The sequence below is a fragment of the Oncorhynchus masou genome, chromosome 32, assembly GCF_036934945.1.
Source record: "Oncorhynchus masou masou isolate Uvic2021 chromosome 32, UVic_Omas_1.1, whole genome shotgun sequence".
NCBI lineage: Eukaryota > Metazoa > Chordata > Actinopteri > Salmoniformes > Salmonidae > Oncorhynchus > Oncorhynchus masou.
In genome coordinates this window covers 900,156-972,244 of record NC_088243.1, presented here as the reverse complement: position 1 = coordinate 972,244, position 72,089 = coordinate 900,156, and the positions used below count along the sequence as shown (strand labels likewise).

General features: G+C 46.6%; 1 protein-coding gene across 1 annotated transcript; it reads left to right on the top strand.

Annotated features, from left to right (window-relative positions):
• The first annotated feature begins 39,783 nt into the window (after positions 1 to 39,783).
• LOC135526870 (papilin-like) lies at positions 39,784 to 69,678 on the top strand. The gene is made up of 11 exons (XM_064955538.1): positions 39,784 to 39,963; positions 40,095 to 40,200; positions 40,372 to 40,485; positions 50,757 to 50,858; positions 53,706 to 53,836; positions 60,839 to 60,962; positions 61,910 to 61,990; positions 62,796 to 62,968; positions 65,697 to 65,820; positions 68,514 to 68,640; positions 69,609 to 69,678. Exons 1-11 carry the CDS (start codon positions 39,784 to 39,786, stop codon positions 69,676 to 69,678), a joined length of 1,332 nt encoding a protein of 443 aa, XP_064811610.1.
• The last annotated feature ends 2,411 nt before the right edge of the window (positions 69,679 to 72,089 follow it).

The window sequence follows — 72,089 nt, the reverse complement described above, 5'->3', positions numbered from 1 at the left end:
TTAAACCAGGGCTCTCCGACCCTGTCCCTGGAGAGCTACCCTCCTGTAGGTTTTTGCTACAACCCCAGTTGTAACTAACCTGATTCATCTTTTCAACCAGCTAATTATTTGGATCAGGTGCGCTAGAATAGGGTTGGAGTGAAAACCTACAGGATGGTGGCTCTCTGGGAACAGGGTTGGAGAGACCTGTTGTAAACCTACAGGATGGTGGCTCTCTGGGAACAGGGTTGGAGAGGCCTGGTAAACCTACAGGATGGTGGCTCTCTGGGAACAGGGTTGGAGAGTCCTGGTGTAAACCTACAGGATGGTGGCTCTCTGGGAACAGGGTTGGAGAGTCCTGGTGTAAACCTACAGGATGGTGGCTCTCTGGGAACAGGGTTGGAGAGACCTGGTGTAAACCTACAGGATGGTGGCTCTCTGGGAACAGGGTTGGAGAGTCCTGGTGTAAACCTACAGGATGGTGGATCTCTGGGAACAGGGTTGGAGAGACCTGGTGTAAACCTACAGGATGGTGGCTCTCTGGAAACAGGGTTGGAGAGACCTGGTTTAAACCTACAGGATGCTGGCTCTCTGGGAACAGGGTTGGAGAGGCCTGGTGTAAACCTACAGGATGGTGGCTTTCTGGGAACAGGGTTGGAGAGACCTGGTGTAAACTGTAACGGAGACATTTAAAAGGGCACCGTATGTCTCAAATGGTACCCTAGTCCCTATTTAGTGCACTACTTTTGACCTGGGCCTATAGTCCCACCTGCCACCCTATACCCTACAAAGTAGTGCACTAAATAGAAAATTGTGTGCCATTTGGGGCACAGTCATTGTGCTCACATGGTGTTCTACAGGAAATAAAAACAAACCTGTAGTTAGTAACAGCCAGGTTGGAAGATCCTCAAAGGAAAGCTTAATCATCTATGGAATTATAGTGGCTGGGTTGGTAAGTGTGATAGTGTTGATTAGACACAAAAAACAACATCTGATACTGGACTTGGGTGATCACGTGTTCACTGACTGACTGTAACCACACCCTGGTGCGTGAACACGTGAGGTCCTGTTCTATAGAGATTTACTAGAGCCCATCTGGACCTCCGCCAGTTCCACTTCTTTTTTTCTTCTTTCTTTTTGTTCTTTGTTGTTGTTTTTTTATTTTTGTTTTTTTGTAATGTAACCTTTTATTTAACTAGGCTGATTTAGACCTGGGACACCATGTGGGGTGATATTAAGGATCAGGGCCTGATTTAGACCTGGGACACCAGGTGGGGTGATATTAATGACCAGGGCCTGATTTAGACCTGGGACACCAGGTGGGGTGATATTAAGGATCAGGGCCTGATTTAGACCTGGGACACCAGGTGGGGTGATATTAAGGATCAGGGCCTGATTTAGACCTGGGACACCAGGTGGGGTGATATTAAGGATCAGGGCCTGATTTAGACCTGGGACACCAGGTGGGGTGATATTAACGGGCCTGATCAGATAGAACAAATAAATCAGCTGTACTCCGGACCTTGTAGGGTAAGAGTTGAGTACCCTTCTACTAGATTACCATCAAATGCACCCTCTATCCACCTCTATGCCATGCACGCTCAGACGGCGGCGGGAGGAGATCAAGACGCCCCGACACACAGAGGATTACATCACTGATGGGCATTGAGCCAGGTCCGGCCGTGGAACTGCTTGGGGTATACAGGAGATCAAATGGACACTTGGCAATCACAGAGTTTTCATTATTTATAGTCTTTGGTACCTACATCTATGGGGATACATAGGATGGACATGACAAAAATGGACAATGGCTATTCTACTTTGTCATAGAGTATGAGTCACTTTGTGAATATGGATCCTGATTGCTCTTTCCCTCCATCCCCATTTCTTACTCTAGATATCATAGACCCAAGTCTTCCCCTCTGGCTATCATAGACCCAAGTCTTCCCCCTCTGGCTATCATAGACCCAAGTCTTCCCCCTCTGGCTATCATAGACCCAAGTCTTCCCCTCTGGCTATCATAGACCCAAGTCTTCCCCCCCAAGTCTGGCTATCATAGACCCAAGTCTTCCCCCTCTGGCTATCATAGACCCAAGTCTTCCCCTCTGGCTATCATCTTCCCCCTCTAGACCCAAGTCTTCCCCTCTAGCTCTGGCTATCATAGACCCAAGTCTTCCCCCTCTGGCTATCATAGACCCAAGTCTTCCCCCTCTGGCTATCATAGACCCAAGTCTTCCCCCTCTGGCTATCATAGACCCAAGTCTTCCCCCTCTGGCTATCATAGACCCAAGTCTTCCCCCTCTGGCTATCATAGATCCAAGTCTTCCCCCTCTGGCTATCATAGACCCAAGTCTTCCCCCTCTGGCTATCATAGACCCAAGTCTTCCCCCTCTGGCTATCATAGACCCAAGTCTTCCCCCTCTAGCTATCATAGACCCAAGTCTTCCCCCTCTGGCTATCATAGACCCAAGTCTTCCCCCTCTGGCTATCATAGACCCAAGTCTGAGTGATGACCACTTTATAGTACTACTGTCTTATTTGGTCTTTCATCAGAGACCATTACATGCTTTCCCTACAATTCGATGACTTAATTCCCTTAAATTTCAATGACATAATTTCGGGAAAACATCCAGGTCCTAAATTATACAAATGTATCAAAGTTCCAAGCTTTTATGATCAAGTTGAACGATTCAACGACAACAAAAATGTAATTGAAGAGAAAGATTGTAATAAAGATCTTGATGATTATGTGAAAACTACCATTGGTCTTTATTGAGAATGTTATATCGCTCATTCTGTTTACATGCGGAGGGAGAAATCTCATAGTGGCTCTTGAATTGATGGTTTAAAGGCTTGAAAGTAAAACATTTAACGGTGAGGTATTTGGCGCATGCAACAAATAAAAATGTAATTTTACCCATAATTCCAGACCAGATCTACCACTAGGTACTACTGGGCTGTCCATAATAGCAGTTTGTTTTCGGTATTTCTGCCTAAAAACGAGTTGAAGCTAAAATCACTGTGCTAGTAAAATGACCCCTCCCCCAAAAGAGAGGAGAGAAACCTCACCCCTGAAAGAGACGTGGTAGGGAGGGGAAGCCGGTTCTGGGAACACATGGAGGTAGTTTTCTTAAACACAGTCTTTGTACGGGCTCTGGCGGTTTCCTGTTTTAAAAAACCCAAAATAAGTTCTCTGTTTAACTAACTAACTGATCCTCTCTGTTTACTAAACTAACTAGTTGTCCCTGTTTACTAACTAACTGATCCTCTCTGTACTTCTCAAGTGATAGTTTAACAAGAGATTAATGGTCATGGATACAACACATATGAACATGTCAACGTCTAAACGTCTTTTACAAGGACTTTCTTTGGATTATATTTAGTTCCTCGTGTTTTCTTTCTCATTTCTGTACTTCATTTCCTAAAGGAAAATTATCCAAAATGTGTGGGAAAACACAACTAATTGTTAGTGATTATAACATCTGCCTTGAAGCCATTCATGCTTTAGGCTTTATGACACCCCTTATTTATAGTGTATGGTTGACATGTTCAACATCAGATGTATTACTTTGGTATATTTCATTTCTCTCCTTTTATGAGCCTTAACTGCCGAGGCGGACGGTAGCCTAGTGGTTAGAGCGTAGGGCCAGTAACCAGAAGGTAGCCTAGTGGTTAGAGCGTAGGGCCAGTAACCAGAAGGTAGCCTAGTGGTTAGAGCGTAGGGCCAGTAACCAGAAGGTAGCCTAGTGGTTAGAGCGTAGGGCCAGTAACCAGCAGGTAGCCTAGTGGTTAGAGGGCGTAGGGCCAGTAACCAGCAGGTAGCCTAGTGGTTAGAGCGTTGGGCCAGTAACCAGAAGGTAGCCTAGTGGTTAGAGTGTAGGGCCAGTAACCAGAAGGTAGCCTAGTGGTTAGAGCGTAGGGCCAGTAACCAGAAGGTAGCCTAGTGGTTAGAGCATAGGGCCAGTAACCAGAAGGTAGCCTAGTGGTTAGAGCGTAGGGCCAGTAACCAGAAGGTAGCCTAGTGTTTAGAGCGTAGGGCCAGTAACCAGAAGGTAGCCTAGTGGTTAGAGCGTAGGGCCAGTAACCAGAAGGTAGACTAGTGGTTAGAGCGTAGGGCCAGTAACCAGAAGGTAGCCTAGTGGTTAGAGCGTAGGGCCAGTAACCAGAAGGTAGCCTAGTGGTTAGAGCGTAGGGCCATTAACCAGAAGGTAGCCTAGTGGTTAGAGCGTAGGGCCAGTAACCAGAAGGTAGCCTAGTGGTTAGAGCGTAGGGCCAGTAACCGAAAGGTTGCTAGATTGAATCCCAGAGCTGACAAGGTAAAAAATCAGTTGTTCTGCCCCCTGAACGAGGCAGTTAAGCCACCTTTTAAGGCTGTCACTGTAAATAAGGATGTATTTACATTTACATTGTATTCTTAACTGATGTGCCTAGTTAAATAAAATAAATAAATAATTAATGTCTCCAAAATGTAGAAAACACAACCAGCTCTTTTGAGACCTGATTTAGTGCTAGGTATACTGGAGCTACCTGCCTAGTATACTGGAGCTTCGTGCCTAGTGTACTGGAGCTACCTGCCTAGTATACTGGTGCTTCGTGCCTAGTATACTGGAGCTACCCGCCTAGTATACTGGAGCTACCCGCCTAGTATACTGGAGCTACCCGCCTATACTAGGCTGGAGCTACCAGCCTAGTATACTGGAGCTACGTGCCTACTATACTGGAGCTACCAGCCTAGTATACTGGAGCTACCCGCCTAGTATACTGGAGCTACCCGCCTAGTATACTGGAGCTACCCGCCTAGTATACTGGAGCTACCAGCCTAGTATACTGGAGCTACCTGCCTAATATACTGGAGCTACCAGCTTAGTATACTGGAGCTACCTGCCTAGTATACTGGAGCTACCTGCCTAGTATACTGGAGCTACCTGCCTAGTATACTGGAGCTACCAGCCTAGTATACTGGAGCTACCAGCCTAGTATACTGGAGCTACCTGCCTAGTATACTGGAGCTACCAGCCTAGTATACTGGAGCTACCTGCCTAGTATACTGGAGCTACCTGCCTAGTATAGTGGAGCTACCAGCCTAGTATACTGGAGCTACCTGCCTAGTATACTGGAGCTACCTGCCTAGTATACTGGAGCTACCTGCCTAGTATACTGGAGCTACCTGCCTAGTATACCAGCCTAGTATACTGGATCTACCTGCCTAGTATACTGGAGCTACCAGCCTAGTATACTGGAGCTACCTGCCTAGTATACTGGAGCTACCAGCCTAGTAGCTACTGCCTAGATACTACCTGCCTAGTATACTGGAGCTCTACCTGCCTAGTATATACTGGAGCTACCAGCCTAGCTATATACTGGAGCTACCTGCCTAGTATACTGGCCTAGTATACTAGCTTCCTAGGAGCTGTGCCTAGTGTACTAGCTCTGCCTAATATACTGGAGCTACCTGCCTAGTATACTGGAGCTTCGTGCCTAGTATACTGGAGCTACCCGCCTAGTATACTGGAGCTACCAGCCTAGTATACTGGAGCTACCTGCCTAGTACTGGAGCTACCCGCCTAGTATACTGGAGCTACCCGCCTAGTATACTGGAGCTACCTGCCCTGCCTAGTATACTGGAGCTACTGTGTATTGAGCTACCCGCCTAGTATACTGGAGCCTGCCTATACTGGAGCTACCTGCCTAGTATACTGGAGCTACCTGCCTAGTATACTGGAGCTTCCCGCCTGCTGGAGCTAGCCTAGTACTGGAGCTACCTGCCTAGTGTACTGGAGCTTCCTGCCTAGTATACTGGAGCTACCCTGCCTAGTATACTGGAGCTACCCGCCTAGTATACTGGAGCTACCCGCCTAGTATACTGGAGCTACCTGCCTAGTATACTGGAGCTTCGTGCCTAGTGTACTGAAGCTACCTGCCTAGTGTACTGGAGCTTCCTGCCTAGTATACTGGAGCTACCCGCCTAGTATACTGGAGCTACCAGCCTAGTATACTGGAGCTACCTGCCTAGTATACTGGAGCTACCTGCCTAGTATACTGGAGCTATCTGCCTAGTATACTGGAGCTACCAGCCTAGTATACTGCAGCTACCAGCCTAGTATACTGGAGCTTCCAGCCTAGTATACTGGAGCTACCCAGCCTAGTATACTGGAGCTACCAGCGTATACTGGAGTATACTGGAGCTGGACCCGCCTAGTATACTGGAGCTACTGCCTAGTATACTGAGCTACGCCTAGTATACTGGAGCTACCAGCCTAGTATACTGGAGCTACCCGCCTAGTATACTGGAGCTACCAGCCTAGTATACTGGAGCTACCTGCCTAGTATACTGGATTTATGTGCCTAGGATACTGGAGCTGCCCGCCTAGTATACTGGAGCTACCAGCCTAGTATACTGGATTTATGTGCCTAGGATACTGGAGCTGCCCGCCTAGTATACTGGAGCTACCAGCCTAGTATACTGGATTTATGTGCCTAGTATACTGGAGCTACCTGTCTAGTATACTGGAGCTACCAGCCTAGTATACTGGAGCTACCCGCCTAGTATACTGGAGCTACCCGCCTAGTATACTGGAGCTACCAGCCTAGTATACTGGAGCTACCTGCCTAGTATACTGGAGCTTACCCACAGGGCTACAGGTAGCCCCCTAGCCCGGTCCAAGTCCTGTTTGTCAATGGCCACCAAACATAACGCCCGTAGGAGTTGACATTGGCAAGACAGCACAAACGTATATTAGTAATTATAACACCCTGGTAATAAGGGTGATATGACACATAACCTCACACTGCTATTTATATATTTTTATTTATTTAACTCGGCAAGACAGTTAATAACAAATTCCTATTTATAATGACAGCCTACTGGGGAACAGTGGGTTACCTGCCTTGTTCAGGGGCAGAATAACATATTTTTTATTTTGTCAGCTCGGGGTTTCAATCCAACATTTTTTTTGGTTACTAGTCCAACGCTCTAACCACTAGGCTACCTGCCGCCCCATGCTAGACTCATTGTAATGCTACAACCATTGGCATGTAAAAACGAAAATAACAAATTAAAAGTTAATCCTGCATATTCATTCTGAGAAGAAGGATCTTTAAATCTTCAAACTTTCATTAACAGTTATTTTTTTAAATCTGAAATTATAGCCTCAAAAATAAAGTCTCGATTTGAGTTCTGCACATAGGCGCAATGTAACCACCACCACGAAGATAAGGCAAGATGCGGTTAGCCTGAGTGACGCTGACAGAGGAGGTTTTAACACCGACTGGACCATAGTTGCTGGAAGTAAGGGTACCGCAGCACCCCACCCCACGAATGAAAAGAAAAACGTTTCTCCCCCCACAAAAGTAGTGGACTGAGCCTTTAATAATAGGCGTCTGTAGCGCGGGTAACTCTCCTCTTTGAAGAAAACAATTTGTAACACCCACAAACTACTTCCAGTGGCTATGGACTCGACTGTTTCTCCTGGTTTCAATATACTGTTATTAAAAATTGAAAGTAGAAGTGTCTAGTAGCTAGAGAACCTGTTCAGAACAGGGGTTGTCTTACAACGACATAGACAGGGCTCTATACTCCAGAACTAAAACCCTCCCCTGTACACCGGAGGCATCACAACACCAGCGCAGCGAAAATTCACAAGGTGTTTTTGGAGAGTTCAAGGGACGCAGAAACGCTCAGCAGGTAAATTCGACCAACTTTTATTAGGATTTTGAGGCATATTGTAAGAACAAATTATTGGGTAGTTTCTGGAAAACCAAGACTTTTCCAAGAGTTGTTTTTCACATTTGTAAACTACTACTGGGCTATTTATTTCCGAGTTTACAAATGAACTAACGTTAGCAGAACTCGCCGATGATAAACCGAGGCTACCTATAGTTTCCCCCACAGGGTTTTGGCTATCTCCACCCTGCTACAGGACTCTTAACAGCAACATGCACAGACTGGCAGTGTGGACAGCATCACTTTTTTTCACTCTAAAGAAAATTCCCTGTTTCTATATTATTCTATGCAATACTTAGTGTTCAGGATGTGCACACAAAAACACTTAACTGTACTTGCTTTATCCTGTTATCACAACACTGATTAAATAAGGTATTCACAATATGCCTTACTTTTTTGATGGACCATTCCTTCAGTGTGTGTACAGTATGTATGCGTGCATGTGTGTATTCGACGCGCGCGCTCACGTGTGTGTGTGTGTGTGTGTGAAGTGTGTTTTTACATCTATGTGTCTTTGCTACTGTGGACAAGGAATGGATCTGGTCTGTGAGTACAGAGTTCGTGCAGCTCAGTCCATTGATGGTGTTACGCTTCGATCACAACCGACAGTGTTGTTGCATTGTAGTACACCAGGATAACATTAATTTCCCATGAAGCTGCGTTTGCCGTGCAGCATTGCGTTGCGGAGGTAGTTGCAGTGCATTCGGTGTGGCGCGTACTTTGGATTTATCGAACGTATGCGTCGGACAGTATGCGTAGACGGCTTGACAGGAATGGTAGCAGGAGGTGAATGTTGAACTGTTGTTGCGTACATATCCAGATGATTCTGCGTGCTATTTTACGCAATGCTACTCTCGGTGTGTTCGAAGCGTTAGTGAGAGTTGAATCCTTGCCCTAAGGTTGAGCACAATAGGTTCATAGAGACGCTGACACCAATAACAAGCTTCAAGTGAGTGTTATTATGGGCAGTCAGATCAGCCGCTCACTGCCTCCCAGAGGTCTTGGCAGCATCAAATCAAATCAAGCTTTATTTATACAGCACATTCCAGACATGGAATGCAACGCAATGTGCTTTACAGGAAAAAAAACGACAAAAAAACGATACAAATAAAAGCTGAAATATTTACTACTGTAAGGACAGACGCTGGTAAACGAGAAGCAAATACAGGGAGTGAACATTTGAATAAATATTGGAAGTGAAACAGAACAAGGACAGGGTCTGGACAGGGGAAACAAAACGACATTAATGCAGACACGGGGAAGAAACTGAGGAAGTGACAGAGGGGTGCAATCAATGAAGTAAAATAGTCCAGGTGAGTCCCATGAATCGCTGATGCGCGTAACCTTGGTGACAGGTGTGTGTGTGTAATGATGGGCTGTCGAGCGCCAGATAGGGTGAGCGGGGGCAGGCGTGACGACACGACAAACATAAGATGAAAACACAAGAATGACTGAAAAACGGAAAAGCCCCCTGAGGAAAAGCAAAGCTAAGAAGATGGTTCTGCCCCCCCCAGCTTCTCTCTCTGACCCCCCTAGCTTCTCTCTCTGCCCCCCTAGCTTCTCTCTCTGCCCCCCTAGCTTCTCTCTCTGCCCCCCTAGCTTCTCTCTCTGCCCCCCTAGCTTCTCTCTCTGCCCCCCCAGCTTCTCTCTCTGCCCCCCCCAGCTTCTCTCTCTGCCCCCCTAGCTTCTCTCTCTGACCCCCCAGCTTCTCTCTCTGCCCCCCCCAGCTTCTCTCTCTGGCCCCCCAGCTTCTCTCTCTGCCCCCCAGCTTCTCTCTCTGCCCCCCCAGCTTCTCTCTCTGCCCCCCTAGCTTCTCTCTGACCCCCCAGCTTCTCTCTCTGCCCCCCAGCTTCTCTCTCTGGCCCCCCAGCTTCTCTCTCTGCCCCCCCAGCTTCTCTCTCTGGCCCCCCAGCTTCTCTCTCTGGCCCCCCCCAGCTTCTCTCTCTGGCCCCCCAGCTTCTCTCTCTGCCCCCCAGCTTCTCTCTCTGGCCCCCCAGCTTCTCTCTCTGGCCCCCCAGCTTCTCTCTCTGCCCCCTAGCTTCTCTCTCTGCCCCCCCCCAGCTTCTCTCTCTGCCCCCCTAGCTTCTCTCTCTGCCCCCCCCAGCTTCTCTCTCTGCCCCCCCCAGCTTCTCTCTCTGGCCCCCCAGCTTCTCTCTGGCCCCCCAGCTTCTCTCTCTGCCCCCCCCAGCTTCTCTCTCTGCCCCCCCCCAGCTTCTCTCTCTGCCCCCCCTAGCTTCTCTCTCTGCCCCCCCCCAGCTTCTCTCTGCCCCCCCCAGCTTCTCTCTCTGCCCCCCCAGCATCCCGCTCTGCCCCCCAGCTTCTCTCTCTGCCCCCAGCCTCCCGTTCTGCCCCCCCAGCTTCTCTCTCTGCCCCCTCCTAGCTTCTCTCTCTGCCCCCCAACCTCCCGTTCTGCCCCCCAACCTCCCGTTCTGCCCCCCAGCTTCTCTCTCTGGCCCCCCAGCTTCTCTCTCTGGCCCCCCCAGCTTCTCTCTCTGGCCCCCAGCTTCTCTCTCTGCCCCCTAGCTTCTCTCTGCCCCCCAGCTTCTCTCTCTGCCCCCCTAGCTTCTCTCTCTGCCCCCCAGCTTCTCTCTCTGCCCCCCCAGCTTCTCTCTCTGCCCCCCCCAGCTTCTCTCTCTGCCCCCCCTAGCTTCTCTCTCTGCCCCCCAGCTTCTCTCTCTGCCCCCCTAGCTTCTCTCTCTCCCCCCAGCTTCTCTCTCTGCCCCCCTAGCTTCTCTCTCTGCCCCCCCAGCTTCTCTCTCTGCCCCCCAGCTTCTCTCTCTGCCCCCCCCAGCCTCCCGCTCTGCCCCCCAGCTTCTCTCTCTGCCCCCAGCCTCCCGTTCTGCCCCCCAGCTTCTCTCTCTGCCCCCCCTAGCTTCTCTCTCTGCCCCCCCCAACCTCCCGTTCTGCCCCCCCAACCTCCCGTTCTGCCCCCAGCCTCCCGTTCTGCCCCCCCAGCCTCCCGTTCTGCCCCCCCAGCCTCCCGTTCTGCCCCCCCCAACCTCCCGTTCTGCCCCCCAGCCTCCCGTTCTGCCCCCCCCAGCCTCCCGTTCTGCCCCCCCCAGCCTCCCGCTCTGCCCCCCCCAGCCTCCCGCTCTGCCCCCAGCCTCCTGCTCTGCCCCCCAACCTCCTGCTCTGCCCCCAACCTCCTGCTCTGCCCCCCAGCCTCCCGCTCTGCCCCCCAGCCTCCCGCTCTGCCCCCCAGCCTCCCGCTCTGCCCCCCCAGCTTCTCTCTCTGCCCCCAGCCTCCCGCTCTGCCCCCCAGCTTCTCTCTGCCCCCCCCAGCTTCTCTCTCTGCCCCCAGCCTCCCGCTCTGCCCCCCAGCTTCTCTCTGCCCCCAGCCTCCCGCTCTGCCCCCAGCTTCTCTCTCTGCCCCCAGCCTCCCGCTCTGCCCCCCAGCTTCTCTCTGCCCCCCCCAGCTTCTCTCTCTGCCCCCAGCCTCCCGCTCTGCCCCCCAGCTTCTCTCTCTGCCCCCAGCCTCCCGCTCTGCCCCCCCAGCTTCTCTCTCTGCCCCCAGCCTCCCGCTCTGCCCCCCTAGCTTCTCTCTCTGCCCCCCCCGGCTTCTCTCTCTGCCCCCCTAGCTTCTCACTCTGCCCCCCAGCCTCTCTCTGCCCCCCAGCTTCTCTCTCTGCCCCCTCCAGCTTCTCTCTCTGCCCCCCAGCCTCCCGCTCTGCCCCCCAGCTTCTCTCTCTGCCCCCCAGCCTCCCGCTCTGCCCCCCAGCTTCTCTCTCTGCCCCCCAGCCTCCCGCTCTGCCCCCCCTAGCTTCTCTGTCTGCCCCCCAGCTTCTCTCTCTGCCCCCCAGCTTCTCTCTGCCCCCCAGCCTCTCTCTGCCCCCCAGCTTCTCTCTCTGCCCCCCAGCCTCTCTCTGCCCCCAGCCTCTCTCTCTGCCCCCAGCCTCTCTCTCTGCCCCCCAGCTTCTCTCTCTGCCCCCCAGCCTCTCTCTCTGCCCCCCCCAGCTTCTCTCTCTGCCCCCCAGCCTCTCTCTCTGCCCCCCAGCCTCTCTCTCTGCCCCCAGCTTCTCTCTCTGCCCCCAGCCTCTCTCTGCCCCCCAGCCTCTCTCTCCCCCCAGCTTCTCTCTCTGCCCCCCAGCCTCCCGCTCTGCCCCCCAGCCTCTCTCTCTGCCCCCCAGCCTCCCGCTCTGCCCCCCAGCCTCCCGCTCTGCCCCTCAGCCTCCCGCTCTGCCCCCCAGCCTCCTGCTCTGCCCCCCAGCTTCTCTCTCTGCCCCCAGCCTCCCGCTCTGCCCCCCAGCTTCTCTCTCTGCCCCCCAGCTTCTCTCTCTGCCCCCAGCCTCCCGCTCTGCCCCCCCAGCTTCTCTCTGCCCCCCTAGCCTCCCGCTCTGCCCCCCAGCTTCTCTCTCTGCCCCCCCAGCTTCCCGCTCTGCCCCCCAGCTTCTCTCTCTGCCCCCCAGCTTCTCTCTCTGCCCCCCAGCCTCCCGCTCTGCCCCCCAGCTTCTCTCTCTGCCCCCCAGCTTCCCGCTCTGCCCCCCAGCTTCTCTCTCTGCCCCCCAGCTTCTCTCTCTGCCCCCCAGCCTCCCGCTCTGCCCCCCCAGCTTCTCTCTCTGCCCCCCAGCTTCTCTCTCTGCCCCCCAGCCTCCCGCTCTGCCCCCCAGCTTCTCTCTCTGCCCCCAGCCTCCCGCTCTGCCCCCCAGCTTCTCTCTCTGCCCCCCAGCTTCTCTCTCTGCCCCCCAGCCTCCCGCTCTGCCCCCCCAGCCTCCCGCTCTGCCCCCCAGCCTCCCGCTCTGCCCCCCAGCTTCTCTCTCTGCCCCCAGCCTCCCGCTCTGCCCCCCAGCTTCTCTGCCCCCCAGCTTCTCTCTCTGCCCCCCAGCCTCCCGCTCTGCCCCCCCCAGCTTCTCTCTCTGCCCCCCAGCCTCCCGCTCTGCCCCCCAGCTTCTCTCTCTGCCCCCAGCCTCCCGCTCTGCCCCCCCCCTAGCTTCTCTCTCTGCCCCCCCGGCTTCTCTCTCTGCCCCCCTAGCTTCTCACTCTGCCCCCAGCCTCTCTCTCTGCCCCCCAGCTTCTCTCTGCCCCCTCCAGCTTCTCTCTCTGCCCCCCAGCCTCCCGCTCTGCCCCCCAGCTTCTCTCTCTGCCCCCAGCCTCCCGCTCTGCCCCCCAGCTTCTCTCTCTGCCCCCAGCCTCCCGCTCTGCCCCCCCCCCTAGCTTCTCTGTCTGCCCCCCAGCTTCTCTCTCTGCCCCCCAGCTTCTCTCTCTGCCCCCCAGCCTCTCTCTGCCCCCCAGCTTCTCTCTGCCCCCCAGCCTCTCTCTCTGCCCCCAGCCTCTCTCTCTGCCCCCCCAGCCTCTCTCTCTGCCCCCCAGCTTCTCTCTCTCTGCCCCCCAGCCTCTCTCTCTGCCCCCCAGCTTCTCTCTCTGCCCCCCTAGCTTCTCTCTCTGCCCCCCCCAGCTTCTCTCTCTGCCCCCAGCTTCTCTCTCTGCCCCCAGCCTCTCTCTCTGCCCCCCAGCCTCTCTCTGCCCCCCAGCTTCTCTCTCTGCCCCCAGCCTCCCGCTCTGCCCCCAGCCTCTCTCTCTGCCCCCCAGCCTCCCGCTCTGCCCCCCAGCCTCCCGCTCTGCCCCCTCAGCCTCCCGCTCTGCCCCCCAGCCTCCTGCTCTGCCCCCCAGCTTCTCTCTCTGCCCCCAGCCTCCCGCTCTGCCCCCCCCAGCTTCTCTCTGCCCCCCCAGCTTCTCTCTGCCCCCCAGCCTCCCGCTCTGCCCCCCCAGCTTCTCTCTCTGCCCCCTAGCCTCCCGCTCTGCCCCCCAGCTTCTCTCTCTGCCCCCCCAGCTTCCCGCTCTGCCCCCCCAGCTTCTCTCTGCCCCCCAGCTTCTCTCTCTGCCCCCAGCCTCCCGCTCTGCCCCCCAGCTTCTCTCTCTGCCCCCCAGCTTCCCGCTCTGCCCCCCAGCTTCTCTCTCTGCCCCCCAGCTTCTCTCTCTGCCCCCCAGCCTCCCGCTCTGCCCCCCCAGCTTCTCTCTCTGCCCCCCAGCTTCTCTCTCTGCCCCCCAGCCTCCCGCTCTGCCCCCCAGCTTCTCTCTCTGCCCCCCAGCCTCCCGCTCTGCCCCCCAGCTTCTCTGCCCCCCAGCTTCTCTCTCTGCCCCCAGCCTCCCGCTCTGCCCCCCCAGCCTCCCGCTCTGCCCCCAGCCTCCCGCTCTGCCCCCCAGCCTCCTGCTCTGCCCCTCAGCCTCCCGCTCTGCCCCCCCAGCCTCCTGCTCTGCCCCCCCAGCCTCCTGCTCTGCCCCCCCCAGCCTCCCGCTCTGCCCCCCAGCCTCCCGCTCTGCCCCCCAGCTTCTCTCTCTGCCTCCCCTAGCCTCCTGCTCTGCCCCCCAGCTTCTCTCTCTGCCTCCCCTAGCCTCCTGCTCTGCCCCCAGCCTCTCTCTCTGCCCCCCAGCCTCCCGCTCTGCCCCCCAGCCTCCCGCTCTGCCCCCCAGCCTCCCCGCTCTGCCCCCCCCAGCCTCCCGCTCTGCCCCCCAGCTTCTCTCTCTGCCCCCCCCAGCCTCCCGTTCTGCCCCCCAGCCTCCCGTTCTGCCCCCAGCCTCCCGTTCTGCCCCCAGCCTCCCGCTCTGCCCCCCAGCTTCTCTCTCTGCCCCCCAGCCTCCCGCTCTGCCCCCCAGCTTCTCTCTCTGCCCCCCAGCCTCCCGCTCTGCCCCCCCAGCTTTTCTCTCTGCCCCCCAGCCTCCCGCTCTGCCCCCCCAGCTTCTCTCTCTGCCCCCCAGCCTCCCGCTCTGCCCCCCAGCTTCTCTCTGCCCCCCAGCCTCCCGCTCTGCCCCTCCCCAGCTTCTCTCTCTGCCCCCAGCCTCCCGTTCTGCCCCCCAGCTTCTCTCTCTGCCCCCCAGCCTCCCGCTCTGCCCCCCAGCTTCTCTCTCTGCCCCCCTAGCCTCCTGCTCTGCCCCCCAGCCTCCCGCTCTGCCCCCCCAGCTTCTCTCTGCCCCCCAGCCTCCCGCTCTGCCCCCCCCAGCCTCCCGCTCTGCCCCCCAGCTTCTCTCTCTGCCCCCCAGCCTCCCGCTCTGCCCCCCAGCTTCTCTCTCTGCCCCCAGCCTCCCGCTCTGCCCCCCAGCTTTTCTCTCTGCCCCCAGCCTCCCGCTCTGCCCCCCAGCTTCTCTCTCTGCCCCCCAGCCTCCCGCTCTGCCCCCCCCAGCTTCTCTCTCTGCCCCCCAGCCTCCCGCTCTGCCCCCTAGCCTCCTGCTCTGCCCCCCCAGCTTCTCACTCTGTCCCCCCCAGCTTCTCACTCTGCCCCCCAGCCTCCCCGCTCTGCCCCCCAGCCTCCCGCTCTGCCCCCCAGCTTCTCTCTGCCCCCCAGCCTCCCGCTCTGCCCCCCCAGCTTCTCTCTCTGCCCCCCCCAGCCTCCTGCTCTGCCCCCCAGCTTCTCTCTCTGCCCCCCTAGCCTCCTGCTCTGCCCCCCAGCTTCTCACTCTGCCCCCCCCCAGCCTCCCCGCTCTGCCCCCCAGCTTCTCGCTCTGGCCCCCCCAGCTTCTCTCTCTGCCCCCCCCACAGCCTCCCCGCTCTGCCCCTCCCCCAGCCTCCCCGCTCTGCCCCTCCCCCAGCCTCCCCGCTCTGCCCCTCCCCCAGCCTCCCCGCTCTGCCCCCTCCACAGCCTCCCCGCTCTGCCCCCCCCAGCCTCCCGCTCTGCTCCACTCTACCCCTCTAGCCCAATCACATGGAGTGTCCACCCACCAACCATCCAGTGGCCTGACCTGGGCTAAATGTGTTTGTAGAGTGTGTTGGCGTCCGGTAGGCTACGCGTGGCCTGGTTCCAGATCTGTTTGTGCTGTCTTGCCAATGTCAACTCCCTACGGTGGTTATGTTTGGTGGCCAATGACAATAGGAATTGGAAAGTCAGCACAAACATGTCTTGGACCAGGCTAGGAGGCTACCTGTAGCCCTCTGGGTAAACTCCAGTATACTAGGCAGGTAGCTCCAGTATACTAGGCTGGTAGCTCCAGTATAGTAGGCAGGTAGCTCCAGTATACTAGGCTGGTAGCTCCAGTATAGTAGGCTGGTTGCTCCAGTATACTAGGCAGGTAGCTCCAGTATACTAGGCAGGTAGTTCCAGTATACTAGGCAGGTAGCTCCAGTATACTAGGCAGGTAGCTCCAGTATACTAGGCAGGTAGCTCCAGTATACTAGGCTGGTAGCTCCAGTATACTAGGCAGGTAGCTCCAGAATACTAGGCTGGTAGCTCCAGTATAGTAGGCTGGTAGCTCCAGTTTAGCTCCAGTATATTAGGCAGGTAGCTCCAGTATACTAGGCGGGTAGCTCCAGTATACTAGGCAGGTAGCTCCAGTATACTAGGCAGGTAGCTCCAGTATACTAGGCAGGTAGCTCCAGTATACTAGGCAGGTAGCTCCAGAATACTAGGCTGGTAGCTCCAGTATAGTAGGCTGGTAGCTCCAGTTTAGCTCCAGTATATTAGGCAGGTAGCTCCAGTATACTAGGCGGGTAGCTCCAGTATATTAGACTGGTAGCTCCAGTATACTAGGCAGGTAGCGCCAGTATACTAGGCAGGTAGCTCCAGTATACTAGGCTGGTAGCTCCAGTATACTAGGCAGATAGCTCCAGTATACTAGGCTGGTAGCTCCAGTATACTAGGCAGATAGCTCCAGTATACTAGGCAGGTAGCTCCAGTATACTAGGCAGGTAGCTCCAGTATACTAGGCTGGTAGCTCCAGTATACTAGGCGGGTAAGCTCCAGTATACTAGGCGGGTAAGCTCCAGTATACTAGGCTGGTAGCTACAGTATAGTAGGCAGGTAGTTCCAGAATACAAGGCTGGTAGCTCCAGTATAGTAGGCTGGTAGCTCCAGTATACTAGGCGGGTAGCGCCAGTATACTAGGCAGGTAGCTCCAGTTTAATAAGCTAGTCTCAGGGGGTAGGGAGGGTGTGGCATGTACACTCCGACATCTTCAGGCTACAGAAAACCCCCTGCTGCCCTGATAACAGTCAGGGAAAACAAACAAATAGCCCGGTAGCCATCCAGTGGGTTAGACGGCTATCAGCAGGCAACTCCAGAGAGCTTGTCAGGCTGGTAGCACTGGCCTACTGGGTCCATCAGACTAGACTAGCCTCAGGGGGTAGTGAGTTCTCGGCAGGCTGGTAGCGCTGGCCTACTGGGTCCATCAGGCTCGGCTAGCCTCAGGGGCTAGAGAGTGTCTACCTGGTCCGGCAGGCTAGGCTAGCCTCAGGGGGTTGAGAGGGTCTACTGGGTCCAGCATGCTAGCCTCAGGGGGTTGAGAAGGTCTACTGGGTCCAGCAGGATAGCTTCAGGTAGTTGAGAGGGTCTACTGGGTCCAGCAGGCTAGGCTAGTCTCAGGGGGTTGAGAGGGTCCATCAGGCTATGCTAGTCTCAGGGGGTTGTGAGGGTCTACTGGGTCCAGCAGGCTAGGCTAGCCTCAGGGGGTTGAGAGGGTCTACTGGGTCCAGCAGGCTAGGCTAGTCTCAGGGGGTTGAGAGGGTCCATCAGGCTATGCTAGTCTCAGGGGGTTGAGAGGGTCTACTGGGTCCAGCAGGCTAGGTTAGCCTTAGGTGGTAGTGAGTGCTTAGCCCGGTAGCCATCCAGTGGGTTAGACGGCTATCAGCAGGCAACTCCAGAGAGCTTGTCAGGCTGGTAGCACTGGCCTACTGGGTACAGCAGGCTAGGCTAGCCTCAGGGGGTAGTGAGTGCTTGACAGGCTGTCCAGCTGATCACCACACAGAACATCAGAGCGTAGCAACAATATTTCATCTCAATAAAGTCCAGAGAGGGAGAAAGGCCAGGTTGCTGTGCACTCTTCTGCTGTACAGATGGTTCTGGTTCCAATGCTGACTATTCTGTTTATTTACAGAAAGGGAAAGTCCCAACACAAACTCTCTCTCAGTCATTACAGATGTAGATGGGCTGGTTGTGCATTCTCTTTGAGGTTGGCTGGCTGGTTGGAGGTTAGGTAGGTTGGCTGGTTGGTTGGAGGTTAGGTAGGTTGGCTGGTTGTTAGGTAGGTTGGCTGGCTGGTTGTTAGGTAGGTTGGCTGGTTGATTGATTCGTTGGTTGGCTGGTTGGAGGTTGGTTGAAGGCTGGTTGATTGATTGGTTGATTCGTTGGTTGGAAGTTGGTTGAAGGTTGGTTGGCTGGTTGATTGGCTGGTTGAGTCGTTGGTTGGAGGTTGGTTGGTTGGTTGGCTAGCTGGCCGGCCATAGCCGACCAAAACTTCCAACGTAAATGCCAGAACTGTAGCTCCCACACTGCTCCGTTTAGCATCACTGCTGATATTGTGAAAAACAAAAACAAAAAAATATGGATACAGAGATACGGTTTACAGACTGTAACAGACTATAAGCGGCTATGACACTCGTCGGATGTGGCAGGGCTTGACAACTATTACGGACTACAAAGGGAAAACAGGACGCGAGCCTACCAGATGAGCTAAATGCCTTTTATGCTCGCTTCGAGACAAGCAACACTGAAGCATGCACAAGAGCACCAGCTGTTCTGGTGATAATGCTCTCTGTAGCCGACGTGAGCAAGACCTTTAAACAGGTCAACATTCAAAAAGTCGCGGGCCAGACGGATTACCAGGACGTGTACTCAAAGCATGCGCTGATACACTAGCAAGTGTCTTCACCGACATTTTCTATCTCTCCCTGATTGAGTCTATAATACCTACATGTTTCAAGCAGACCACCATGACTAGAAGGTCTACAGACTAGAAGGTCTACAGACTAGAAGGTCTACAGACTAGAAGCTCTACAGACTAGAAGGTCTACAGACTAGAAGATCTACAGACTAGAAGATCTACTGACTAGAAGATCTACTGACTAGAAGGTCTACAGACTAGAAGGTCTACAGACTAGAAGATCTACTGACTAGAAGGTCTTCTGTCTAGAAGGTCTACAGACTAGAAGATCTACTGACTAGAAGGTCTACAGACTAGAAGGTCTTCTGTCTAGAAGGTCTACTGACTAGAAGGTCTACAGACTAAGAGGTCTACAGACTAGAAGATCTACTGACTAGAAGGTCTTCTGTCTATAAGGTCTACTGACTAGAAGGTCTTCTGTCTAGAAGGTCTACTGACTAGAAGGTCTACAGACTAGAAGGTCTACAGACTAGAAGATCTACTGACTAGAAGGTCTTCTGTCTAGAAGGTCTACTGACTAGAATGTCTTCTGTCTATAAGGTCTACTGACTAGAAGGTCTTCTGTCTAGAAGGTCTACTGACTAGAAGGTCTACTGACTAGAAGGTCTACAGACTAGAAGATCTACTGACTAGAAGGTCTTCTGTCTAGAAGGTCTACTGACTAGAAGGTCTTTTGTCTAGAAGGTCTACTGACTAGAAGGTCTTCTGTCTAGAAGGTCTTCTGTCTAGAAGGTCTACTGACTAGAAGATCTACTGACTAGAAGGTCTTCTGTCTAGAAGGTCTACAGACTAGAAGATCTACTGACTAGAAGGTCTACAGACTAGAAGGTCTACAGACTAGAAGGTCTTCTGTCTAGAAGGTCTACTGACTAGAAGGTCTACAGACTAGAAGGTCTACAGACTAGAAGATCTACTGACTAGAAGGTCTTCTGTCTATAAGGTCTACTGACTAGAAGGTCTTCTGTCTAGAAGGTCTACTGACTAGAAGGTCTACTGACTAGAAGGTCTACAGACTAGAAGATCTACTGACTAGAAGGTCTTCTGTCTAGAAGGTCTACTGACTAGAAGGTCTTCTGTCTAGGTCTACTGACTAGAAGGTCTTCTGTCTAGAAGGTCTTCTGTCTAGAAGGTCTACAGACTAGAAGGTCTACAGACTAGAAGATCTACTGACTAGAAGGTCTACAGACTAGAAGATCTACTGACTAGAAGGTCTTCTGTCTAGAAGGTCTACTGACTAGAAGGTCTACAGACTAGAAGGTCTACAGACTAGAAGATCTACTGACTAGAAGGTCTTCTGTCTATAAGGTCTACTGACTAGAAGGTCTTCTGTCTAGAAGGTCTACTGACTAGAAGGTCTACAGACTAGAAGATCTACTGACTAGAAGGTCTTCTGTCTAGAAGGTCTACTGACTAGAAGTTCTTCTGTCTAGAAGGTCTACTGACTAGAAGGTCTTCTGTCTAGAAGGTCTTCTGTCTAGAAGGTCTACAGACTAGAAGGTCTACAGACTAGAAGATCTACCGACTAGAAGGTCTACAGACTAGAAGATCTACTGACTAGAAGGTCTTCTGTCTAGAAGGTCTACTGACTAGAAGGTCTACAGACTAGAAGATCTACTGACTAGAAGGTCTTCTGTCTAGAAGGTCTACTGACTAGAAGGTCTTCTGTCTAGAAGGTCTTCTGTCTAGAAGGTCTACAGACTAGAAGATCTACTGACTAGAAGGTCTTCTGTCTAGAAGGTCTACAGACTAGAAGATCTACTGACTAGAAGGTCTTCTGTCTAGAAGGTCTACAGGTCATTAGAATAACAACGACAGTATAACTTTAGACGACTAACTTGTTGTCCTTTCATCTCCACCAGTGGAAGATGAAGATGCTGTGGTATCTGTCTGCTCTGCAGCTGTTCCTGGCTCCAGCTCTCCTGGTAAGCAGACGTGATGTTCATCTGAATAGTATTGTATAACATCGTTATTATATTCTGTGACTACATATAGTCAGGTACAGGGGTCACATCTAACCTATATGTTACAGTAAGGTGTTATATACGGTCATACAGGGGTCACATCTAACCTAGTTACAGTAAGGTGTTATATACGGTCATACAGGGGTCACATCTAACCTAGTTACAGTAAGGTGTTATATACGGTCATACAGGGGTCACATCTAACAGGGGTCACATCTAACAGGGTTCACATCTAACCTAGTTACAGTAAGGTGTTATAAACGGTCATACAGGGGTCACATCTAACAGGGGTCACATCTAACCTATATGTTACAGTAAGGTATTATATACGGTCATACAGGGGTCACATCTAACCTAGTTACAGTAAGGTGTTATATATGATCATACAGGGGTCACCTCTAACCTAGTTACAGTAAGGTGTTATATACGGTCATACAGGGGTCACATCTAACCCAGTTACAGTAAGGTGTTATATACGGTCATACAGGGGTCACATCTAACCTAGTTACAGTAAGGTGTTATATACGGTCATACAGGGGTCACATCTAACCTAGTTACAGTAAGGTGTTATATACGGTCATACAGGGGTCACATCTAACCTAGTTACAGTAAGGTGTTATATACGGTCATACGGGGTCACATCTAACCTAGTTACAGTAAGGTGTTATATACGGTCATACAGGGGTCACATCTAACCTATATGCTACAGTAAGGTGTTATATATGGTCATACAGGGGTCACCTCTAACCTAGTTACAGTAAGGTGTTATATACGGTCATACAGGGGTCACATCTAACCTAGTTACAGTAAGGTGTTATATACGGTCATACAGGGGTCACATCTAACCTAGTTACAGTAAGGTTTTATATACGGTCATACAGGGGTCACATCTAACCTAGTTACAGTCATACAGGGGTCACATCTAACCTATATGTTACAGTAAGGTGTTATATACGGTCATACAGGGGTCACCTCTAACCTAGTTACAGTAAGGTGTTATATACGGTCATACAGGGGTCACATCTAACCTATATGTTACAGTAAGGTGTTATATACGGTCATACAGGGGTCACATCTAACCTATATGTTACAGTAAGGTGTTATATACGGTCATACAGGGGTCACATCTAACCTAGTTACAGTAAGGTGTTATATACGGTCATACAGGGGTCACATCTAACCTAGTTACAGTAAGGTGTTATATACGGTCATACAGGGGTCACATCTAACCTATATGTTACAGTAAGGTGTTATATACGGTCATACAGGGGTCACATCTAACCTAGTTACAGTAAGGTGTTATATACGGTCATACAGGGGTCACATCTAACCTAGTTACAGTAAGGTGTTATATACGGTCATACAGGGGTCACATCTAACCTAGTTACAGTAAGGTGTTATATACGGTCATACAGGGGTCACATCTAACCTAGTTACAGTAAGGTGTTATATACGGTCATACAGGGGTCACATCTAACCTAGTTACAGTAAGGTGTTATATACGGTCATACAGGGGTCACATCTAACCTAGTTACAGTAAGGTGTTATATACGGTCATACAGGGGTCACATCTAACCTAGTTACAGTAAGGTGTTATATACGGTCACGGTCATAGTTACAGTAAGGTGTTATATACGGTCATCAGGGGTCACATCTAACCTATATGTTACAGTAAGGTGTTATATACGGTCATACAGGGGTCTCATCTAACCTAGTTACAGTAAGGTGTTATATACGGTCATACAGGGGTCACATCTAACCTATATGTTACAGTAAGGTGTTATATACGGTCATACAGGGGTCACATCTAACCTATATGTTACAGTAAGGTGTTGTATACGGTCATACAGGGGTCACATCTAACCTAGTTACAGTAAGGTGTTATATACGGTCATACAGGGGACACATCTAACCTATATGTTACAGTAAGGTGCTATATACGGTCATACAGGGGTCACATCTAACCTAGTTACAGTAAGGTGTTATATACGGTCATACAGGGGTCACATCTAACCTAGTTACAGTAAGGTGTTATATACGGTCATACAGGGGTCACATCTAACCTAGTTACAGTAAGGTGTTATATACGGTCATACAGGGGTCACATCTAACCTAGTTACAGTAAGGTGTTATATACGGTCATACAGGGGTCACATCTAACCTATATGTTACAGTAAGGTGTTATATACGGTCATACAGGGGTCACATCTAACCTATATGTTACAGTAAGGTGTTATATACGGCCATACAGGGGTCACATCTAACCTATATGTTACAATAAGGTGTTATATACGGTCATACAGGGGTCGCATCTAACCTAGTTACAGTAAGGTGTTATATACGGTCATACAGGGGTCACATCTAACCTAGTTACAGTAAGGTGTTATATATGATCATACAGGGGTCACCTCTAACCTAGTTACAGTAAGGTGTTATATACGGTCATACAGGGGTCACCTCTAACCTAGTTACAGTAAGGTGTTATATACGGTCATACAGGGGTCACATCTAACCTATATGTTACAGTAAAGTGTTATATACGGTCATACAGGGGTCACATCTAACCTAGTTACAGTAAGGTGTTATATACGGTCATAAAGGGGTCACATCTAACCTAGTTACAGTAAGGTGTTATATACGGTCATATACAGGGGTCACATCTAACCTATATGTTACAATAAGGTGTTATATACGGTCATACAGGGGTCACATCTAACCTATATGTTACAGTAAGGTGTTATATACGGTCATACAGGGGTCACATCTAACCTATATGTTACAATAAGGTGTTATATACGTTCATACAGGGGTCGCATCTAACCTAGTTACAGTAAGGTGTTATATACGGTCATACAGGGGTCACATCTAACCTAGTTACAGTAAGGTGTTATATACGATCATACAGGGGTCACATCTAACCTAGTTACAGTAAGGTGTTATATACGATCATACAGGGGTCACATCTAACCTATATGTTACAGTAAGGTGTTATATACGGTCATACAGGGGTCACATCTAACCTATATGTTACAATAAGGTGTTATATACGGTCATACAGGGGTCACATCTAACCTAGTTACAGTAAGGTGTTATATACGGTCATACAGGGGTCACATCTAACCTATATGTTACAGTAAGGTGTTATATACGGTCATACAGGGGTCACATCTAACCTAGTTACAGTAAGGTGTTATATACGGTCATACAGGGGTCACATCTAACCTAGTTACAGTAAGGTGTTATATACGGTCATACAGGGGTCACATCTAACCTAGTTACAGTAAGGTGTTATATACGGACATACAGGGGTCACATCTAACCTAGTTACAGTAAGGTGTTATATACGGTCATACAGGGGTCACATCTAACCTAGTTACAGTAAGGTGTTATATACGGTCATACAGGGGTCACATGTAACCTAGTTACAGTAAGGTGTTATATACGGTCATACAGGGGTCACATCTAACCTATATGTTACAGTAAGGTGTTATATACGGTCATACAGGGGTCACATCTAACCTAGTTACAGTAAGGTGTTATATACGGTCATACAGGGGTCACATCTAACCTAGTTACAGTAAGGTGTTATATACGGTCATACGGGGTCACATCTAACCTAGTTACAGTAAGGTGTTATATACGGTCATACAGGGGTCACATCTAACCTATATGTTACAGTAAGGTGTTATATATGGTCATACAGGGGTCACCTCTAACCTAGTTACAGTAAGGTGTTATATACGGTCATACAGGGGTCACATCTAACCTAGTTACAGTAAGGTGTTATATACGGTCATACAGGGGTCACATCTAACCTAGTTACAGTAAGGTGTTATATACGGTCATACAGGGGTCACATCTAACCTAGTTACAGTCATACAGGGGTCACATCTAACCTATATGTTACAGTAAGGTGTTATATACGGTCATACAGGGGTCACCTCTAACCTAGTTACAGTAAGGTGTTATATACGGTCATACAGGGGTCACATCTAACCTATATGTTACAGTAAGGTGTTATATACGGTCATACAGGGGTCACATCTAACCTATATGTTACAGTAAGGTGTTATATACGGTCATACAGGGGTCACATCTAACCTAGTTACAGTAAGGTGTTATATACGGTCATAACCTAGGTAAGGTCACATCTAACCTAGTTACAGTAAGGTGTTATATACGGTCATACAGGGGTCACATCTAACCTATATGTTACAGTAAGGTGTTATATACGGTCATACAGGGGTCACATCTAACCTAGTTACAGTAAGGTGTTATATACGGTCATACAGGGGTCACATCTAACCTAGTTACAGTAAGGTGTTATATACGGTCATATAGGGGTCACATCTAACCTAGTTACAGTAAGGTGTTATATACATACAGGGGTCACATCTAACCTAGTTACAGTAAGGTGTTATATACGGTCATACAGGGGTCACATCTAACCTATATGTTACAGTAAGGTGTTATATACGGTCATACAGGGGTCACATCTAACCTAGTTACAGTAAGGTGTTATATACGGTCATACAGGGGTCACATCTAACCTAGTTACAGTAAGGTGTTATATACGGTCATACAGGGGTCACATCTAACCTAGTTACAGTAAGGTGTTATATACGGTCATACAGGGGTCACATCTAACCTATATGTTACAGTAAGGTGTTATATACGGTCATACAGGGGTCTCATCTAACCTAGTTACAGTAAGGTGTTATATACGGTCATACAGGGGTCACATCTAACCTATATGTTACAGTAAGGTGTTATATACGGTCATACAGGGGTCACATCTAACCTAGTTACAGTAAGGTGTTATATACGGTCATACAGGGGTCACATCTAACCTAGTTACAGTAAGGTGTTATATACGGTCATACAGGGTCACATCTAACCTATATGTTACAGTAAGGTGCTATATACGGTCATACAGGGGTCACATCTAACCTAGTTACAGTAAGGTGTTATATACGGTCATACAGGGGTCACATCTAACCTAGTTACAGTAAGGTGTTATATACGGTCATACAGGGGTCACATCTAACCTAGTTACAGTAAGGTGTTATATACGGTCATACAGGGGTCACATCTAACCTAGTTACAGTAAGGTGTTATATACGGTCATACAGGGGTCACATCTAACCTATATGTTACAGTAAGGTGTTATATACGGTCATACAGGGGTCACATCTAACCTATATGTTACAGTAAGGTGTTATATACGGCCATACAGGGGTCACATCTAACCTATATGTTACAATAAGGTGTTATATACGGTCATACAGGGGTCGCATCTAACCTAGTTACAGTAAGGTGTTATATACGGTCATACAGGGGTCACATCTAACCTAGTTACAGTAAGGTGTTATATATGATCATACAGGGGTCACCTCTAACCTAGTTACAGTAAGGTGTTATATACGGTCATACAGGGGTCACCTCTAACCTAGTTACAGTAAGGTGTTATATACGGTCATACAGGGGTCACATCTAACCTATATGTTACAGTAAGGTGTTATATACGGTCATACAGGGGTCACATCTAACCTAGTTACTGTAAGGTGTTATATACGGTCATACAGGGGTCACATCTAACCTAGTTACAGTAAGGTGTTATATACGGTCATATACAGGGGTCACATCTAACCTATATGTTACAATAAGGTGTTATATACGGTCATACAGGGGTCACATCTAACCTATATGTTACAGTAAGGTGTTATATACGGTCATACAGGGGTCACATCTAACCTATATGTTACAATAAGGTGTTATATACGGTCATACAGGGGTCGCATCTAACCTAGTTACAGTAAGGTGTTATATACGGTCATACAGGGGTCGCATCTAACCTAGTTACAGTAAGGTGTTATATACGGTCATACAGGGGTCACATCTAACCTAGTTACAGTAAGGTGTTATATACGATCATACAGGGGTCACATCTAACCTAGTTACAGTAAGGTGTTATATACGATCATACAGGGGTCACATCTAACCTATATGTTACAGTAAGGTGTTATATACGGTCATACAGGGGTCACATCTAACCTATATGTTACAATAAGGTGTTATATACGGTCATACAGGGGTCACATCTAACCTAGTTACAGTAAGGTGTTATATACGGTCATACAGGGGTCACATCTAACCTAGTTACAGTAAGGTGTTATAAACGGTCATACAGGGGTCACATCTAACCTAGTTACAGTAAGGTGTTATATACGGTCATACAGGGGTCACATCTAACCTAGTTACAGTAAGGTGTTATATACGGTCATACAGGGTCACATCTAACCTATATGTTACAGTAAGGTGTTATATACGGTCATACAGGGGTCACATCTAACCTATATGTTACAGTAAGGTGTTATATACGGCCATACAGGGGTCACATCTAACCTATATGTTACAATAAGGTGTTATATACGGTCATACAGGGGTCGCATCTAACCTAGTTACAGTAAGGTGTTATATACGGTCATACAGGGGTCACATCTAACCTAGTTACAGTAAGGTGTTATATATGATCATACAGGGGTCACCTCTAACCTAGTTACAGTAAGGTGTTATATACGGTCATACAGGGGTCACCTCTAACCTAGTTACAGTAAGGTGTTATATACGGTCATACAGGGGTCACATCTAACCTATATGTTACAGTAAGGTGTTATATACGGTCATACAGGGGTCACATCTAACCTAGTTACTGTAAGGTGTTATATACGGTCATACAGGGGTCACATCTAACCTAGTTACAGTAAGGTGTTATATACGGTCATATACAGGGGTCACATCTAACCTATATGTTACAATAAGGTGTTATATACGGTCATACAGGGGTCACATCTAACCTATATGTTACAGTAAGGTGTTATATACGGTCATACAGGGGTCACATCTAACCTATATGTTACAATAAGGTGTTATATACGGTCATACAGGGGTCGCATCTAACCTAGTTACAGTAAGGTGTTATATACGGTCATACAGGGGTCAGATCTAACCTAGTTACAGTAAGGTGTTATATACGGTCATACAGGGGTCACATCTAACCTAGTTACAGTAAGGTGTTATATACGATCATACAGGGGTCACATCTAACCTAGTTACAGTAAGGTGTTATATACGATCATACAGGGGTCACATCTAACCTATATGTTACAGTAAGGTGTTATATACGGTCATACAGGGGTCACATCTAACCTATATGTTACAATAAGGTGTTATATACGGTCATACAGGGGTCACATCTAACCTAGTTACAGTAAGGTGTTATATACGGTCATACAGGGGTCACATCTAACCTATATGTTACAGTAAGGTGTTATATACGGTCATACAGGGTCACATCTAACCTAGTTACAGTAAGGTGTTATATACGGTCATACAGGGGTCACATCTAACCTAGTTACAGTAAGGTGTTATATACGGTCATACAGGGGTCACATCTAACCTAGTTACAGTAAGGTGTTATATACGGACATACAGGGGTCACATCTAACCTAGTTACAGTAAGGTGTTATATACGGTCATACAGGGGTCACATCTAACCTAGTTACAGTAAGGTGTTATATACGGTCATACAGGGGTCACATGTAACCTAGTTACAGTAAGGTGTTATATACGGTCATACAGGGGTCACATCTAACCTATATGTTACAGTAAGGTGTTATATACGGTCATACAGGGGTCACATCTAACCTAGTTACAGTAAGGTGTTATATACGGTCATACAGGGGTCACATCTAACCTATATGTTACAGTAAGCTGTTATATATGGTCATACAGGGGTTACATCTAACCTATATGTTACAGTAAGGTGTTATATACGGTCATACAGGGGTCACATCTAACCTAGTTACAGTAAGGTGTTATATACGGTCATACAGGGGTCACATCTAACCTAGTTACAGTAAGGTGTTATATACGGTCATACAGGGGTCACATCTAACCTAGTTACAGTAAGGTGTTATATACGGTCATACAGGGGTCACATCTAACCTAGTTACAGTAAGGTGTTATATACGGTCATACAGGGGTCACATCTAACCTAGTTACAGTAAGGTGTTATATACGGTCATACAGGGGTCACATCTAACCTAGTTACAGTAAGGTGTTATAAACGGTCATACAGGGTCACATCTAACCTAGTTACAGTAAGGTGTTATATACGGTCATACAGGGTCACATCTAACCTAGTTACAGTAAGGTGTTATATACGGTCATACAGGGGTCACATCTAACCTAGTTACAGTAAGGTGTTATAAACGGTCATACAGGGGTCACATCTAACCTATATGTTACAGTAAGGTTGTTATATACGGTCATACAGGGGTCACATCTAACCTAGTTACAGTAAGGTGTTATATACGGTCATACAGGGGTCACATCTAACCTGGTTACAGTAAGGTGTTATATATGATCATACAGGGGTCACATCTAACCTAGTTACAGTAAGGTGTTATATACGGTCATACAGGGGTCACATCTAACCTAGTTACAGTAAGGTGTTATATACGGTCATACAGGGGTCACATCTAACCTAGTTACAGTAAGGTGTTATATACGGTCATACAGGGGTCACATCTAACCTAGTTACAGTAAGGTGTTATATACGGTCATACAGGGGTCACATCTAACCTATATGTTACAGTAAGGTGTTATATACGGTCATACAGGGGTCACATCTAACCTATATGTTACAGTAAGGTGTTATATACGGTCATACAGGGGTCACATCTAACCTAGTTACAGTAAGGTGTTATATACGGTCATACAGGGGTCACATCTAACCTAGTTACAGTAAGGTGTTATATACGGTCATACAGGGGTCACATCTAACCTATATGTTACAGTAAGGTGTTATATACGGTCATACAGGGGTCACATCTAACCTAGTTACAGTAAGGTGTTATATACGGTCATACAGGGGTCACATCTAACCTAGTTACAGTAAGGTGTTATATACGGTCATACAGGGGTCACATCTAACCTAGTTACAGTAAGGTGTTATATACGGTCATACAGGGGTCACATCTAACCTAGTTACAGTAAGGTGTTATATACGGTCATACAGGGGTCACATCTAACCTATATGTTACAGTAAGGTGTTATATACGGTCATACAGGGGTCACATCTAACCTAGTTACAGTAAGGTGTTATATACGGTCATACAGGGGTCACATCTAACCTAGTTACAGTAAGGTGTTATATACGGTCATACAGGGGTCACATCTAACCTAGTTACAGTAAGGTGTTATATACGGTCATACAGGGGTCACATCTAACCTAGTTACAGTAAGGTGTTATATACGGTCATACAGGGGTCACATCTAACCTATATGTTACAGTAAGGTGTTATCTACGGTCATACAGGGGTCACATCTAACCTAGTTACATTAAGGTGTTATATACGGTCATACAGGGGTCACATCTAACCTAGTTACAGTAAGGTGTTATATACGGTCATACAGGGGTCACATCTAACCTAGTTACAGTAAGGTGTTATATACGGTCATACAGGGGTCACATCTAACCTAGTTACAGTAAGGTGTTATATACGGTCATACGGGGTCACATCTAACCTATATGTTACAGTAAGGTGTTATATACGGTCATACAGGGGTCACATCTAACCTATATGTTACAGTAAGGTGTTATATACGGTCATACAGGGGTCACATCTAACCTAGTTACAGTAAGGTGTTATATACGGTCATACAGGGGTCACATCTAACCTAGTTACAGTAAGGTGTTATATACGGTCATACAGGGGTCACATCTAACCTAGTTACAGTAAGGTGTTATATACGGTCATACAGGGGTCACATCTAACCTAGTTACAGTCATACAGGGGTCACATCTAACCTAGTTACAGTAAGGTGTTATATACGGTCATACAGGGGTCACATCTAACCTAGTTACAGTAAGGTGTTATATACGGTCATACAGGGGTCACATCTAACCTAGTTACAGTAAGGTGTTATATACGATCATACAGGGGTCACATCTAACCTAGTTACAGTAAGGTGTTATATACGGTCATACAGGGGTCACATCTAACCTAGTTACAGTAAGGTGTTATATACGGTCATACAGGGGTCACATCTAACCTAGTTACAGTAAGGTGTTATATACGGTCATACAGGGGTCACATACAGCACCCCTGTCCTTTGGATCGATCCAGTGCCTTCAGAAGGTAGGGTCAAAAAATCCTGGAGGACTAGAAAAAGGAGAATAGCAAAAGGAATACCGGGAAAACACGCTGGTTGACTTGACGAACTGGCACAGAGAGACAGGAAACACAGGGATAAATACACTGGTACAGAGAGACAGGAAACACAGGGATAAATACACTGGTACAGAGAGACAGGAAACACAAGGATAAATACACTGGTACAGAGAGACAGGAAACACAGGGATAAATACACTGGTACAGAGAGACAGGAAACACAGGGATAAATACACTGGTACAGAGAGACAGGAAACACAGGGATAAATACACTGGTACAGAGAGACAGGAAACACAGGGATAAATACACTGGTACAGAGAGACAGGAAACACAGGGATAAATACACTGGTACAGAGAGACAGGAAACAGGGATAAATACACTGGTACAGAGAGACAGGAAACACAGGGATAAATACACTGGTACAGAGAGACAGGAAACAGGGATAAATACACTGGTACAGAGAGACAGGAAACACAGGGATAAATAAACTAGCACAGAGAGACAGGAAACACAGGGATAAATACACTGGTACAGAGAGACAGGAAACAGGGATAAATACACTGGTACAGAGAGACAGGAAAGACAGGGATAAATACACTGGTAGGTGACAGGATAGTGGTGAGGTAGATGACAGGATAGTGGTGAGGTAGATGACAGGATAGTGGTGAGGTAGATGACAGGATAGTGGTGAGGTAGATGACAGGATAGTGGTGACAGGATAGTGGTGAGGTAGATGACAGGATAGTGGTGAGGTAGATGACTGGATAGTGGTGAGGTAGATGACAGGATAGTGGTGAGGTAGATGACAGGATAGTGGTGAGGTAGATGACAGGATAGTGGTGAGGTAGATGACAGGATAGTGGTGAGGTAGATGACAGGATAGTGGTGAGGTAGATGACAGGATAGTGGTGACTGGATAGTGGTGAGGTAGATGACAGGATAGTGGTGAGGTAGATGACAGGATAGTGGTGAGGTAGATGACAGGATAGTGGTGAGGTAGATGACAGGATAGTGGTGAGGTAGATGACAGGATAGTGGTGAGGTAGATGACAGGATAGTGGTGAGGTAGATGACAGGATAGTGGTGACTGGATAGTGGTGAGGTAGATGACAGGATAGTGGTGACTGGATAGTGGTGAGGTAGATGACAGGATAGTGGTGAGTCCTATAAAGCCCTGTGGGCCCTGGTCTAAAGTATCGTGTTCCTATAAAGCCCTGTGTGCCCTGGTCTAAAGTATCGTGTTCCTATAAACCCTGTGGGCCCTGGTCTAAAGTATCGTGTTCCTATAAAGCCCTGTGGGCCCTGGTCTAAAGTACCGTGTTCCTATAAAGCCCTGTGGGCCCTGGTTGTTGTGCACTCAGTAGGGAATAGGGTGCCATTTGGGACACAGCCAATAACGTGTTGTTGTGTATGTCCAGCTGCCCAATGGGGACTACTGGGAGGAATGGAGTCCCTATGGAGAATGTAGTCGGAGCTGTGGGAGTGGGGTTACCATGAGAACCAGGAGATGTGTCAGCCAGAGGTAAGAGAGTGTTGTTGTTCTTTGTTGTTACTTCTTTCTTTCCTGTTTCTCTGACCACTCCAGGCTACCCCTGTGTCTCTCTGTCCACTTTAGGCTATCCCGGTGTTTCTCTGTCCACTTTAGGCTACCCCTGTGTCTCTCTGTCCACTCTAGGCTACCCCTGTGTTTCTCTCTCTGTCCACTCTAGGCTACCCCTGTGTTTCTCTGTCCTCTCTAGGCTACCCCTGTGTCTCTCTGTCCACTCTAGGCTACCCCTGTGTCTCTCTGTCCTCTCTAGGCTACCCCTGTGTCTCTCTGTCCACTCTAGGCTACCCCTGTGTCTCTCTGTCCACTCTCGGCTACCCCTGTGTTTCTCTCTCTCTGTCCTCTCTAGGCTATCTCTGTGTCTCTCTGTCCACTCTAGGCTACCCCTGTGTTTCTCTCTCTGTCCACTCTAGGCTACCCCTGTGTTTCTCTGTCCTCTCTAGGCTACTCCTGTGTTTCTCTGTCCTCTCTAGGCTACTCCTGTCTCTCTCTGTCCACTCTAGGCTACCCCTGTGTCTCTCTGTCCACTCTAGGCTGCCCCTGTGTTTCTCTGTCCACTCTAGGCTGCCCCTGTGTTTCTCTGTCCACTCTAGGCTACCCCTGTGTTTCTCTGTCCTCTTAAGGCTGTCCTATGTTTTACAAGGTCAAATCAAATCAAATGTTATTGGTCACATACACATGGTTAGCAGATGTTAATGCGAGTGTAGCAAAATGCTTGTGCTTCTAGTTCCGACACTGCAGTAATATCTAACAAGTAATCTAACAATTCCCCAACAACTACCAAATATTTATCATCATTGTCATTTAGGTCAACATTGGATCATTCAGAGATCCTCACTGAACTTCTGGAGAGAGTTTGCTGCACTGAAAGTAAAGGGGCTGAATAATTTTGCACGCCCAATTTTTCAGTTTTTGATTTGTTAAAAAAGTTTGAAATATCCAATAAATGTCGTTCCACTTCATGATTGTGTCCCACTTGTTGTTGATTCTTCACAAAAAATACAGTTTTATATCTTTATGTTTGAAGCCTGAAATGTGGCAAAAGGTCGCAAAGTTCAAGGGGGCCGAATACTTTCGCAAGGCACTGTATGTAAACATTATTGAAGGTGCATTATTTAAGGTGGCATTGTTTAAAGTGACTAGTGATCCATTTATTAGTGTCCAGTGATTGGGTCTCAGTGTAGGCAGCAACCTCGCTGAGTTAGTGATTGCTGTTTAACAGTCTGATGGCCTTGAGAAAGAAGCTGTTTTTCAGTCTCTCGGTCCGAGTTTTGCACCTGTACTGACCTCGCCTTCTGGATGGTAGCGGGGTGAACAGGCAGTGGCTCGGGTGGTTGTTGTCCTTGATGATCTTTTTGGCCTTCCTGTGACATCAGGTGCTGTATGTGTCATGGAGGGCAGGTAGTTTGCCCCCGGTGATGCGTTGTGTAGACTGCACCGCCCTCTGGAGAGCCTGGCGGTTGAGGGCGGTGCAGTTGCTGCACCAGGCTGTGACACTGCCTGACAGTGCATCTGTAAAAGTTTGTCAGGGTTTTGGGTGACAAGCCAAGTTTCTTCAGCCTCCTGAGGTTGCAGAGGTGCTGTTGCGCCTTCTTCACCACACTGACTCAGTTTGTCTGTGATGTGTATACCCAGAAACTTAAAACGTTCCACCTTCTCCACTGCGGTCCCATCGATGTGGATAGGGGGGGGGGGGTGCTCCCTCTGCTGTTTCCTGAAGTCTACAATCGTCTCCTTTGTTTTGTTGACATTGAGTGCAGTGTTGTTTTCCTGCCACCACACTCCGAGTGCCCTCACCTCCTCCCTGTAGGCTGTCTTGTCATTGTTGGTGATCAGGCCCATTACTGTTGTGTTGTCTGCAAACTTGATGATTGAGTTGGAGGCGTGCATGGCCAAACAGTCACGGGTGAACACATAGTACAGGAGAGGGCTTAGCACACACCCTTGTGGGGCCCCAGTGTTGAGGGTCAGCAAAGTGGAGATGTTGTTTCCTACCTTCACCACCTGGGGGCGGCCCATCAGAAAGTCCAGGACCCAGTTTCACAGGGCGGGGTTGAGACTCAGGGCCTCCAGCTTGATGATGAGCTTGGAGGGTACTATGGTGTTGAATGCAGAGTCAATGAACAGCATTCTTACATACAGTGGGGCAAAAAAGTATTTAGTCTGCCACCAATAGTGCAAGTTCTCCCACTTAAAAAGATGAGAGAGGCCTGTAATTTTCATCATAGGTACACTTCAACTATGACAGACGAAATGAGAAAAAAATACAGAAAATTACATTGTAGGATTTTTAATGAATTTATTTGCAAATGATGGTGGAAAATAAGTATTTATAACAAGTATTTTATACTTTTTTGCCCCACTGTAAGTGTTATTTTTGTCCAGATGTGCAGTGTGATGGTGATTGCGTCATCTGTGGACCTTTTGGGGCAGTATGCAAACTGAAGTGGGTCTAGGGTGGCCGGTAAGGTGGAGGTGATATGATCACCTCATGATGACAGAAGTAACGGGGGATAGTCATTTAGTTCAGATATCTTTGTTTTCTTGGTTACGGGAAAAATGGTAGCCATCTTGAAGCAAGTGAGGAAAACAGACTTGGATAGTGAGAGAGATTGTCTGTAAACACACCAGCCAGCTGGTCTGCGCATGCTCTGAGGACACGGCTAGGGATGCCGCCTGGGACGGCAGCCTTGCGAGGGTTAACACGTTTAAGTGTCTTACTCACGTCGGCCACGGAGAAGGAGAGGAGAAGGGGCCGCAGTCCTTGTTAGCGGGCCGCGACGGTGGCACTGTATTATCCTCAAAACGTGCAAAGAAGGTGTTTAGTTTGTCTGAAAGCGTGACTTTGGTGTCTGTGTTGTGGCTGTTTTTGTTTTTGTAGTCCGTGATTTCCTGTAGCCACATACGTCTCATGTCTGAGCTGTTGAGTTGTGACTCCACTTTGTCCCTGTACTGACATTTCGCTTGTGTGATTGCCTTGCGGAGGGAATAACTACACTGCTTACATTCAGTCATATTCCCAGTCTTGCCATGGTTAAATGCGGTGGTTCACGCTTTCAGTTTTGTGCGAATGCCGCCATCCACCCAAGGTTTCTGGTTAGGGAAGGTTTTAATAGTCACAGTGGGTACAACATCTCCTATGCACTTCCTAATAAACACACTCACCGAGTCAGCGTATATGTCAATGTTGTTCTCTGAGGCGGACCTGAACATATTCCAGTCTTCGTCATCAAAACAATCTTGAAGCATGGCTTCCGATTGATCAGACCAGCTTTGAATGGTTCTCGTCACTGGTACATCCTGTTTGAGTTTCTGCCTATAATACGGAACGAGCAAGATGGCATCTTGGTCGGAGTTGCTGAAGGGACGGCAGGAGAGGGCTTTGTATGCATCGCAGAAGTTAGAGTAGCAGTGATCGACAGTATTAATCACATTTATTTATATAGCCCTTCGTACATCAGCTGATATCTCAAAGTGCTGTACAGAAACCCAGCCTAAAACCCCAAACAGCAAGCAATGCAGGTGTAGAAGCACGGTGGTTAGGAAAAACTCCCTAGAAAGGCCAAAACCTAGGAAGAAACCTAGAGAGGAACCAGACTATGTGGGGTGGCCAGTCCTCTTCCGGCTGTGCCGGGTGGAGATTATAACAGAACATGGCCAAGATGTTCAAATGTTCATAAATGACCAGCATGGTCGAATAATAATAAGGCAGAACAGTTGAAACTGGAGCAGCAGCACGGCCAGGTGGACTGGGGACAGCAAGGAGTCATCATGTCAGGTAATCCTGGGGCATGGTCCTAGGGCTCAGTTCCTCCGAGAGAGAGAAAGAAAGAGAATTAGAGAGAGCATGTGTGGGGTGGCCAGTCCTCTTCTGGCTGTGCCGGAAGAGGACTGCCCTTCGAGTTGTGAAATCAATATGCTGATAGAATTTAGGTAGCCTTGTTCTCAAATTTGCTTTGTTAAAATCCCCAGCTACAATAAATGCAGCCTCAGGATATATGGTTTCCAGTTTAGAGTCCAGTGAAGTTCCTTGAGGGCCGTCTTGGTGTTCACTGGAGGGGGAATGTACACACATGTGACTATCACTGACGAGAATTCTCTTGGTAGGAAAAATGGCCGACATTTGATTGTAAGAAATTCTAGGTCGGGTGAGCATGAGGACTTGCCGTATGTTGTTATGATTACACCATGAGTTGTTAATCATGAAGCATACACCCCCACCCTTCCTCTTCCCAGTGAGGTGTTTATCACTGTCAGCGCCATGAATGGAGAAGCCCTGTGGCTGAACCGATTTCGACAAAAAATCCCGAGAGAGCCATGTGAAACAGAGAATATCACAATCTCTGATGTCTCTCTGGAAGGCAACCCTTGGCTCTAATTTCGTCTACCTTGTTCTCAAGAGACGGGACATTGGCAGGTAGTATACTTGGGAGCGATGTGCACGTCTACGGAGCCTGACCAGAAGGCCAGACCCTCTGCCCCTTCTGCGACGCCATTGTTTTGTGTCTGCTACTTGGGATCAGATCCTTTTTCCTGGGTGGCGGTTCGATCCGCTTTGGGAAAGTCGTATTCCTGACCGTAATGTTGGTCAGTTGACATCACTCTTATATGCAATAGTTCTTTCCGGCTGTATGTAATAAGACTTAAGATTTACTGGGGTAACAGTGTAAGAAATAATACATTAAAAAAATGAAATACTGCATAGTTTCCTAGGACTGCGAAGCGAGGCGACCATCTCTGACGGTGCCATATTTGATTGTAGGGAGTGGCAGTTTAACTTTGAATAGGATCTCTATCTTTAAGTTGGGTGTTGCCTTCTACACCCTCAGCGTGCTGCGAAGCCAACAGAAGATGAAAAGGGAACTTATTACTGTGTTACAGCAACACTCGTTGTGAACCAATTATACAGCGTCTTTCCTTCTTGACAGGTTTTACTAGCAGTGGCTTAGTGTTTGTTCTTGACAGATTAGCTAGCGGTGGTTGAGTGTGTGTTCTTGTGTGTGTGTTGAAAGGAATCTATATTTGTGGCTTGTTGTGCTGGAGGTTGATTATGCAGGAGAGAGAGAGGAGCAATGGAGAGAGGGGAGGGAGCTAAGCTAAGCGCTTTGTCCATAAATCATATAGTTGGAATCCAGCCTGCTTGTTCCCTCTTGCACCTGATAATATTATGAAGAGAGGAAAGTAAAATACAGCCAGATGATCGTGTTCCCATTCTGACTGGATGAGGAGGTACAGACTCAAGGAGTCTTACATGACGCGTCATCCCCCTGGGGTCACTATACCCCAAATCCTTCCTAAGGAGTTTGGTTGTATATGAGTGTCTTTGACTTTGTTCTTCATAGTTCATCCCCCTTTCCCAGCAGTGATCTATACTGCCCGGCAGACACAGACAAATCAGACATTTATGCTGCTATCGCAAATCGCCACAAACGTTAGTCAGCAGCAACTTTTTCAGTACGATTTAGTGATGGCAGCTTGAGGTTTACGATGCAGTGGTGTGTTAAAGGAACAGGCTCAAAGCTGAAAGTGTCTTTCCAGGGCTGGGTCTGTGGGCACTGGGCCACAGGCTGGGTCTGTGGGCACTGGGCCGAAGGCTGGGTCGGTGGGCACTGGGCCGATGGGCCGAAGGCTGGGTCTGTGGGCACTGGGCCGATGGGCCGAAGGCTGGGTCTGTGGGCACTGGGCCGATGGGCCGAAGGCTGGGTCGGTGGGCACTGGGCCGATGGGCCGAAGGCTGGGTCTGTGGGCACTGGGCCGAAGGCTGAGTCTGTGGGCACTGGGCCGAAGGCTGGGTCTGTGGGCACTGGGCCGAAGGCTGGGTCTTAGGGCACTGGGTTTAAGGCTGGGTCTTAGGGCACTGGGCTGAAGGCTGGGTCTTAGGGCACTGGGTTTAAGGCTGGGTCGGTGGGCACTGGGCCGATGGGCCGAAGGCTGGGTCTGTGGGCACTGGGCCGAAGGCTGAGTCTGTGGGCACTGGGCCGAAGGCTGGGTCTGTGGGCACTGGGCCGAAGACTGGGTCTTAGGGCACTGGGCTGAAGGCTGGGTCTTAGGGCACTGGGCTGAAGGCTGGGTCTGTGGGCACTGGGCCGAAGGCTGGGTCTTAGGGCACTGGGCTGAAGGCTGGGTCTTAGGGCACTGGGCTGAAGGCTGGGTCTGTGGGCACTGGGCCGAAGGCTGGGTCTTAGGGCACTGGGCTGAAGGCTGGGTCTTAGGGCACTGGGCTGAAGGCTGGGTCTTAGGGCACTGGGTTTAAGGCTGGGTCTTAGGGCACTGGGCTGAAGGCTGGGTCTTAGGGCACTGGGTTTAAGGCTGGGTCGGTGGGCACTGGGCCGATGGGCCGAAGGCTGGGTCGGTGGGCACTGGGCCGAAGGCTGGGTCTGTGGGCACTGGGCTGAAGGCTGAGTCTTAGGGCACTGGGCTGAAGGCTGAGTCTTAGGGCACTGGGCTGAAGGCTGGGTCTTAGGGCACTGGGCTGAAGGCTGGGTCTTAGGGCACTGGGCTGAAGGCTGGGTCTTAGGGCACTGGGCTGAAGGCTGAGTCTTAGGGCACTGGGCTGAAGGCTGGGTCTTAGGGCACTGGGCTGAAGGCTGAGTCTTAGGGCACTGGGCTGAAGGCTGGGTCTTAGGGCACTGGGCTGAAGGCTGGGTCTTAGGGCACTGGGTTTAAGGCTGGGTCTTAGGGCACTGGGCTGAAGGCTGAGTCTGCTTAGATCTTAGTTAGGAGGAATTTATTCAAACAGAAATGGCTTCCTAGACGTGCTGAAGCACCGCTACACTGATGTCATTGGTTATTTTCGTTTCACATTTTGGAACAGAAATTAAACAAATGTCTTGACAGTGGAGTCAATTCCATTTAATTTACTGTCAGTTGAAAGGACATGGATATAGAAGTCTGTGATTTGGCACATGAGACAGAGAGAGAGCTTTGTGTCACCGTACAGGGAAAAGTATATTGTACCTTTATCTCCATCCACGCCCTCGCACCCATGGCTACCATTAAATACTCTCTGCCTGTTGAATCATTATGCTGTCACTGTTAGTCTAACACGCCCAAATGCTGCTTTACCCCGTTACACGCCAGACAGTCAGTTGGCCAGCCAGACAGTCAGTTAGCCAGCCAGACAGTCAGTTGGCCAATTAGCCAGCCAGACAGTCAGTTAGCCAGCCAAACAGTCAGTTAGCCAGCCAGACAGTCAGTTGGCCAGCCAGACAGTCAATTAGCCAGCCAGACAGTCAGTATGCCAGTCTTCCAGCCAGACAGTTAGCCAGCCAAACAGTCAGTTAGCCAGCCAGACAGTCAGTTGGCCAGTCTTCCAGCCAGACAGTTAGCCAGCCACACAGTCAGTTAGCCAGCCAGACAGTCAGTTGGCCAGCCAGACAGTCAATTAGCCAGCCAGACAGTCAGTTTGCCAGCCATCCAGCCAGGCAGTTAGCCAGCCAGCCAGTTAGCCAGCCAGACAGTCAGTCAGTCAGTTAGTTAGCCAGCCAGACAGTCAGTTCAATAACAGTTGGCTGAACAGAAATAAGACAAATGTCTTGACAGTAGTTACCTGCCTCCCCCAACTGGTACACCCAGTCCAGCCTCCATGCTACCTGCCTCCACCCAGCTGGTACACCCTGTCCAGCCTCCATGCTACCTGCCTCCACCCAGCTGGTACAACTAGTCCAGCCTCCGTGCTACCTGCCTCCCCCAGCTGGTGCACCCAGCCTCCATGCTACCTGCCTCCACCCAGCTGGTACACACAGCCTTCATGCTACCTGCCTCCATCCAGCTGGTACACCCAGCCTCCATGCTACCTTCCTCCACCCAGCTGGTACACCCAGCCTCCATGCTACCTTCCTCCACCCAGCTGGTACACCCAGCCTCCATGCTACCTGCCTCCACCCAGCTGGTACACCCAGCCTCCATGCTACCTGCCTCCACCCAGATGGTACACCCAGTCCAGCCTCCATGCTACCTGCCTCCACCCAGCTGGTACACCCAGCCTCTGTGCTACCTGCCTCCCCCAGCTGGTGCACCCAGCCTCCGTGCTACCTGCCTCTCCCCAACTGGTGCCCTCAGCCTCCGTGCTACCTGCCTCCCCCCAACTGGTGCACCCAGCCTCCGTGCTACCTGCCTCCCCCCAACTGGTGCACCCAGCCTCCGTGCTACCTGCCTCCCCCAGCTGGTGCATTGCTACTTCCTGAGGCTACCGTCCACCTGGTCTGTTGTGTTGTGTCTCGTCAGGAACATTAGTCAGCCTGTCCAGTACCTATCTTCAATTATTAGAACACATCACTCTTTTGACTTGAACTCCTCCTGCACCCTATTACAATATGCGTTAATGTTCCCTTCACAGATACCAGTTACCATGTTGCCGACAGTTACCATGTTGCCGACAGTTACCGTGTTGCCGACAGTTACCGTGTTGCCAACAGTTACCGTGTTGCCAACAGTTACCATGCTGCCGACAGTTAACATGCTGCCGACAGTTACCATGTTGCCGACAGTTACCATGTTGCCGACAGTTACCATGTTGCCGACAGTTACCATGTTGCCGACAGTTACCGTGTTGTTCAAACAGAAAGGGAGGAGGAGGAGTGTAGTCTGAGCCTGGGTGAAGTGAATAACACTTAGGATACGTCCCAAATGGCTCCATATTCCCTGTTTAGTGCCCTACTTTAGACCAGGGCCCATAGGGCTCTACTTTAGACCAAGGCCCATAGGGCTCTACTTTTGGCCAGGGCCCATAGGGCTCTACTTTAGACCAAGGCCCATAGGGCTCTACTGTTGACTAGGGATCATAGGGCTCTACTGTTGACCAGGACCCATAGAGCTCTACTGTTGGCCAGGGCCCATAGGGCTCTACTGTTGGCCAGGGCCCATAGAGCTCTACTGTTGGCCAGGGCCCATAGGGCTCTACTGTTGACCAGGGCTCATAGAGCTCTACTGTCGACCAGGGATCATAGAGCTCTACTGTTGACCAGGACCCATAGAGCTCTACTGTTGACCAGGGATCATAGAGCTCTACTGTTGACCAGGGATCATAGAGCTCTACTGTTGACCAGGGCCCATAGAGCTCTACTGTTGGCCAGGGACCATAGGGCTCTACTGTTGACCAGGGATCATAGAGCTCTACTGTTGACTAGGGATCATAGAGCTCTACTGTTGGCCAGGGATCATAGAGCTCTACTGTTGACCAAGGATCATAGAGCTCTACTGTCGACCAGGGATCATAGAGCTCTACTGTTGACCAAGGATCATAGAGCTCTACTGTCGACCAGGGATCATAGAGCTCTACTGTCGACCAGGGATCATAGAGCTCTACTGTCGACCAGGGATCATAGAGCTCTACTGTCGACCAGGGATCATAGAGCTCTACTGTTGACCAGGGACATTAATGCTCTACTGTCGACCAGGGATCATAGAGCTCTACTGTTGACCAGGGATCATAGAGCTCTACTGTTGACCAGGGATCATAGGGCTCTACTGTTGACCAGGGATCATAGAGCTCTACTGTTGACCAGGGCCCATAGAGCTCTACTGCTGACCAGGGATCATAGAGTTCTACTGTTGGCCAGGGATCATAGAGCTCTACTGTTGACCAGGGACATTAATGCTCTACTGTCGACCAGGGATCATAGAGCTCTACTGTTGGCCAGGACCCATAGAGCTCTACTGTCGACCAGGGATCATAGAGCTCTACTGTTGACCAAGGATCATAGGGCTCTACTGTTGACCAGGGATCATAGGGCTCTACTGTTGACCAAGGATCATAGGGCTCTACTGTTGGCCAGGGATCATAGAGCTCTACTGTTGGCCAGGGATCATAGAGCTCTACTGTTGACCAGGGATCATAGGGCTCTACTGTTGGCCAGGGATCATAGAGCTCTACTGTTGACCAGGGATCATAGGGCTCTACTGTTGGCCAGGGATCATAGAGCTCTACTGTTGACCAGGGATCATAGAGCTCTACTGTTGGCCAGGGATCATAGAGCTCTACTGTTGACCAGGACCCATAGAGCTCTACTGTTGACCAGGGATCATAGTGCTCTACTGTCGACCAGGGATCATAGAGCTCTACTGTCGACCAGGGCCCATAGAGCTCTACTGTTGACCAGGGATCATAGTGCTCTACTGTCGACCAGGGATCATAGAGCTCTACTGTCGACCAGGCCCATAGAGCTCTACTGTTGACCAGGGATCATAGAGCTCTACTGTTGACCAAGGATCATAGAGCTCTACTGTTGACCAGGGCCATTAGAGCTCTACTGTTGACCAGGGTCATAAAAGCTCTACTGTTGACCAGGGATCATTGAGCTCTACTGTTGACCAGGGATCATTGAGCTCTACTGTTGACCAGGACCCATAGAGCTCTACTGTTGACCAGGGATCATAAAAGCTCTACTGTCGACCAGGGATCATAGAGCTCTACTGTTGACCAGGGCCATTAGAGACACTACTGTTGACCAGGGATCATTGAGCTCTACTGTTGACCAGGGATCATAGAGCTCTACTGTTGACCAGGGATCATTGAGCTCTACTGTTGACCAGGGCCATTAGAGCTCCACTGTTGACCAGGGTCATAAAAGCTCTACTGTTGACCAGGGATCATTGAGCTCTACTGTTGACCAGCCTTACCCTCCCTCAGCTTCAGGATTGAACTCTTCATGGAGGCATAACACTAGCCTAGTGGTTAGAGCATTGGGCCAGTAACCGAAAGGTTGCTGGATTGAATCCCGAGCTGACAATATAAAAATCTGTCGTTCTGCCCCTGAGCAAGGCAGTTAACCCACTGTTCCCCGGGCGCCGTGGATGTCGATTATGGCAGCCCCCCCCCCCCGCACCTCTCTGATTCAGAGTGTTAAATGCGCAAGACACATTTCAGTTGAATGCATTCAGTTGTACAACTGACTAGGTATCCCCCTTTCCCTCCCCTCTCTTATGCGTTCCAGCTTCAGGCTCTTACTCGTGGAATCATAAAGATGGGACATGTCTGGTATTTAGTCTCAGGCATAACAAGCCTGGCTAAACACCTTGTTATTGATAGAACACAGGTCTGGAGGGAAAGCTCTTACCAACACCACCCTCTGAATACCAGCTCTTCCCTTCCCCCTAACCCCCCCGATCCTCCAGAAGTCATCCAGTGATTTTTGAACTTTTTCCTCAAGTATAAATAGAGTCAAGTACATACACTAAAGGGTAAACAAATATGTTTTTAACATCACATTAGACAACTGCACATTTCAAGGAGATTGGACATTCAAGGAGATGGGACATTCAAGGAGATTGGACATTCAAGGAGATTGGACATTCAAGGAGATTGGACATTGAAGGAGATGGGACATTGAAGGAGATGGGACATTCAAGGAGATGGGACATTGTAAGGGGATGGGACATTCAAGGAGATTGGACATTCAAGGAGATTGGACATTGAAGGAGATTGGACATTGAAGGAGATGGGACATTGAAGGAGATGGGACATTGAAGGAGATGGGACATTGAAGGAGATGGGACATTGTAAGGAGATGGGACATTGAAGGAGATGGGACATTGAAGGAGATGGGACATTGAAGGAGATGGGACATTGAAGGAGATGGGACATTGTAAGGAGATGGGACATTCAAGGAGATTGGACATTCAAGGAGATTGGACATTCAAGGAGATTGGACATTGAAGGAGATTGGACATTCAAGGAGATTGGACATTCAAGGAGGTTGGACATTCAAGGAGGTTCAACATTCAAGGAGTTGGACTGATGGTCAGATGTGATGTCATCCCAATGACTGCAGGAACAATAAAGGAGCCCCCCCCCCGACTTGTGCCATGTCATGTTATACCTGGTCCACCTTTTGAGATGTGCCTTTTGTTATTAAGTAAATCAAGTGATAGATGAGGTAAAAAGGAATGGATTTGTATGAATTTGTAGGGTCCCCTCATATAATTGCAGACCTATACCCAACTACCCACTTAATTAGTTAGGTCTATTCAGAGGCGTTAAGGGGGTAGGTTGTTGGGTGGGGGGTGTATAAACTTCATCTTATGTTTCTGTGCAATAGTTATTGTTAAAACTTAAATACAAATATATATTTTTTAAATTCAAAAAGGTGAAAAGGAGACTGGAAGAGGACTTTAACCATGAGTGGAAAAAAACGGACCCAGGATCAGCGTGGAGGGGCAACTTCACCCTACACCTCCTGTACATCAGAGGAGGCTGGTGGGAGGAGCTATAGGAGGACAGGCTCCATGTAATGGCTGGAACGGAGTCAACGGAACGGAGTCAAACGTGTGGTTTACGTTTCGTTTGACACAAGTTCCATTTATTCCATTCCAGCCATTACAACAAGCCCGTCCTCCTATAGTTCCTCCCACCAGCCTCCTCTGCTATACTGCAGGAAGCCAAAGCTCTTGTAGGGACTGTGTACCAAATGGTACCCTATTCCTTTTATAGGGCACTACTTTTGACCAGGACCCATAGAGCTGTGGTTAAAAGTAGTGCACTACGTAGGGAATAGGGTGTCATTTGGCGTGCACACTTCACTGCCTCATGGCTGCCTGCAGCCTGCCTGTGTACTGATGTAGGTGAAAGGTCAGCCTTAATGACTACATTATCTTCATCGTGTAATTATCTCTGCTCTGAGCCCGGTTAAGAGGGCGAAGTTGCCCCCAAATGCTGATCCAGGGTCAGTTTAGCTTTTTTTCCCCACGAATGATTAAGGTTAAGGTTAGGGTTGATGAAGCTGATCCTAGGTCTGTACCTTGGGGCAAGTTCAGCCTTGGAGCTCTGAGCCCACTGATTGTAGCCTGGTCCCAGGTCTGTTTATGCTGTTTTGCCAACTTCCAGGATGTTGTAATGCCGAACATGTATTGGCAAGACAGAACAGATCTGGGACCAGATTACTCATGAATTAGCTCTAATCTTTATCCTTTCATTTAACCATGAATAACCCCTGATGTCTCCTTTAATCCGTGTTACAGGACTGACGGAGGGAATAACTGTGTGGGACCAGACAAGTCCTACAGCTCCTGTAATATCCAGGTAAACAACATGCTAGGGTTGCAAAATACCCTAAATCCCCAAAAACGCTCTCTCACAGACTATTACTGTTGGTGTAGCTCTCTCAGTCTATTACTGTTGGTGTAGCTCTCTGTCTATTACTGTTGGTGTAGCTCTCTCAGTCTATTACTGTTGGTGTAGCTCTCTCAGTCTATTACTGTTGGGGTAGCTCTCTCTCTGTCTATTACTGTTGGGGTAGCTCTCTCTCTGTCTATTACTGTTGGGGTAGCTCTCTCTCTGTCTATTACTGTTGGGGTAGCTCTCTCTCAGTCTATTACTGTTGGTGTAACTCTCTCAGTCTATTACTGTTGGGGTAGCTCTCTCTCAGTCTATTACTGTTGGGGTAGCTCTCTCTCTGTCTATTACTGTTGGTGTAGCTCTCTCTCAGTCTATTACTGTTGGTGTAACCTCAGTCTATTACTGTTGGTGTAGCTCTCTCTCAGTCTATTACTGTTGGTGTAGCTCTCTCTCTGTCTATTACTGTTGGTGTAGCTCTCTCTCTGTCTATTACTGTTGGTGTAGCTCTCTCTCAGTCTATTACTGTTGGTGTAGCTCTCTCTCAGTCTATTACTGTTGGTGTAGCTCTCTCTCAGTCTATTACTGTTGGTGTAGCTCTATCAGTCTATTACTGTTGGTGTAGCTCTCTCTGTCTATTACTGTTGGTGTAACTCAGTCTAATACTATTGGTGTAACTCTCTCTCAGTTTAATACTGTTGGTGTAGCTCTCTCTGTCTATTACTGTTGGTGTAACTCTCTCAGTCTATTACTGTTGGTGTAGCTCTCTCTGTCTATTACTGTTGGTGTAGCTCTCTCAGTCTATTACTGTTGGTGTAGCTCTCTCTGTCTATTACTGTTGGTGTAGCTCTCTCTCAGTCTATTACTGTTGGTGTAACTCTCTCTCAGTCTATTACTGTTGGTGTAGCTCTCTCTGTCTATTACTGTTGGTGTAGCTCTCTCTCAGTCTATTACTGTTGGTGTAGCTCTCTCTGTCTATTACTGTTGGTGTAGCTCTCTCTCAGTCTATTACTGTTGGTGTAACTCTCAGTCTAATACTGTTGGTGTAGCTCTCTCAGTCTATTACTGTTGGTGTAGCTCTCTCTCAGTCTATTACTGTTGGTGTAGCTCTCTCTCAGTCTATTACTGTTGGTGTAGCTCTCTCAGTCTATTACTGTTGGTGTAGCTCTCTCTCAGTCTATTACTGTTGGTGTAGCTCTCTCAGTCTATTACTGTTGGTGTAGCTCTCTCTGTCTATTACTGTTGGTGTAACTCAGTCTAATACTATTGGTGTAACTCTCTCTCAGTTTAATACTGTTGGTGTAGTCTCTCTGTCTATTACTGTTGGTGTAACTCTCTCAGTCTATTACTGTTGGTGTAGCTCTCTCTGTCTATTACTGTTGGTGTAGCTCTCTCAGTCTATTACTGTTGGTGTAGCTCTCTCTGTCTATTACTGTTGGTGTAACTCTCTGTCTATTACTGTTGGTGTAACTATCTCTCAGTCTATTACTGTTGGTGTAGCTCTCTGTCTATTACTGTTGGTGTAGCTCTCTCTCAGTATATTACTGTTGGTGTAGCTCTCTCTCAGTCTATTACTGTTGGTGTAGCTCTCTCTCAGTCTATTACTGTTGGTGTAGCTCTCTCTCAGTCTATTACTGTTGGTGTAGCTCTCTCAGTCTATTACTGTTGGTGTAGCTCTCTCTGTCTATTACTGTTGGTGTAACTCAGTCTAATACTATTGGTGTAACTCTCTCTCAGTTTAATACTGTTGGTGTAGCTCTCTCTGTCTATTACTGTTGGTGTAACTATCTCTCAGTCTATTACTGTTGGTGTAGCTCTCTGTCTATTACTGTTGGTGTAGCTCTCTCTCAGTCTATTACTGTTGGTGTAGCTCTCTCTGTCTATTACTGTTGGTGTAGCTCTCTCTCAGTCTATTACTGTTGGTGTAACTCTCAGTCTAATACTGTTGGTGTAGCTCTCTCAGTCTATTACTGTTGGTGTAGCTCTCTCAGTCTATTACTGTTGGTGTAGCTCTCTCTCTGTCTATTACTGTTGGTGTAGCTCTCTCAGTCTATTACTGTTGGTGTAGCTCTCTCTCAGTCTATTACTGTTGGTGTAGCTCTCTCAGTCTATTACTGTTGGTGTAGCTCTCTCTCTGTCTATTACTGTTGGTGTAGCTCTCTCTGTCTATTACTGTTGGTGTAGCTCTCTCTCAGTCTATTACTGTTGGTGTAGCTCTCTCTGTCTATTACTGTTGGTGTAGCTCTCTCTCAGTCTATTATTGTTGGTGTAACTCTCAGTCTAATACTGTTGGTGTAGCTCTCTCAGTCTATTACTGTTGGTGTAGCTCTCTCAGTCTATTACTGTTGGTGTAGCTCTCTCTGTCTATTACTGTTGGTGTAGCTCTCTCTCAGTCTATTACTGTTGGTGTAACTCTCTCTCAGTCTATTACTGTTGGTGTAGCTCTCTCTGTCTATTACTGTTGGTGTAGCTCTCTCAGTCTATTACTGTTGGTGTAGCTCTCTGTCTATTACTGTTGGTGTAGCTCTCTCTCAGTCTATTACTGTTGGTGTAACTCTCAGTCTAATACTGTTGGTGTAGCTCTCTCAGTCTATTACTGTTGGTGTAGCTCTCTCTCAGTCTATTACTGTTGGTGTAGCTCTCTCTCAGTCTATTACTGTTGGTGTAGCTCTCTCTCAGTCTATTACTGTTAGTGTAGCTCTCTCTCAGTCTATTACTGTTGGTGTAGCTCTCTCAGTCTATTACTGTTGGTGTAGCTCTCTCTGTCTATTACTGTTGGTGTAACTCAGTCTAATACTATTGGTGTAACTCTCTCTCAGTTTAATACTGTTGGTGTAGCTCTCTCTGTCTATTACTGTTGGTGTAACTCTCTCAGTCTATTACTGTTGGTGTAGCTCTCTCTGTCTATTACTGTTGGTGTAGCTCTCTCAGTCTATTACTGTTGGTGTAGCTATCTCTGTCTATTACTGTTGGTGTAACTCTCTGTCTATTACTGTTGGTGTAACTATCTCTCAGTCTATTACTGTTGGTGTAGCTCTCTGTCTATTACTGTTGGTGTAGCTCTCTCTCAGTATATTACTGTTGGTGTAGCTCTCTCTCTGTCTATTACTGTTGGTGTAGCTCTCTCAGTCTATTACTGTTGGTGTAGCTCTCTCTCAGTCTATTACTGTTGGTGTAGCTCTCTCAGTCTATTACTGTTGGTGTAGCTCTCTCTGTCTATTACTGTTGGTGTAACTCAGTCTAATACTATTGGTGTAACTCTCTCTCAGTTTAATACTGTTGGTGTAGCTCTCTCTGTCTATTACTGTTGGTGTAACTATCTCTCAGTCTATTACTGTTGGTGTAGCTCTCTGTCTATTACTGTTGGTGTAGCTCTATCTCAGTATATTACTGTTGGTGTAGCTCTCTCTCAGTCTATTACTGTTGGTGTAGCTCTCTCTGTCTATTACTGTTGGTGTAGCTCTCTCTCAGTCTATTACTGTTGGTGTAACTCTCAGTCTAATACTGTTGGTGTAGCTCTCTCAGTCTATTACTGTTGGTGTAGCTCTCTCTGTCTATTACTGTTGGTGTAGCTCTCTCTCTGTCTATTACTGTTGGTGTAGCCTCAGTCTATTACTGTTGGTGTAGCTCTCTCTCAGTCTATTACTGTTGGTGTAGCTCTCTCAGTCTATTACTGTTGGTGTAGCTCTCTCTCTGTCTATTACTGTTGGTGTAGCTCTCTCAGTCTATTACTGTTGGTGTAGCTCTCTCTCTGTCTATTACTGTTGGTGTAGCTCTCTCAGTCTATTACTGTTGGTGTAGCTCTCTCTCAGTCTATTACTGTTGGTGTAGCTCTCTCAGTCTATTACTGTTGGTGTAGCTCTCTCTCTGTCTATTACTGTTGGTGTAGCTCTCTCTCAGTCTATTACTGTTTGTGTAGCTCTCTCTGTCTATTACTGTTGGTGTAACTCTCTCAGTCTATCACTGTTGGTGTAACTCTCTCTCTGTCTATTACTGTTGGTGTAGCGCTCTCTCTGTCTAATACTGTTGGTGTAACTCTCTCAGTCTATTACTGTTGGTGTAGCTCTCTCTCTGTCTATTACTGTTGGTGTAGCTCTCTGTGTCTATTACTGTTGGTGTAACTCTCTCAGTCTATTACTGTTGGTGTAACTCTCTCTCAGTCTATTACTGTTGGTGTCGCTCTCTCTCTGTCTTATACTGTTGGTGTAACCTTCTCTCAGTCTAATACTGTTGGTGTAACTCTCTCTGTCTATTACTATTAGTGTAGCTCTCTCTCTCTCTGTCTATTACTGTTGGTGTAGCTCTCTCTCTATCTTTTACTGTTGGTGTAACCTCTCTCAGTCTAATACTGTTGGTGTAACTCTCTCAGTCTATTACTGTTGGTGTAGCTCTCTCTCAGTTTAATACTGTTGGTGTAGCTCTCTCTCAGTCTAATACTGTTGGTGTAACTCTCTCACAGCTTCCAGAGCACTTGGATCTTTCCATGAATTGATTGCCTATTTCATCCCTTTTGATATTTTAAGTAGAAATTGTCTTCAAATATTGAATTGTAAAAAGCCCTTTATATTTAATAAAATATTATTTAATATAGACCACATGGAGAATTCAATAAATCTATAAAAAAAAAAGAATAAAGACCTGCTAAAGTTTAATATTCTGCATTTTGACCCGTCCCTCTGTCAACCCTGTTACGGTCAACCCTGTTACTGTCAACCCTGTTACTGTCAACCCTGTTACTGTCAACCCTGTTACAGTCAACCCTGTTACTTTCAACCCTGTTGCTGTCAACCCTGTTACGGTCAACCCTGTTACGGTCAACCCTGTTACTGTCAACTCTGTTACCGTCAACCCTGTTACGGTCAACCCTGTTACGGTCAACCCTGTTACTGTCAACCCTGTTACTGTCAACCCTGTTACTGTCAACCCTGTTACTGTCAACCCTGTTACGGTCAACCCTGTTACTGTCAACCCTGTTATGGTCAACCCTGTTATGGTCAACCCTGTTATAGTCAAGCCCTGTTATGGTCAACCCTGTTGCGGTCAACCCTGTTACTGTCAACCCTGTTAGTGTCAACCCTGTTACCGTCAACCCTGTTACTGTCAACCCTGTTACGGTCAATACTGTTATGGTCAACCCTGTTACTGTCAACCCTGTTACTGTCAACCCTGTTATGGTCAACCCTGTTATGGTCAACCCTGTTATAGTCAACCCTGTTACTGTCAACCCTGTTACTGTCAACCCTGTTACTGTCAACCCTGTTATGGTCAACCCTGTTATAGTCAACTCTGTTACCATCAACCCTGTTATGGTCAACCCTGTTATTTTATTTGGCACTAATTCGTTACAGTTATAAGTTATAAAACTTTTTTTGTTTAACCTCTTGAGATGGGAAAACTTTTTTTTTACATTAAGTTGAACATGTCCTCTTTATGACAAAATATTCAAATTTGGTGACCAGGTTACACTTCTTCAAAAGCACCGAATTGGCAGAACGACTCAGATGTTAATCTTTGGGAATAAACCATTTATTTTATGTTCAGTTCATATCACTGACAGGAAAGAGCCAACAGGATGTTATACAGTAATATACTCTCTGTCGGCCTATGCCCCGACTTCTAATTACCCCTCTAATTACCCCTTACCCCATTACCTCTCCCTGTGTATCACCCAGGACTGCCCAGAGGATCTCGGGACTTCAGAGAGGAGCAGTGTTCTCAGTTTGATGGATCTGACTTCCAGGGAAAACGATACAAATGGCTCCCATACTATGGAGGTGAGTCAGAAGGGCCTGAGGGCCGGGGCTTTATACAGCTTTGGTAATGACTGTATAACGTTTGGTAAAGACTATATACCGTTTGGTAATGACTGTATAATGTTTGGTAATGACTGTATAACGTTTGGTAATGACGTTTGGTAATGACTGTATAACGTTTGGTAAAGACTGTATAACGTTTGGTAATGACTGTATAACGTTTGGTAATGACGTTTGGTAATGACGCTTGGTAATGACTGTGTAACGCTTGGTAATAATGTTTGGTAATGACTGTGTAACGTTTGGTAATAACGCTTTGTAATGACTGTACGACGTTTGGTAATGACTGTATAACGTTTGGTAAAGACCGTATAACGTTTGGTAATGACTGTATAACGTTTGGTAAAGACTATATAACGTTTGGTAATGACTGTATAATGTTTGGTAAAGACTGTATAACGTTTGGTAATGACTGTGTAACGTTTGGTAATGACGTTTGGTAATGACATTTGGTAATGGCGTTTGGTAATGACTGTGTAACGTTTGGTAAAGACTGTATGACGTTTGGTATAGACTGTATGACGTTTGGTAATGACTGTATAACGTTTGGTAAAGACTGTATAAAGTTTGGTAATGACTGTATAAAGTTTGGTAATGACGTTTGGTAATGACTGTGTAACGTTTGGTAATGACTGTATAACGTTTGGTAAAGACTGTATAAAGTTTGGTAAAGACTGTATGACGTTCGGATAATGACTGTATAACGTTTGGTAATGACTGTATAACGTTTGGTAATGACGTTTGGTAATGACGTTTGGTAAAGACTGTATAAAGTTTGGTAATGACTGTATAACGTTTGGTAATGACTGTATAACGTTTGGTAAAGACTGTATGACGTTTGGATAATGACTGTATAACGTTTGGTAAAGACTGTATAAAGTTTGGTAATGACTGTATGAGATTTGGTAAAGACTGTATAACGTTTGGTAATGACGTTTGGTAAAGACTGTATAACGTTTGGTAATAACTGTATAACGTTTGGTAAAGACTGTATAACGTTTGGTAATGACTGTATGACATTTGGTAATGACTGTATAACGTTTGGTAATAACTGTATAACGTTTGGTAAAGACTGTATAACGTTTGTTAATGACTGTATAATGTTTGGTAATAACTGTATAACGTTTGGTAATGACTGTATAGCATTTGGTAAAGACTATATAACGTTTGGTAATAACTGTATAACGTTTGGTAATAACTGTATAACTTTTGGTAATGACTGTATAACATTTGGTAAAGACTATATAACGTTTGGTAATAACTGTATAACGTTTGGTAAAGACTGTATAACGTTTGGTAAAGACTGTATAACGTTTGGTAATAACTGTATAACGTTTGGTAAAGACTATATAACGTTTGGTAATTACTGTATGACGTTTGGATAATGACTGTATAACGTTTGGTAAAGACTGTATAAAGTTTGGTAATGACTGTATGACATTTGGTAAAGACTGTATAACGTTTGGTAATGACGTTTGGTAAAGACTGTATAACGTTTGGTAATAACTGTATAACGTTTGGTAATAACTGTATAACGTTTGGTAAAGACTGTATAACGTTTGGTAAAGACTGTATAATGTTTGGTAATGACTGTATGACATTTGGTAATGACTGTATAACGTTTGGTAATAACTGTATAACGTTTGGTAAAGACTGTATAACGTTTGGTAATGACTGTATAACGTTTGGTAATAACTGTATAACGTTTGGTAATGACTGTATAACATTTGGTAAAGACTATATAACGTTTGGTAATAACTGTATAACGTTTGGTAATAACTGTATAACATTTGGTAATGACTGTATAACATTTGGTAAAGACTATATAACGTTTGGTAATAACTGTATAACGTTTGGTAAAGACTGTATAACGTTTGGTAAAGACTGTATAACGTTTGGTAATAACTGTATAACGTTTGGTAAAGACTATATAACGTTTGGTAATTACTGTATGACGTTTGGATAATGACTGTATAACGTTTGGTAAAGACTGTATAAAGTTTGGTAATGACTGTATGACATTTGGTAAAGACTGTATAACGTTTGGTAATGACGTTTGGTAAAGACTGTATAATGTTTGGTAATAACTGTATAACGTTTGGTAATAACTGTATAACGTTTGGTAAAGACTGTATAACGTTTGGTAAAGACTGTATAACGTTTGGTAATGACTGTATGACATTTGGTAATGACTGTATAACGTTTGGTAATAACTGTATAACGTTTGGTAAAGACTGTATAACGTTTGGTAATGACTGTATAACGTTTGGTAATAACTGTATAACGTTTGGTAATGACTGTATAACATTTGGTAAAGACTATATAACGTTTGGTAATAACTGTATAACGTTTGGTAATAACTGTATAACGTTTGGTAAAGACTGTATAACGTTTGGTAAAGACTATATAACGTTTGGTAAAGACTGTATAACGTTTGGTAATAACTGTATAACGTTTGGTAAAGACTATATAACGTTTGGTAAAGACTGTATAACGTTTGGTAATAACTGTATAACGTTTGGTAAAGACTATATAACGTTTGGTAATAACTGTATAACGTTTGGTAAAGACTATATAACGTTTGGTAATAACTGTATAACGTTTGGTAAAGACTATATAACGTTTGGTAATAACTGTATAACGTTTGGTAAAGACTATATAACGTTTGGTAATGACTGTAACGTTTGGTAAAGACTATATAATAATAACAGCAATGTTCAGCAGACCGCTGGAATATATTACTGGTAATGTTATGCAAATTACAGGTGTAGAAGGGTGAACTAAAGGTGTGTTTGTGTTTCCCACCAGCTGACAACCTGTGTGAGCTGAACTGTATGCCCAGAGGAGAGAACTTCTTCTACCGCCACAGGACAGCTGTGGCCGACGGCACGCCCTGCCATCCCGGGAGGAAGGATGTCTGTGTTGATGGAGTCTGTAAGGTAGGTGTGTGTGTGCGTGTGTGTGTGTGAGAGGTAGGATTAAATTTGAGTCTTAATAACAGAAGGGCGCTGTGATTATCAAGGGGGGGGGTTGGATGGAATTTATCAACACTTTCACTCAATTCATCAATTTCACTCTGACCTCAACATGTTTCACTCTGACCTCAACATGTTTCACTCTGACCTCAACATTCAGTTTCCCTACAACTTCAGTTTCCCTACAACTTCAGTTTCCCTCTAACTTCAGTTTCCCTATTTCTTATAACTTCAGTTTCCCTTTAACTTCAGTTTCTCTACAACTTCAGTTTCCCTCTTACTTCAGTTTCCCTTTAACTTCAGTTTCCCTTTAACTTCAGTTTCTCTACAACTTCAGTTTCCCTCTTACTTCAGTTTCCCTCTTACTTCAGTTTCCCTATTTCTTATAACTTCAGTTTCCCTCTTACTTCAGTTTCCCTTTAACTTCAGTTTCCCTATTTTTTATAACTTCAGTTTCCCTCTAACTTCAGTTTCCCTCTAACTTCAGTTTCCTTTAACTTCAGTTTCCTCTAACTTCAGTTTCCCTATTTTTTATAACTTCAGTTTCCCTCTAACTTCAGTTTCCCTCTAACTTCAGTTTCCCTATTTTTTATAACTTCAGTTTCCCTCTAACTTCAGTTTCCCTCTAACTTCAGTTTCCCTCTAACTTCAGTTTCCCTTTAACTTCAGTTTCCCTATTTTTTATAACTTCAGTTTCCCTCTAACTTCAGTTTCCCTCTAACTTCAGTTTCCCTATTTTTTATAACTTCAGTTTCCCTCTAACTTCAGTTTCCCTCTAACTTCAGTTTCCCTCTAACTTCAGTTTCCCTTTAACTTCAGTTTCCCTCTAACTTCAGTTTCCCTATTTTTTATAACTTCAGTTTCCCTCTAACTTCAGTTTCCCTCTAACTTCAGTTTCCCTCTAACTTCAGTTTCCCTCTAACTTCAGTGTTCCTATAACTTCAGTTTCCCTCTAACATCAGTTTCCCTATTTCTTATAACTTCAGTTTCCCTCTAACTTCAGTTTCTCTACAACTTCAGTTTTCCTCTTACTTCAGTTTCCCTCTTACTTCAGTTTCCCTATTTCTTATAACTTCAGTTTCCCTACAACTTCAGTTTCCCTCTTACTTCAGTTTCCCTTTAACTTCAGTTTCCCTTTAACTTCAGTTTCCCTTTAACTTCAGTTTCCCTCTAACTTCAGTTTCCCTCTAACTTCAGTTTCTCTACAACTTCAGTTTTCCTCTTACTTCAGTTTCCCTCTTACTTCAGTTTCCCTATTTCTTATAACTTCAGTTTCCCTACAACTTCAGTTTCCCTCTTACTTCAGTTTCCCTTTAACTTCAGTTTCCCTTTAACTTCAGTTTCCCTCTAACTTCAGTTTCCCTCTAACTTCAGTTTCCCTCTAACTTCAGTTTCCCTACAACTTCAGTTTCCCTCTAACTTCAGTTTCCCTTTAACTTCAGTTTCCCTCTAACTTCAGATTCCCTCTTACTTCAGTTTCCCTCTTACTTCAGTTTCCCTATTTCTTATAACTTCAGTTTCCCTCTAACTTCAGTTTCCCTCTAACTTCAGTTTCCCTTTAACTTCAGATTCCCTCTTACTTCAGATTCCCTCTTACTTCAGTTTCCCTCTAACTTCAGTTTCCCTTTAACTTCAGTTTCCCTTTAACTTCAGATTCCCTCTTACTTCAGTTTCCCTCTAACTTCAGTTTCCCTTTAACTTCAGATTCCCTCTTACTTCAGTTTCCCTCTAACTTCAGTTTCCCTCTAACATAAACCTGTATTGAGTTGTGTGACAGCCTTCTTGTCTTCCTGTATCCCAGTGATGAGATCTTCATAGCTACTCAAATACCTTCCCTGGCCTAGTATCTCTCTCCTTCTAGACCTAGAATCTCTCTCTCCTTCCAGACCTAGTATCTCTCTCTCCTTCTAGACCTAGAATCTCTCTCTCCTTCTAGAAATAGTATCTCTCTCCTTCTAGACCTAGTATCTCTCTCTCCTTCTAGACCTAGAATCTCTCTCCTTCTAAACCTAGAATCTCTCTCCTTCTAGACCTAGTATCTCTCTCCTTCTAGACCTAGTATCTCTCTCCTTCTAGACCTAGTATCTCTCTCCTTCTAGACCTAGAATCTCTCCTTCCAGACCTAGTATCTCTCTCTCCTTCCAGACCTAGTATCTCTCTCTCCTTCCAGACCTAGTATCTCTCTCCCTTCTAGACCTAGTATCTCTCTCTCCTTCCCAGGCCTAGTATCTCTCTCTCCTTCCAGACCTAGTATCTCTCTCTCCTTCCCAGGCCTAGTATCTCTCTCTCCTTCCAGACCTAGTATCTCTCTCTCCTTCCAGACCTAGTATCTCTCTCTCTCCTTCCAGACCTAGTATCTCTCTCTCCTTCCAGACCTAGTATCTCTCTCCTTCCAGACCTAGTATCTCTATCTCCTTCCAGACCTAGTATCTCTCTCCTTCCAGACCTAATATCTCCCCCTTCCAGACCTAGTATCTCTATCTCCTTCCAGACCTAGTATCTCTCTCTCCTTCCAGACCCAGTATCTCTCTCTCCTTCCAGACCTAGTATCTCTCTCTCCTTCCAGACCTAGTATCTCTCTCTCCTTCCAGACCTAGTATCTCTCTCTCCTTCCAGACCTAGTATCTCTATCTCCTTCCAGACCTAGTATCTCTCTCTCCTTCCAGTCCTAGTATCTCTTTCTCCTTCCAGACCTAGTATCTCTCTCTCTCCTTCCAGACCTAGTATCTCTCTCTCTCCTTCCAGACCTAGTATCTATCTCCTTCCAGACCTAGTATCTCTCTCTCCTTCCAGACCTAGTATCTCTCTCTCTCCTTCCAGACCCAGTATCTCTCTCTCCTTCCAGACCTAGTATCTCTCTCCCCTTCCAGACCTAGTATCTCTCTCTCCTTCCAGACCTAGTATCTCTCTCTCCTTCCAGACCTAGTATCTCTCTCTCCTTCCAGACCTAGTATCTCTCTCTCCTTCCAGACCTAGTATCTATCTCCTTCCAGACCTAGTATCTCTCTCTCCTTCCAGACCTAGTATCTCTCTCTCTCCTTCCAGACCTAGTATCTCTCCCCTTCCAGACCCAGTATCTCTCTCTCCTTCCAGACCTAGTATCTCTCTCTCTCCTTCCAGACCTAGTATCTCTCCCCTTCCAGACCCAGTATCTCTCTCTCCTTCCAGACCTAGTATCTCTCTCTCCTTCCAGACCTAGTATCTCTCTCTCCTTCCAGACCTAGTATCTCTCCCCTTCCAGACCCAGTATCTCTCTCTCCTTCCAGACCTAGTATCTCTCTCTCCTTCCAGACCTAGTATCTCTCTCTCCTTCCAGACCTAGTATCTCTCCCCTTCCAGACCCAGTATCTCTCTCTCCTTCCAGACCTAGTATCTCTCCCCTTCCAGACCCAGTATCTCTCTCTCCTTCCAGACCCAGTATCTCTCTCTCCTTCCAGACCTAGTATCTCTCTCTCCTTCCAGACCTAGTATCTCTCTCTCCTTCCAGACCTAGTATCTCTCTCTCCTTCCAGACCCAGTATCTCTCTCTCCTTCCAGACCTAGTATCTCTATCTCCTTCTAGACCTAGTATCTCTATCTCCTTCTAGACCTAGTATCTCCCTCCCCTTCCAGACCTAGTATCTCTCTCCCCTTCCAGACCTAGTATCTCTCTCTCTCCTTCCAGACCTAGTATCTCTCTCTCCTTCCAGACCTAGTATCTCTCTCCTTCCAGACCTAGTATCTCTCTCTCCCCTTCCAGACCTAGTATCTCTCTCTCCTTCCAGACCTAGTATTTCTCTCTCCTTCCAGACCTAGTATCTCTCTCCCCTTCCAGACCTAGTATCTCTATCTCCTTCCAGACCTAGTATCTCTCTCCTTCCAGACCTAGTATCTATCTCCTTCCAGACCTAGTATCTCTATCTCCTTCCAGGCCTAGTATCTCTATCTCCTTCCAGACCTAGTATCTCTCTCTCCTTCCAGACCTAGTATCTCTCTCTCCTTCCAGACCTAGTATCTCTCTCCTTCCAGACCTAGTATCTCTCTCTCCTTCCAGACCTAGTATCTCTCTCTCCTTCCAGACCTAGTATCTCTCTCCTTCCAGACCTAGTATCTCTCTCTCCTTCCAGACCTAGTATCTCTCTCCCCTTCCAGACCTAGTTTCTCTCTCTCCTTCCAGACCCAGTATCTCTCTCTCCTTCCAGACCTAGTATCTCTCTCTCTCCTTCCAGACCTAGTATCTCTCTCTCCTTCCAGACCTAGTATCTCTCTCTCCTTCCAGACCTAGTATCTCTCTCTCCTTCCAGACCTAGTATCTCTCTCCTTCCAGACCTAGTATCTCTCTCTCCTTCCAGACCTAGTATCTCTCTCTCCTTCCAGACCTAGTATCTCTCTCCTTCCAGACCTAGTATCTCTCTCTCCTTCCAGACCTAGTATCTCTCTCCCTTCCAGACCTAGTATCTCTCTCCTTCCAGACCTAGTATCTCTCTCCTTCCAGACCTAGTATCTCTCTCTCCTTCCAGACCTAGTATCTCTCTCCCTTCCAGACCTAGTATCTCTCTCTCCTTCCAGACCTAGTATCTCTCTCTCCTTCCAGACCCAGTATCTCTCTCTCCTTCCAGACCTAGTATCTCTCTCTACTTCCAGACCTAGTATATCTCTCTCTCCTTCCAGACCTAGTATCTCTCTCTCCTTCCAGACCTAGTATCTCTCTCTCTCCTTCCAGACCTAGTATCTCTCTCCTTCCAGACCTAGTATCTCTCTCCTTCCAGACCTAGTATCTCTCTCTCTTCCAGACCTAGTATCTCTCCCCTTCCAGACCTAGAATCTCTCTCTCCTTCCAGACCTAGAATCTCTCTCCTTCTAGACCTAGTATCTCTCTCCTTCTAGACCTAGTATCTCTCTCCTTCTAGACCTAGTATCTCTCTCTCTCCTTCCAGACCTAGTATCTCTCTCTCCTTCTAGACCTAGTATCTCTCTCTCCTTCCAGACCTAGTATCTCTCTCTCCTTCTAGACCTAGAATCTCTCTCTCCTTCCAGACCTAGTATCTCTCTCTCCTTCCAGACCTAGTATCTCTCTCTACTTCCAGGGTGTGGCCTGCATGCTGCTGGCTGGGTTTCTTTCTCTATCCCTCCAACCCAGGACTCTCCAACCCTGTTCCTCGAGTGCTCTCCTATAGGTTTAAACCAGGGCACTCCAACCCTGTTCCTGGAGAGCTACCCTCCTGTAGGTTTAAACCAGGCCTCTCCAACCCTGTCCCTGGAGAGCTACCCTCCTGTAGGTTTACGCCAGGCCTCTCCAACCCTGTCCCTGGAGAGCTACCCTCCTGTAGGTTTACGCCAGGCCTCTCCAACCCTGTCCCTGGAGAGATACCCTCCTGTAGGTTTAAACCAGGCCTCTCCGACCCTGTTCCTGGAGAGATACCCTCCTGTAGGTTTAAACCAGGCCTCTCCAACCCTGTTCCTGGAGACCTAGATACCCTCCTTCCAGACCTTAAACCAGGCCTCTTCCAGACCTGTTCCTGGAGAGATACCCTCCTGTAGGTTTTCACTCCAACCCCAGTTTATCAACCAGCTAATTGTTAGAATCAGGTGTGTTAGATTAGTTTTGGAGCGAAAACTTACAGGGGAGTATCTCTCCAGGAACAGGGTTGGAGAGGCCTGGTTTAAACTTACAGGAGGGTATCTACATTTACATTTACATTACATTTAAGTCATTTGGCAGACGCTCTTATCCAGAGCGACTTACAAATTGGTGAATTCACCTTATGACATCCAGTGGAACAGCCACTTTACAATAGTGCATCTAAATCATTTAAGGGGGGGGGTGAGAAGGATTACTTTATCCTATCCTAGGTATTCCTTAAAGAGGTGGGGTTTCAGGTGTCTCCGGAAGGTGGTGATTGACTCCGCTGTCCTGGCGTCGTGAGGGAGTTTGTTCCACCATTGGGGGGCCAGAGCAGCGAACAGTTTTGACTGGGCTGAGCGGGAACTGTACTTCCTCAGTGGTAGGGAGGCGAGCAGGCCAGAGGTGGATGAACGCAGTGCCCTTGTTTGGGTGTAGGGCCTGATCAGAGCCTGGAGGTACTGCGGTGCCGTTCCCCTTCACAGCTCCGTAGGCAAGCACCATGGTCTTGTAGCGGAAGCTCTCCTTCAACTGGAAGCCAGTGGAGAGAGCGGAGGATCGGGGTGACGTGAGAGAACTTGGGAAGGTTGAACACCAGACGGGCTGCGGCGTTCTGGATGAGTTGTAGGGGTTTAATGGCACAGGCAGGAGCCCAGCCAACAGCGAGTTGCAGTAATCCAGACGGGAGATGACAAGTGCCTGGATTAGGACCTGCGCCGCTTCCTGTGTGAGGCAGGGTCGTACTCTGCGGATGTTGTAGTGCATGAACCTACAGGAACGGGCCACCGCCTTGATGTTAGTTGAGAACGACCAGGGTGTTGTCCAGGATCACGCCAAGGTTCTTAGCGCTCTGGGAGGAGGACACAATGGAGTTGTCAACCGTGATGGCGAGATCATGGAACGGGCAGTCCTTCCCCCGGGAGGAAGAGCAGCTCCGTCTTGCCGAGGTTCAGCTTGAGGTGGTGATCCGTCATCCACACTGATATGTCTGCCAGACATGCAGAGATGCTATTCGCCACCTGGTCATCAGAAGGGGAAAGGAGAAGATTAATTGTGTGTCGTCTGCATAGCAATGATAGGAGAGACCATGTGAGGTTATGACAGAGCCAAGTGACTTGGTGTATAGCGAGAATAGGAGAGGGCCTAGAACAGAGCCCTGGGGGACACCAGTGGTGAGAGCGCGTGGCGAGGAGACAGATTCTCGCCACGCCACCTGGTAGGAGCGACCTGTCAGGTATCTCTCCAGGAACAGGGTTGGAGAGGCCTGGTGTAAACCTACAGGATGGTATCTCTCCAGGAACAGGGTCGGAGAGGCCTGCTCTAATCCATGTCCCCATCTCCCTCCCTATCCCCCCCCCCTGTAGCGTCTGGGCTGTGACAACATGCTGGAATCCCCCCAGCAGGATGACCCCTGTCTGCAGTGTGGGGGCAACGGACAGTCCTGCTACCCCGTCAGGAGCACCTTCAGCATGACCAACCTGCCCAAAGGTACAGTTCTCTTACCTCTTCACCGCGGGATCTGTGGATAGAGCTCCCGTTACAGCCCACTCTCTGGAGGAGGGTATCAGTGTGTTAACATAGCATCTCTCCATGGTATCAACTCTTCATGTCCACTGATGTGTTTTCTATCTCCTGTTCTCCTCCCTGCCAGGCTATAACCAGGTGTTTTATATCTCCTGTTCTCCTCCCTGCCAGGCTATAACCAGGTGTTTTATATCTCCTGTTCTCCTCCCTCCCAGGCTATAACCAGGTGTTTTATATCTCCTGTTCTCCTCCCTGCCAGGCTATAACCAGGTGTTTTATATCTCCTGTTCTCCTCCCTCCCAGGCTATAACCAGGTGTTTTATATCTCCTGTTCTCCTCCCTGCCAGGCTATAACCAGGTGTTTTATATCTCCTGTTCTCCTCCCTCCCAGGCTATAACCAGGTGTTTTATATCTCCTGTTCTCCTCCCTGCCAGGCTATAACCAGGTGTTTTATATCTCCTGTTCTCCTCCCAGGCTATAACCAGGTGTTTTATATCTCCTGTTCTCCTCCCTCCCAGGCTATAACCAGGTGTGTTATGTCTCCTGTTCTCTTTCCTCCCAGGCTATAACCAGGTGTTTTATATCTCCTGTTCTCCTCCCTGCCAGGCTATAACCAGGTGTTTTATATCTCCTGTTCTCCTCCCTCCCAGGCTATAACCAGGTGTTTTATATCTCCTGTTCTCCTCCCTGCCAGGCTATAACCAGGTGTTTTATATCTCCTGTTCTCCTCCCTCCCAGGCTATAACCAGGTGTTTTATATCTCCTGTTCTCCTCCCTGCCAGGCTATAACCAGGTGTTTTATATCTCCTGTTCTCCTCCCAGGCTATAACCAGGTGTTTTATATCTCCTGTTCTCCTCCCTCCCAGGCTATAACCAGGTGTATTATGTCTCCTGTTCTCTTTCCTCCCAGGCTATAACCAGGTGTTTATCATCCCTGTGGGAGCCACCTCCATCCACATCAGAGAGACTGTTGCGACTCGTAATTACCTGGGTGAGTTCCTAACTGCCCATGTGAGTCCCTAACTGCCCATGTGAGTCCCTAACTGCCTGGCAAGTCCCTAATTGCCCGCGGGTCCCTAATTGCCCGCGTGTCCCTAATTGCCCGCGAGTCCCTAATTGCCCGGGCGAGTCCCTAACTGTCCGGGCGAGTCTTTAATTCCTTGGATAACTGGGCTAGAGATGACAGGACATGAGATGGCAATAGGACAGTTGTACCAGAAAAGCTGTGTTCTTTGGTGGTGTAAAGATCTGTGACTCTGAACTCTAGTCCTTCTGTCTCTAATGATCCGTGACTCTGGACTCTAGTCCTTCTGTCTCTAATGATCCGTGACTCTGGACTCTAGTCCTTCTGTCTCTAATGATCCGTGACTCTGAACTCTGTGTCTGTCTCTGTCTGTCTGTGTCTCTGTCTGTCTCTGTCTGTCTCTCTCTGTCTCTCGCTGTGTCTGTCTGTGTTTGTGTCTGTGTCTGTCTATCTCTGCCTGTCTCTGCCCATCTCTGCCTGTCTCTATCTCTGCCTGTCTCTGCCCATCTCTGCCTGTCTCTGTCTCTGCCTGTCTCTGCCCGTCTCTGTCTGTGTCTGCCTGTCTTTGTCTCTGTTTGTCTCTGCCTGTCTCTCTCTCTGCCTGTCTCTGTCGTCTCTGTCTGTGTCTGCCTGTCTTTGTCTCTGCCTGTCTCTGTTTGTCTCTGCATGTCTCTGTCTCTGTTTGTCTCTGCCTGTCTCTCTCTCTCTGCCTGTCTCTGTGTCTGCCTGTCTTTGTCTCTGTCTGTCTGTCTCTGTCTGTGTCTACCACCAGCCGTTAAGAACCTGCGTGGTGAGTACTACCTGAACGGCCACTGGGTGATTGAGTTCTCCAAGGCCACTCCTGTAGCAGGCACCATGCTATACTACCAGAGAGGGGCGGAGGGAGAGATGACTCCTGAGACCATCATGGGCCGCGGACCCACCACCGAGCCGCTGGTTATAGAGGTCAGAGTCAGTTGATCCTTTAGGTCCTTGGGAGGTGTGGGATTAGGTTCTAGTCCTTCTGTCTCTAATGATCTGTGACTCTGAACTCTAGTCCTTCTGTCTGTAATGATCTGTGACTCTGGACTCTAGTCCTTCTGTCTCTAATGATCTGTGACTCTGAACTCTAGTCCTTCTGTCTCTAATGATCTGTGACTCTGAACTCTAGTCCTTCTGTCTGTAATGATCTGTGACTCTGATCTCTAGTCTTTCTGTCTCTAATGATCTGTGACTCTGAACTCGAGTCCTTCTGTCTGTAATGATATGTGACTCTGAACTCTAGTCCTTCTGTCTGTAATGATCTGTGACTCTGATCTCTAGTCCTTCTGTCTCTAATGATCTGTGACTCTGAACTCTAGTCTTTCTGTCTGTAATGATCTGTGACTCTGAACTCTAGTCCTTCTGTCTGTAATGATCTGTGACTCTGATCTCTAGTCTTTCTGTCTCTAATGATCTGTGACTCTGAACTCGAGTCCTTCTGTCTGTAATGATCTGTGACTCTGATCTCTAGTCCTTCTGTCTCTAATGATCTGTGACTCTGAACTCTAGTCCTTCTGTCTGTAATGATCTGTGACTCTGATCTCTAGTCTTTCTGTCTCTAATGATCTGTGACTCTGAACTCGAGTCCTTCTGTCTCTAATGATCTGTGACTCTGAACTCTAGTCCTTCTGTCTCTAATGATCTGTGACTCTGGACTCTAGTCCTTCTGTCTGTAATGATCTGTGACTCTGAACTCTAGTCCTTCTGTCTGTAATGATCTGTGACTCTGATCTCTAGTCTTTCTGTCTCTAATGATCTGTGACTCTGAACTCTAGTCCTTCTGTCTCTAATGATCTGTGACTCTGATCTCTAGTCCTTCTGTCTCTAATGATCTGTGACTCTGAACTCTAGTCCTTCTGTCTCTAATGATCTGTGACTCTGAACTCTAGTCCTTCTGTCTCTAATGATCTGTGACTCTGGACTCTAGTCCTTCTGTCTCTAATGATCTGTGACTCTGAACTCTAGTCCTTCTGTCTCTAATGATCTGTGACTGAACTCTAGTCCTTCTGTCTGTAATGATCTGTGACTCTGAACTCTAGTCCTTCTGTCTGTAATGATCTGTGACTCTGAACTCTAGTCCTTCTGTCTCTAATGATCCGTGACTCTGAACTCTAGTCTTTCTGTCTCTAATGATCTGTGACTCTGAACTCTAGTCCTTCTGTCTCTAATGATCTGTGACTCTGAACTCTAGTCCTTCTGTCTCTAATGATCTGTGACTCTGAACTCTAGTCCTTCTGTCTCTAATGATCTGTGACTCTGATCTCTAGTCCTTCTGTCTCTAATGATCTGTGACTCTGAACTCTAGTCCTTCTGTCTGTAATGATTATTATGAAATTATTATGAAAAAAAATACATCACAACAACAAAAAAAGGGGTCAGAGTCACACAACTACCTCCTCGGCTGTTATAGACCTGAAACATTGGGGTTTATGTCACGTGTTTTAAAGTACCTTCTAATTTGACATTTGAGTCCTATACGGGCAGTTTCCCAGAACACAGATCGCCATAAAAAAATGCTTTAGTCCAGGACAAGACTTAATCTGTGTTTGGGAAATCGCCCCTTAGTTCTTTTCGCAGACGCACTTAGCCAGAGTAAATCAAAACCAGGGCATTCAGTTATAGTAGGTAAAACAATTCCATACGATCACCATCATTGCGAGTAAAACCTAAATAGCCACTAAATAACTGTCGAATCACTGGCAGTAAGAGTTGTCTTTCATCAAACCGACCCCCCCCCAGGTCTGTTGTAGTCTGATCCCAGGTCTGTTGTAGTCTGATCCCAGGTCTGTTGTAGTCTGATCCCAGGTCTGTTGTAGTCTGGTCCCAGGTCTGTTGTAGTCTGATCCCAGGTCTGTTGTAGTCTGGTGCCAGGTCTGTTGTAGTCTGATCCCAGGTCTGTTGTAGTCTGATCCCAGGTCTGTTGTAGTCTGATCCCAGGTCTGTTGTAGTCTGATCCCAGGTCTGTTGTAGTATGGTCCCAGGTCTGTTGTAGTCTGATCCCAGGTCTGTTGTAGTCTGATCCCAGGTCTGTTGTAGTCTGATCCCAGGTCTGTTGTAGTCTGGTCCCAGGTCTGTTGTAGTCTGGTCCCAGGTCTGTTGTAGTCTGATCCCAGGTCTGTTGTAGTCTGATCCCAGGTCTGTTGTAGTCTGATCCCAGGTCTGTTGTAGTCTGATCCCAGGTCTGTTGTAGTCTGATCCCAGGTCTGTTGTAGTCTGATCCCAGGTCTGTTGTAGTCTGATCCCAGGTCTGTTGTAGTCTGATCCCAGGTCTGTTGTAGTCTGATCCCAGGTCTGTTGTAGTCTGATCCCAGATCTGTTGTAATCTGATCCCAGGTCTGTTGTAGTCTGGTCCCAGGTCTGTTGTAGTCTGATCCCAGGTCTGTTGTAGTCTGATCCCAGATCTGTTGTAGTCTGGTCCCAGGTCTGTTGTAGTCTGATCCCAGGTCTGTTGTAGTCTGGTCCCAGGTCTGTTGTAGTCTGATCCCAGGTCTGTTGTAGTCTGATCCCAGGTCTGTTGTAGTCTGGTCCCAGGTCTGTTGTAGTCTGATCCCAGGTCTGTTGCTGTCTGTGTCTCTCTGTCTTTCTCTGCACTCAGTAAAATGAAATAAAGGTAGAGGTTTTGATCTATTTCTCTCTTTCTCTCCCGCCTCAGTTGATCATCCAGGAACATAACCAGGGAGTAGAGTACGAGTACTACCTCCCTAACGGTCGGTCCAGAGAGGGATACTACTGGAGCTTCGGCTCATGGTCTACCTGCAGCAGAGAGTGTGGATCAGGTACGTGTCCTTCTGGGGCTGCAATATTTTGGTTACTTTCCCCAAATTCCCAGGTTTTCAGAAATTACATTCGAAAGAATCCCGGAATCAGAAAGGGAAAAAGCAGGAATTCCGGAATCTTCCAAGCAGGAAATTGACTGTAATTTTGCAACCCTTGTCCCTCTTTACTATAATCTAATGTCACTTTATTTTAATCTAATGTCACTTTATTTAATCTAATGTCACTTTACTTTAATCTAATGTCACCTTTAATCTAATGTCACTTTATTTTAATCTAATGTCACTTTATTTAATCTAATGTCACTTTACTTTAATCTAATGTCACCTTTAATCTAATGTCACCTTTAATCTAATGTCACTTTATTTTAATCTAATGTCACTTTATTTAATCTGTAACCTTACTTTAATCTGACACCTTACTTTAATCTGTCACCTTACTTTAATCTGTCACCTTACTTTAATCTAATGTCACTTTACTTTAATCTGACACCTTACTTAAATCTAATGTCACTTTACTTTAATCTAATGTCACCTTACTTTAATCTGTAACCTTATTTTAATCTGACACCTTACTTTAATCTGTCACCTTACTTTAATCTGTCACTTTACTTTAATCTAATGTCACTTTACTTTAATCTGTCACCTTACTTAAATCTAATGTCACCTTACTTTAATCTGTCACCTTACTTTAATCTGTCACCTTACTTTAATCTAATGTCACTTTACTTTAATCTGACACCTTACTTAAATCTAATGTCACTTTACTTTAATCTAATGTCACCTTACTTTAATCTGTAACCTTATTTTAATCTGACACCTTACTTTAATCTGTCACCTTACTTTAATCTGTCACCTTACTTTAATCTAATGTCACTTTACTTTAATCTGTCACCTTACTTAAATCTAATGTCACCTTACTTTAATCTGTCACCTTACTTTAATCTGTCACCTTCCTTTAATCTGTCACCTTACTTTAATCTGTCACCTTACTTTAATCTGTAACCTTACTTTAATCTGTCACTTTACTTTAATCTGTCACTTTACTTTAATCTGTCACCTTACTTTAATCTGTCACCTTACTTTAATCTAATGTCACCTTACTTTAATCTGTCACCTTACTTTAATCTGTAACCTTACTTTAATCTGTCACTTTACTTTAATCTGTCACCTTACTTTAATCTGTCACCTTACTTTAATCTGTAACCTTACTTTAATCTGTCACCTTACTTTAATCTAATGTCACTTTACTTTAATCTTTAACCTTGCTTTAATCTGTCACCTTACTTTAATCTAATGTCACCTTACTTTAATCTAATGTCGCATTACTTTAATCTGTAACTTTACTGTAATCTGTCACCTTACTTTAATCTAATGTCACCTTACTTTAATCTAATGTCACCTTAATTTAATCTCATGTCACTTTACTTTAATCTGTAACCTTACTTTAATCTGTCACCTTACTTTAATCTAATGTCACCTTACTTTAATCTAATGTCGCATTACTTTAATCTGTAACTTTACTGTAATCTGTCACCTTACTTTAATCTGTCACCTTACTTTAATCTGTCACCTTACTTTAATCTAATGTCACTTTACTTTAATCTGACACCTTACTTAAATCTAATGTCACTTTACTTTAATCTAATGTCACCTTACTTTAATCTGTAACCTTATTTTAATCTGACACCTTACTTTAATCTGTCACCTTACTTTAATCTGTCACTTTACTTTAATCTAATGTCACTTTACTTTAATCTGTCACCTTACTTAAATCTAATGTCACCTTACTTTAATCTGTCACCTTACTTTAATCTGTCACCTTACTTTAATCTAATGTCACTTTACTTTAATCTGACACCTTACTTAAATCTAATGTCACTTTACTTTAATCTAATGTCACCTTACTTTAATCTGTAACCTTATTTTAATCTGACACCTTACTTTAATCTGTCACCTTACTTTAATCTGTCACCTTACTTTAATCTAATGTCACTTTACTTTAATCTGTCACCTTACTTAAATCTAATGTCACCTTACTTTAATCTGTCACCTTCCTTTAATCTGTCACCTTCCTTTAATCTGTCACCTTACTTTAATCTGTCACCTTACTTTAATCTGTAACCTTACTTTAATCTGTCACTTTACTTTAATCTGTCACTTTACTTTAATCTGTCACCTTACTTTAATCTGTCACCTTACTTTAATCTGTCACCTTACTTTAATCTAATGTCACTTTACTTTAATCTTTAACCTTACTTTAATCTGTCACCTTACTTTAATCTAATGTCACCTTACTTTAATCTAATGTCGCATTACTTTAATCTGTAACTTTACTGTAATCTGTCACCTTACTTTAATCTAATGTCACCTTACTTTAATCTAATGTCACCTTAATTTAATCTCATGTCACTTTACTTTAATCTGTAACCTTACTTTAATCTGTCACCTTACTTTAATCTAATGTCACCTTACTTTAATCTAATGTCGCATTACTTTAATCTGTAACTTTACTGTAATCTGTCACTTTACTTTAATCTGTCACCTTACTTTAATCTAATGTCACCTTAATTTAATCTCATGTCACTTTACTTTAATCTGTAACCCTACTTCTTCTTCTTCTTCTTCTTCTTCTTCTTCTTCCTCCTCCTCCTTGACTGATTCCTCCTTCTGTTCCCTCTTCCTCCCTCCACCAGGCTACCAGTCCCGTCTGGTGTTCTGTGCCATCGATAACGAGGCCTACCCAGACTACCTGTGCACCGCCCTGCCACGCCCCCTCACCAACCGCACCTGCAACCCTCAGACGTGCCCTCAGACCCGTCGGTGAGTCAGCCGGGCTACGTATCACAATAACTCTTTTTGGAAAATCAACAACAGACTTTTCAAGTAAATGGTGTTAGTTATTTACAGTCAGTGCCTCAAAAGCTGCAAAACGTAGTCCAGAGTTAACAAATGTGTGTGTGATTACGGGATAAACTAGCCCAGAGCCAGTCTTAGCCGGAGGGCTAAGGACAATGTGTGTGAAAAGGCTTTTGGAGGAGTACAATGATACCCCTTGTGATGACTGATCTGGGTTCAGTAGTGTGTGAGTTCATGCAGGAGCTCTGGCTGGGCTACTAGCTGTGTCTGGACTCCTAGCTGTCTGGCTGGGCTCCTAACTGTCTGGCTGGGCTCCTAGCTGTCTGTCTGGACTCCTAGCTGTCTGTCTGGATTCCTAGCTGTCTGTCTGGACTCCTAGCTGTCTGGCTGGGCTCCTAGCTGTCTGGCTGGGCTCCTAGCTGTCTGGCTGGGCTCCTAGCTGTTTGGCTGGGCTCCTAGCTGTCTGTCTGGACTCCGAGCTGTCTATCTGGATTCCTAGCTGTCTGGCTGGGCTCCTAACTGTCTGGCTGGGCTCCTAGCTGTCTGGCTGGGCTCCTAGCTGTCTATCTGGACTCCTAGCTGTCTGTCTGGACTCCTAGCTGTCTGGCTGGGCTCCTAGCTGTCTGTCTGGGCTCCTAGCTGTCTGGCTGGGCTCCTAGCTGTCTGGCTGGGCTCCTAGCTGTCTGGCTGGGCTCCTAGCTGTCTGGGGTGTATTCACTAGAAACTAAATTGAAACAAACAGAAGCAAACGTAACGAAACAGGGCGGAACCTACCTGAATTTGTCCAAAATAAACTCTTGTTTTTGTTGAAAAACGTTGTTTTTTTCCGTTATCAAACGTTTTGCTGCCATATGCTACGATGTGCACTAATGAATACACCCCAGGTCTCACTGTTTTGGGTGATGTTGTTGTTGTTGTCCCTGTTCATAAAGGATGGCGTACCTGTATCAGCCAAATGCGTGGACGCCCTCTGAAAGCCCCAGAACATATGTGTACAGGTAACCCAGGGCCTACGGTGGCCCCGCTGATCCCCGGAGCTCAAACACAGGGGATATATATTTATACAGTTAGTCATTTAGAAGACACTCTTATCCAGAGAGGTGTACTGTTAGTGCGTATATGAGATCATGTCTTCATATACACTAGGTCAAGTAGGCCAAAGATTCAATATATTTAATTTACTAAATCATCCACTATAGACATGTAATGCTAACTTGGACATTATAGACACATCATCCACTATAGGAATGTAATGCTAACCTGGACATTATAGGCACATCATCCACTATAGACATGTAATGCTAACCTGAACATTATAGACACATCATCCACTATAGGAATGTAATGCTAACCTGGACATTATAGACACATCATCCACTATAGGAATGTAATGCTAACCTGGACATTATAGACACATCATCCACTATAGGCATGTAATGCTAACCTGGACATTATAGACACATCATCCACTATAGGCATGTAATGCTAACCTGGACATTATAGACACATCATCCACTATAGGAATGTAATGCTAACCTGGACATTATAGACACATCATCCACTATAGGAATGTAATGCTAACCTGGACATTATAGACACATCATCCACTATAGGAATGTAATGCTAACCTGGACATTATAGACACATCATCCACTATAGGCATGTAATGCTAACCTGGACATTATAGACACATCATCCACTATAGGAATGTAATGCTAACCTGGACATTATAGACACATCATCCACTATAGACATGTAATGCTAACCTGGACATTATAGACACATCATCCACTATAGACATGTAATGCTAACCTGGACATTATAGACACATCATCCACTATAGGAATGTAATGCTAACCTGGACATTATAGACACATCATCCACTATAGGAATGTAATGCTAACCTGGACATTATAGACACATCATCCACTATAGGCATGTAATGCTAACCTGGACATTATAGACACATCATCCACTATAGGAATGTAATGCTAACCTGGACATTATAGACACATCATCCACTATAGGCATGTAATGCTAACCTGGACATTATAGACACATCATCCACTATAGGCATGTAATGCTAACCTGGACATTATAGACACATCATCCACTATAGGAATGTAATGCTAACCTGGACATTATAGACACATCATCCACTATAGGAATGTAATGCTAACCTGGACATTATAGGCACATCATCCACTATAGGCATGTAATGCTAACCTGGACATTATAGACACATCATCCACTATAGTAATGTAATGCTAACCTGGACATTATAGACACATCATCCACTATAGGAATGTAATGCTAACCTGGACATTATAGACACATCATCCACTATAGGAATGTAATGCTAACCTGGACATTATAGACACATCATCCACTATAGGAATGTAATGCTAACCTGGACATTATAGACACATCATCCACTATAGGCATGTAATGCTAACCTGGACATTATAGACACATCATCCACTATAGGAATGTAATGCTAACCTGGACATTATAGACACTTACAGCATCCACTATAGGCATGTAATGCTAACCTGAACATTATAGACACATCATCCACTATAGGAATGTAATGCTAACCTGGACATTATAGACACATCATCCACTATAGGCATGTAATGCTAACCTGGACATTATAGACACTTACAGCATCCACTATAGGAATGTAATGCTAACCTGGACATTATAGACACTTACAGCATCCACTATAGGCATGTAATGCTAACCTGGACATTATAGACACATCATCCACTATAGGAATGTAATGCTAACCTGGACATTATAGACACATCATCCACTATAGGCATGTAATGCTAACCTGGACATTATAGACACATCATCCACTATAGGAATGTAATGCTAACTTGGACATTATAGACACATCATCCACTATAGGCATGTAATGCTAACCTGGACATTATAGACACATCATCCACTATAGGAATGTAATGCTAACCTGGACATTATAGACACATCATCCACTATAGGCATGTAATGCTAACCTGGACATTATAGACACATCATCCACTATAGGAATGTAATGCTAACCTGGACATTATAGACACATCATCCACTATAGGCATGTAATGCTAACTTGGACATTATAGGCACATCATCCACTATAGGCATGTAATGCTAACCTGGACATTATAGACACATCATCCACTATAGTAATGTAATGCTAACCTGGACATTATAGACACATCATCCACTATAGGAATGTAATGCTAACCTGGACATTATAGACACATCATCCACTATAGGAATGTAATGCTAACCTGAACATTATAGACACATCATCCACTATAGGAATGTAATGCTAACCTGGACATTATAGACACATCATCCACTATAGGAATGTAATGCTAACCTGGACATTATAGACACATCATCCA

Coding starts and splice junctions, on each gene's coding strand:
- LOC135526870 (XM_064955538.1), top strand. CDS start 39,784: ATGCTACCTGCCTCCATCCAGCTGGTACACCCAGCCTCCATGCTACCT. Junction 40,486..50,756: donor CAGTTACCATGCTGCCGACA/GTTAACATGCTG, acceptor TGTATCACCCAG/GACTGCCCAGAGGATCTCGG. Junction 68,641..69,608: donor ACGTGCCCTCAGACCCGTCG/GTGAGTCAGCCG, acceptor CTGTTCATAAAG/GATGGCGTACCTGTATCAGC.